Source organism: Coregonus clupeaformis, unplaced genomic scaffold (assembly GCF_020615455.1).
Source record: "Coregonus clupeaformis isolate EN_2021a unplaced genomic scaffold, ASM2061545v1 scaf0305, whole genome shotgun sequence".
Lineage (NCBI taxonomy): Eukaryota > Metazoa > Chordata > Actinopteri > Salmoniformes > Salmonidae > Coregonus > Coregonus clupeaformis.
The window spans coordinates 392,499-451,901 of record NW_025533760.1 but is presented as its reverse complement, the minus strand read 5'-3'; the positions used below and the strand labels follow the sequence as shown (position 1 = coordinate 451,901).

General features: G+C 43.1%; 2 pseudogenes; both read right to left on the bottom strand.

Annotated features, from left to right (window-relative positions):
- Window positions 1–15,957: 15,957 nt before the first annotated feature.
- On the bottom strand, window positions 15,958–19,555 carry LOC123484413 (annotated as a pseudogene).
- Window positions 19,556–22,208: 2,653 nt separating this feature from the next.
- LOC123484412 lies at window positions 22,209–33,690 on the bottom strand (annotated as a pseudogene).
- Between the last annotated feature and the right edge of the window lie 25,713 nt (window positions 33,691–59,403).

Here is a 59,403-nt window from a genome sequence, read left to right as displayed (position 1 = left end):
GCCAATGTCAAAAACTGCCTGCGGGTGTTACTTTTGCCCTGCTAAGCCTAACTCTATGCATAATCAGGTGCACGCCCTAACTCAACATTGATGAGAGCGCCCAATGAAAGCACAATTAATAAATTGACAACTTGTAAATGGAGTGAAATAAACTAAAACGTGTTTCTCACAAGTGTAGCCTATGTTGTGCGCTTCTGCAAGCAACGTGTCCAATTCGACAATGAGAACTGTAAAAGACTGTAATAATAATATATGCATTAACTGAAATTACAGTAACCAAATAAACATTGTAGATTAGAAATTATGGGAATTAACAGTAAATGTACCACTGGTGATACTGGTGTGCCATCCCGACAGCCTCCGCAATGGATTAGTAAACTGAGACAAAGGCGTCAATCAAGACATGCCATAAAAAAAAGATTGTGCCACTGCCTGACAAAACATTTATCGGCTCGACCAAACAATTGACCAGTCGACAAAATGGGGTCAGCCTTAAAAATCCTAGATCAGCATTCTTACTCTGAGATTGTCAATATAGGCCCTGACCAGTAATAACAGTTTCTCTTCCCGCCCCTCCCTCCAGAGAAAGGCCCTGTCATTGGCAGACCAGTTCACTCTTCCGAACTCCCAGTATATGATCACTACACTGGCCTCCATGGGCTTCTGCTCCAAGCCGCTGTTGGCCGCCTGCAGCAGAAAGATAGCAGGTGAGACACAAATACTATATGCCAGACTTGACTAAATGGAAACCAGTGGACGTAAGCCACTGTATTCTGCTTAATATGTTAGTTTCACAGGATCAGTTATTTGATAAGTGTGTCGGCTCATCATTCCCAACTCATGATTGAACTGTTTTATATGTGAAAGCACTACTGTACTCTTCCCTTCCCCCTCCTGCATCACAGAGCACGTCCATGGAGTCCCCTTCAACCGCCTGGTGAATGTGCTGGAGGGCCTGTAAGGAGCTGCACTACAGAGACGTGGCCCTGTTCACCGCCGTCTCTGACTACGTGGCCTCCAGCATCGCATGTGGAACAACAAACAGTGACCTATACCATACAACTCTATACTATAATATACCATACTACTGTATACTATAATATACCATACTACTGTATACTATAATTTACATACTACGGTATACTATAATACACTATATATACCAATACTATACTGCTTATCTCCTTAGCTTACCTATTCCCAGTAAATTGCCTATATTCTTATTTGCTATAGCCTATTTCAATTAATGTTATATTTACAGAATGCAAGAGAACAATTTAGACATTGCTAAGTTTCACCAAAGCAGCGCTAAATGTCCCGTCCAGAAGATATGTTTTAGTTCTTTCTTTCTTGTCTCCAATAGCGGATGATTTCTCCCGCTGCTCTATTTCAGGATCAAACAATTAGCCTGCAACTCTGTTAGATAGGATTATCTCACAAAGTTTGAAGTTGTTTTTGAATAACCTACAAATATGGTAGGCCTAAGGGGGTAATAATGAGTGAGAACAATCAATAGCAAGATAGAAACATTTCATGAGAAATTTGAACAAAACGCACAGGTGATCAAAGCATTATATAACAGAAATTATGCATGCGAAGGTACGAGGAAAAAAATCCCTCCTTGTCATTGTGAACCAAACTGACAAAAGTCTAATCCTACTAATTGAAATTTCATAAAAAGCGTTAAGACAAATTCAAGTTGTGAAAAGTATTTGTTCTAAAGTTTCTGCTTTTAAATGTGAACAATTATGTAAGTCGGAGTCTATGCTATTCTCAATCACAACTTTATTTTGAATGACAAATTATATTTCAGGCCACAAGAAGTGAAATTGAGCAAACAATACCAAGATGGATAAATCGTAATGAGAAGTCTAAAGAAAACTGAGTCTACAGCTGAGGAAAGCTTGTGAAAGAAAACAACGGTAGCTTAGTTGGCCTAGGGCCGATTTCCATATTAATCTAGCAATGTGCAACCTACCTTAAACGCGATAGTAAGCTAAGGCCTAATAAGAGAGGAGGATTTGGCAAAAATGCAAATCAGTTTATAATTATCCAGTTCTAAGGACAGCAGTTGCTTGCTCTGGGAGCCCATGATGTTGACTGTCATTTGCTCTGCAGCCCACTCGTTGACTGTCACTTTCCATCTGGCACGCTATGGCACACACAGACCTGCCTGCCCACCTCTTTTGTGCCACACAGCTCCACCAGAGAGGAATAGGCTACTGCAAAAATATTTAGCTCCACTAAATATGTTTTGCCAATGTCAGGATTGATCTCATCCCTCCCGTAGTATGTTTTTTTTTTTTTTATGGGAGGGGGGTTGGGCCAATAGGGGGCGAGAGCCATCGTATAGCACAATGTTTTAAGAGTGCATAATTACGATGGGGAAAAGGTTGACATCGCCTCAACCCTAATACAGTTAGCATACATTTATGCAGCATGGGAGAACTGTTTCTGATACAACGACCTTTGATAAGATTCCCCGTAGGCTTCTAGCACCTAGCACACTGTTCAGTGGTGATATTGATCCCTAAGAGCCTGTGTTTGAAATCTGAAGATTACTCCCCTCCTCAAACACTCCTGTCCTCTAACATGTTCTGTCGGTTCTAGGTGATTCTCTTCCTGTCGGCGTTGGAGGATCTAGCGCTGCCCCACGGCCATGTTGGATGCCTTCGCAGAGAGAGTGGCCAAGAACCCGGACGCCCTGGGGCTCAAAGACATCTCAGCGCTCTGAAGACCTACCGCCCCTTAACCACAACCTACAGGGCTACAGAGAGCCGTGAGTCTCCACCATAGAAATATAATGTACCATAGAAATAGAATGACATGGTCTCACACTCTCCATACCATCTCCCTTTCCCCCCCCCCTCTTTCTTTGCATTACCTTAATGTGCGCAGATAAAGCATGGCTATCTGTACTTACAGAGGCCCAGACCCTGTTCAAATACCTTAATGCAGTCTCCTGTCCTTAAGGTACAGTATTTACTGATTCGACTAGGTTGCTGAAAGTTGACGAGTAGGGTGGAAACCATGTATCTCACTTATTCTATTACTTACAGATCAATGGTTACCGCAAGGAACGGAGGAAGCAAGGCTACATTTTGAAGGAACCCCAAGCTTCCTGCTATTTTGCAGTGTACACAAAGCTCCAGCTATATTTGTAAAATGGAGAATGGGTTCTCAATCAATATTCAAAGCAAGCCACTTAACAGTCGCATAATACAGATTACCACCATCTCGCATTGAATGCAACCTAAGCTCTATATGTTTCACTTGACCTGACTGGTTTCTCCCTGGCCATAGGTTCCTGGAGGGCGTGACCCACGTGGTGGTGTCCTACCTGCCCAAGATGGCCGCCTCCGAGCTGCTGAAGGTGGTCTACTGCCTGTGTCTGCTGGGCCACTTCCCCGCCGCCCCACTGGAACAGAAACTGCTGCAGCAGGGGATACACTGGAGGAGATCAGTGCCAGAGGTCAAACACTGTCAAATAATTTTCAAATCATTAGATTTCGAAAAAAATGACTTATACATCATTATTAAACATGATTATATATCTATTATACATTATTATAATACAGATATGCTGAATTCCAAATCAAACTGCTTGCCCCTTAGGGCGCTCCTGTAGGAAGTGAAATGGTTGTATTTTTTATTTATTTCTATTTAACCTTTATTTAACTAGGCAAGTCAGTTAAGAACAAATTTTATTTACAATGACGGCCGGCAATATTTATACCCAGCCAATAAGAAGGCAAGAGGATGCGACTACCGCCTTACTTATACCCATCCAACCAGCTGACCCCCTTTGTCCTCCATGTCCATAACAGGTGGGCGGCTGCAGAAGGGGATGGAGAAAAAGCTGCAGATAGTGAACCTGTGTCTCAGGCTGGACCGACCTTCTCTCCCTAAGCCCTGACCGCCCCTCCTGAGGCTCTGGGCTCTCCAGCCCCCAACGACCTGTCCATTAACCCAGGGCTGTCTATAACCCTGCAGAGCATCGCCAAGGAAGGGCTGCTACAGGAGGGTGTGATGGTCGAAGACCCATACTTCATAGGTAAGTAGGACCCCACTGTTAGAATTTGTCCTAATGTTCCCTCAATTTTTTTGGGGCACTGAGCAAATTTCTGGTCTGCTGAGCACAAACTTGAACGCTAAGAAAATTCTGTGCAACTTCCAGCACGACCCACTGTGAACACTGGAGGCTGTACCCGCTTTAAGTTACAGTTTTTTAACAGTGGCCAAGTAGAGTACTGTGGCTATTTGATCATAATGTAGACCTACTCAGAGTGGCCTACCATCAGAAACAATGGAGAAAAAGTGCATCCCAAAACGTTTTAACATGGAAATAGCTGTTCTGTCGCTCAGCCTACAGTAGCAGCCAATGTGTGGTGTTCAATGGTAGGCCTATATTCTGGAGACTTTGAAAAAAAAACATGCAGGGCTTGACATTAACCTGTTTATCCACTTGTCCTTCAGACAAGGAGGTGACTGAATGTTGTTGTTTGATGGAAGAAACCACTTTTCAAAATAAAATTCATTATTATTCCCATACCATTATTACAGAGAATCAGAAGATGATGCTACCAAATCAAATTTTATTTGTCACATACACATGTTTAGCAGATGTTATTGCGGGTGTAGCGAAATGCTTTTTTTCTTCTAGCTCCGACAGTGCAGTAATATCTAACAAGAAATATCTAACAATTTCACAACATATACACACAAATCTAAGTAAGCAATGGAATTAAGAATATATACATATATGGACAAGCAATGACAGAGCGGCATGGACTAAGATACAGTAGAATATTATAGAATACAGTATATACATATGAGATGAAGTAATGCAAGATATGTAAACATTATTAAAGTGACATGTGTTCCATATCTTAAAGTGGCTAGTGATTTCAAAAGGCAGCAGCAGCCTCTAATGTGCAATTTAATAGTCTGATGGCCTTGAGATAGAAGCTTTTTTCAGTGTCTTGGTCCCAGCTTTGATGCACCTGAACTGACCCCGCCTTCTGGATGATAGCGGGGTGAACAGGCAGTGGCTCGGTGGTTGATGTCCTTGATGATCTTTTTGGCCTTCCTGTGACATCGGGTGCTGTAGGTGTCTTGGAGGGCGGGTAGTTTGCCCCCTAATGCATTCGCAGACCGCACCACCCTCTGGAGAGCCCTGCGGCTGGCGGGCGGTGCAGTTGCCGTACCAGGCGGTGATACAGGCCCGACAGGATGCTCTCAATTGTGCATCTGGGGGCGGCAGGTAGCTTAGTGGTTAAGAGCGTTGTGCCAGTAACCGAAAGGTCGCTGGTAACAAGCCAACTAGGTGAAAAATCTGTCGATGTGCCCTTGAGCAAGGCACTTAACCCTAATTGCTCCTGTAAGTCGCTTCTGGATAAGAGCGTCTCAAATGACGTAAATGTAAATGTAATGCATCTGTAAAAGTTTGTGATGGTTTTAGGTGCCAAGCCAAATTTATTCAGCCTCCTGAGGTTGAATAGGCTCTGTTGCGCCTTCTTCACAACACTGTCTGGCGGAGGTGGACCATTTCAGTTTGTCAGTGATGTGTACGCCAAGGAACTTGAAACTTTCCACTTTCTCCAATGCGGTCCTGGCGATGTGGGTAGGGGGTTGCACCCTCTGCTGTTTCCTGAAGTCCACGATCATCTCCTTTTGTTTTGTTGATGTTGAGTGAGAAGTTATTTTCCTGGCACCACACTCCCAGAGCTCCTCACCCCCTCCCTGTAGGCTGTCTTGTCATTGTTGGTAATCAGGCCTACTACTGTTGTGTCGCCTGCAAACTTGATGATTGCATGGCCAAGCATGCCTCCAACTCAGTCATGGGTGAACAGGGAGTACAGGAGGGGGGCTGAGCACGCACTCTTGTGTGGACCCAGTGTTGAGGATCAGCAAAGTGGGAGATGTTGTTTCCTACTTCCACCACCTGGGGGCGGCCCGTCAGGAAGTCCAGGGACCCAGTTGCACAGGGCAGGGTTCAGACCCAGGGGCCTCGAGCTTAATGATGAGCTTGGAGGGTACTAAGTGGTGTTGAATGCTGAGCTATAGTCACTGAACAGCATTCTTACATAGGTATTCCTCTTGTCCAGATGGGATAGGTAGTGTGATGGCTATTGCATCGTCAGTGGATCTATTGGGGCGGTAAGCAAATTGAAGTGGGTCTAGGGTGACCGGTAAGGTAGAGGTGATATGATCCTGACGAGCACTTCATGATGACAGAGTGCTACGGGGCGATAGTTATTTAGTTCAGTTACCTTTGCTTTCTTGGGTACAGGAACAATGGTGGCCATCTTGAAGCATGTGGGAACAGCAGACTGGGAAAGGGAGAGATTTAATTTGTCCTGCACCTTTTGCCTATTGGCTACTTAGCTTTTTTCAAGACAGTCTCAAAATACAACACTGCCCCTTTTAACACAGAAAAAAAGGTCTTTACCTAACTCGCTTTTCAAAGATGGCTAGAAATGCACACATTTTATGCTCTTGTAGGGAAGCAACTTCTCCACCATTGTTGACTAGAAATGAGCTATAACTGGGCTAATAACTCACTAACTAGCAAAGAATATGAACAAATGTGCACAGGTGGCTACATGCAACTCTTGCTTTGATCTCAAAACAAGCACATCTACTCGCGAACGCTCATGCTGGTAACTCAGTCCAGTTCAAAGTGAATGGCACAGATCCATATATGACAATGGTCTATTTGCATATAGGCCTACTGCAGCTCTGATTGGTTATGGCGCACCGGTCTGTGTAGAGTACGGGCCTGAGTCATGACTGTCAATGCAATAGAATCCTACTCCAATGTGCTTTGCCTTCAAGAAAATCTCTTTCACAGTTAGTTTTGCATACTAAGTCTTGCATAGTTCGCCTTTGTTTCGTATGTTACATTGAAAGTGGCTAATATTGCTTCTACCCCCAAAGCCATAAGCCTGCTGAACAATTAATAAAATGGCCTCCCGGACTATTTACATTGACCTCCCCCTTTGTTTTTAACAGTGCTGCTACTCGTGGTTTATTATCTATGCATAGTCACTTTACCCCTACCTACATGTACAAATGACCCGACTACCTGTACCCACGCACATTGACTCGCACTACCCCCTGTATATAGCCTCGTTATTGTTATTTTTATTGTGTTATTTTTTTAGTTTATTTTGTACTTTAGTTTATTTAGCAAATATTTTCTTAACTCTATTTCTTGAACTGGCATTGTTGGTTAAGGGCTTGTAAGTAAGTATTTCACGCGTAAGGTCCACACCTGTTGTATTTGGCGCATGTGACAAAATACAATTTGAATAGAAAAATATTGCATTGATTCGAACAATTCCCACAGTAGAGCGAAATGTTGATAGTGTTAAATAAGGGGAAAACGCGAGAAATGTCAATCTCGTGCTTCTCTCTGCGCGGGCTGATATTACTTCGGCGCGGCAGTCCGAGCGTAGATGGACATTGCTTGGTCCCAGATCTGTTTGTGTTGTATAGCTCAGGTTTTCAATACTTGGTTCTAGGACCCCCTGGGCGAATGTTTTGTTTATGCTCCAGCACACACAGCTGATTCAAATAAACAACTCATCATCAAGCTTTGATTATTTGAATCAGCTGTGTAGTGCTAGGGCGTAAACCAAAACGTGCGCCCAGGGGGGCCCAGGACCGAGTTTGGGAAACCCAGGATAGCGAACTCATATGGTTGTTTTGCATTAAAAATGACTATAGGAGTTGGCTATACAGCACAAACAGATCTGGGACCAGGCTACCTCACTGTTTGGGTTCATTATGTTGTGTATTTATTATGTGGGACAAGACAGTTGGACAACTTTACGTATGTGTTGAGTTAGGTACTGTATGTGAACTTGTCAGCATAAGATGTGTCCCCAAATTATTTATTCACCAATGCTCAACAGTGCTTGTGCTTTATTTTAGCGAGTAATCAAGCTTTTGTTGATTAAAGGATGTCATATTACGGGTTGTGTCTGGGTTGTATTACAGATGGTGTGATAACCCAACCCGAACTCTACAAGAAGCTACAGGAGGGAGAGGGCTCCGCCTGAGGGGAGAGTGTCCTCCACCTGAGCACAGCAAAGGTTACTAACTAACCTAACTCATTCACACTGCTGTGTGTTAGTAATTTCACTGGATATCAGACCTGGGTTTGTTTTCTTTGAAATATTTTTAGTGTTTGATTGAGCCTGCCTGAACTGGAAGCAGTGCTTGACATGAACTTTCCTTTGCCACTTGACCTTCGGACAAGTAGGACAGATTTTTTACTTGTCCAAAAGCTCAAGTCACCTAGTCTGTAACACCATTTTTACATAATTGTATGATGCAAGGAACCACTTTACAAAATATAATATATTACTATCTTTTTTACCATAGAGAATCAGACAGAAATGTAGGCTACACTGCCTATTGGCTGTTTTGCATATTCAAGCCTGTCTCAAAATACAACACTACCCCCCCATCCTTAAGGCTCTCTTGGAGGATTGTTGGCCACCCTTGGTAGCCTATAAGATATTGGCATTAGGTCTACAATTACAAACAAATACTTTTTATGTGTTTATAAAACAATTTCTCCAGGGCTTGAAATTAAGGGCTTCCCATCATCCCAGGGACGATCAAAAATATGTTTATGGTTCAAAACATTCTCTGGGACAGTTCTGGGAGGACAGATCCAAAATTCATACAACCACTACACATAAAAAAAATGTAAAAGAGCAATGAGGCTGATGCAAACAGATCAGACCGTTTTTTTATAAATGTGTATTTCTTCATATTATAAACTCAACAATGCGGACATGGCTGTAGGCTATGCGCGAATGTTCCAAAATGCAATTAGTTGGAAAACATCGTTTTTGAAAAGTGCACTGCACGCGGGCGAGTGGTTTCATGTGACAGAGATTAAGAAAAGGGAGATCTAAAGATGCATCAACTAGCATGGGTTACTCATACGACTAAGATTATGCCTTTAGCTGCTGGACAATAAAATAACATTGATTTGAAAACCAATAGAACATGAGAATAATGCTGGTTTCAATGGCATATTAAGTATTCAGGCTATAAAATAAGTCCCCCAATATTTCTATGGTCGTATTTTTGGCTCTGCTACTTTGAAACAAGGTAAGACATGCTTTATAAAATGACATAAAAATTCTCGGTTTTAAACAATTACGTTTATGGTTGAATAGTTTCAAAACCGCCTCCGCCTCAGATTCAAGGTGGGTGATGTGCGGTGCGCAACAGGCACTATCCTTCACGCTTCCGGTCTTGTGACCATTTGATCTGAACGAACCCTGCCTCGAGTAATTCGACAGAATCAAACCTTAGACGTTAATGTTAATTATCCTTTATTAGGCCTATATTTGTCAAACATGACTGGCGTTTAGCCTATATTTATGTAATTAAAAGTTCATCAATGTTTGGCAACATTTTCTGGCGCCTTCCTCATGTCAGCATCGGTTTGGACATGAGGCTGTAGTCAATATGCATATCACCTACACACTGACATGTAGGCTTTTTTATTTATGTATATGATAAATAGATTTGAATAATACAACGTTGGCCTCTGATCCACCTCTGACAGAGTAATTGTTTGATGTTGTGATTTTTGTGGGATCATTTTTTTTACTTGTCCCTGATAAGAGGACAAGCAGTAATGTCGAGCTCTGTGAAGTGCCATGGGTAGGGTTGTTTTGCAATTTGGGACTATTCCATTGGTCCCAAAATATTAAGTGTGATTTTTTTTCGGACTATTGTCTATTTGTTTTTTATGCACCAAACAAACACTAGTCAAGTTTTAGGTTGAGTGCGATGGTACCTGCTTTCTTCACCATTTCATTGATATCATGGCTCTATGCAAGCTCAGTCAATTGAGCTAAAGTATTTGAAAGAAAACAAATACTATCTGTTAGATTTACAGGAATATACGATTCAGTTAATCTGAATTAGATCTGAGGGTGTAGTCTCCCATTCAAACTCATTCAATCACTGTTTCAGTCACATCAATGTTATCCAAATTAGGATCAAAACTATTCTTGTATTCTCCCCTGATGTAGAATTGCTGTACTATGCGCACCCCCGTCCTCTTTCTTTATGGTACCTCCCATCCCCGTGGCAACCTGGCTATCAAGATGCGTCATCTGGACGGTCCTAGGATACACCCCGGTCGTGGTGAGTCTTGCACCCCCAATGTTGTAGACTCTTCTTTTAAGCTCTAGCTAATGTGATTGTGTCTTAACTGTCTCTTGTTTGTCTTTTATTAACAGACAAATTCTCTGAGATGATAAAGATTGACTTGATATGGTCTCTGATTAAAACTAATTTTTTTAACCTGAAAATGTGCCATCCTTTTTTTGATAAGGTGAAATGTGAGCCAGGTTTAGCATTCTTATTTATGAGTCTTAACTTTGTACATTTGAGAGGCATTGTAATACACTAAAATAAGACAAATGTTGCAGAGCCCATCTTGAACTGACTCACTTGGTACCCCCACTTTTACCCATCCCTCATTTCTAAATCCATTATTTCCCGTCCCTCCTCTCCATTCCTAGGTGTCGGAGCACAGCTGGACAATCTGTCCGAGGAGGAAAGAACAGAGCTCCTCAGAACACGGATCTTTCCAGAACAGGAGAGACTTACGTTGAACAGATGACAGACTGACGGACATGGAGAGAGGGGGACATGGCTAATTCAGTCAAGAGAACCTCGACCTGGTTCTGTGCTCACAGTCTGGTCACATCGTCCTGTTCCTTCGCTGCACAGGAACTGCTGGTATACTGAATTGACTACATGAAGACTTGTTGTCGAAAAATATTTCTGTGTGAGTGTCTGGACTATACAGTTCACTGCATAATGTCTCACTATTTTACCGAAAGTAAATTGGAACAAACTCCCATGTTGTGTCATTGCTCCTCATATTTGTGAAGGAATCTGTGTTGGAGCGCACATGTTCCAGTTTATGTTTAAGTAACTTAAATCTTGTTGAAGTAACTTAAAGTTAAGTAACATAACTTGAATAATCTTAATACATCTCATGTTATTCCTCAATAGTCTAAATTATCTTTCGCTTTCCTCTCCTTCATCTGCACTGATCTGAAGGAACTGACCAGCCTAATCAGTGCAGATGAAGGAAAGGAGACGAGGAGAAGAAGCCACTGTAGACTATTGAGACAGACACATGTTTGTGTGGGTTATTTAGAATACGCTGACACTTGAGAACAATTCTGATGCGATGAATCGGTGGCCTTGCCAAAAGTGAGGCCCAATATTAAATGGACCCTACACCCTGTGCACTTGTGGAGATCGGAGATGATTTGATGGGTTTAAGCATTATGGTGAAACTTCAACCTAGCGTATCAGAGGGCCAGTTGGAATTAATTACCAAATTGCTTACACCTGTTAAATCCTCTTAGATCTCCTCAAGTGCGTAGGGTGAGGGTCTAGGGGTTGATTTGGGATTGGGCCTGAAACTTTTCAGATTGATGCCATGTCATTGAAACATGTTGAGTAGAGGTGGTTATGGGATCTGATGTTATATATAAAAATGGCTTATAATCATGACTGTCACTTGCTGAAAATAAAATGTCATAGAAACAGTCATCAACTATATATATATATACAGTACCAGTCAAAAGTTTGGACACCTATTCATTCAAGTGTTCTTCTTTATTTTGACTATTTTATACATTGTAGAATAATAGTGAAGACATCAAAACTATGAAATAACACATATGGAATCATGTAGTAACCAAAAAATTGTTCAACAAATCATAATATATTTGAGATTTTAGATTTTTCAAATAGCCACCCTTTTGGTATTCTCTCAACCAGCTTCACCTGGAATGATTTTCCAACGGTCTTGAAGGGAGTTCCCACATGCTGAGCACTTGTTGGCTGCTTTTCCTTCACTCTGTGGTCCAACTCATCACAAACCATCTCACTTGGATTGAGGTCTGCTGATTGTGGAGGCCAGGTCATCTGATGCAGCACTCCATCACTCTCCTTCTTGGTCAAATAGCCCTTACACAGCCTGGAGGTGTGATGGGTCATTGTCCTGTTGAAAAACAAATGGTAGTCCCACTAAGCACAAACCAGATGGGATGGCGCACGCTGCAGAATGCTGTGGTAGCCATGCTGGTTAAGTGTGCCTTGAATTCTGGTGTCACCAGCAAAGCACCATCACACCTCCTCCATGCTTCATGGTGGGAACTACACATGCGGAGATCATCCGTTCACCTACTCTGCGCCTCACAAAGACATAGCGGTTGCAACCAAAAATCTTATATTTGGACTAATCAGACCAAAGGACAGATTTCCACCAGTCTAATGTCCATTGTTTGTGTTTCTTGGCCCAAGCAAGTCTCTTCTTCATATTGGTGTCCTTTAGTAGTGGTTTCTTTTGCAGCAACCCGACCATGAAGGCCTGATTCTCGCAGTCTCCTCTGAACAGTTGATGTTGAGATGTGTCTGTTACTTGAACTCTGTGGAAGCATTTATTTGGGCTGCAATTTCGGAGGCTGGTAACCTAATGAACTTATCCTCTGCAGCAGAGGTAACTCTGGGTCTTCCATTCCTGTGCCGGTCCTCATGAGAGCCAGTTCCATCATAGCGCTTGATGGTTTTTGCAACTGCATTTGAAGAAACTTTTAAAGTTCTTGAAATTGTCCGAGATTGACTGACCATCATGTCTTAAAGTAATGATGGACTGTTGTTTCTCTTTGCTTATTTGAGCTGTTCTTACCATAATATGGACTTGGTCTTTTACCAAATAGGGCTATCTTCTGTATACCACCCCTACCTTGTCACAACACAACTGATTTGCTCAAACGCATTAAGAAGGAAAGAAATTCCACAAATTAACTTTTAAGATGGCACACCTGTTAACTGAAATGCATTCCAGGTGACTACCTCTTGAAGCTGTTGAGAGAATGCCAATAGTGTGCAAAGCTGTCATCAAGGCAAAGGGTGGCTACTTTGAAGAATATAAATAATATTTTAATTTGTTTAACACTTTGGTTACTACATGATTCCATTTGTGTTATTTAATAGTTTTGATGTCTTCACTATTATTCTACAATGTAGAAAATAGTAAAAATAAAGAAACACCCTTGAATGAGTAGGTGTGTCCAAACTTTTGACTGGTACTGTGTACAGTGAGGAAAAAAAGTATTTGATCCCTTGCTGATTTTGTACGCTTGCCCACTGACAAAGACATGATCAATCTATAATTTTAATGGTAGGTTTATTTGAACAGTGAGAGACAGAATAACAAAAAAAAAACCAGAAAAACGCATGTCAAAAATGTTAATGCATTTTAATGAGGGAAATAAGTATTTGACCCCCTCTCAATCAGAAAGATAGAAAGACATATAGAATATGCTGGAACAATACTGATGTGATGAATTGGTGGCCTTCCAGGAGTGAAACTGTTCAAATTATTGCCATGTCATTTAAACGTGTTTAGTAGAGTTGGGAACTGATGGATAACTAAAAAGTGGCCTAGATTCATGCCTGTAACTAAAATAAAATGTAATAGAAACAGGAATCCACTAAAGTCTGTTTAAAAAAATACTTTTAATTTATTGGAGAAACTGTCAAAGGTTTTCACAATGTTTGTCACATAACTGGTTACTGTTTTCCTTGTATTTATTAATCTGTCATTGTGCATATGTAGACTTGCTGACAAAAATAGATGAGACATAGAATGCGCCCCAAATCGCACTTTATTCCCTACAGTGCATTTGGAAAGTATTCAGACCCGTTGACTTTATCCATATTTTTACTTTATCCTTATTCTAAAATGGATTAAATAAAATATGTTCCTCATCATTCTACACACAATACCTATAATGACAAAGAGAAACAGGTTTTTAAAAAATCTGAGCTCCGAGACAGGATTGTGTCAAGGCACAGATCTGGGGAAGGGTACCAAAAAATGTCTGCAGCATTGAAGGTCCACAAGAACACAGTGGCCTCCATCATTCTTAAATGGAATAAGTTTTGAACCACCAAGACTCTTCCTAGAGCTGGCTGCCCGGCCAAACTGAGCAATCGGGCGAGAAGGGCCTTGGTCAGGGAGAACCCAATGGTTACTCTGACAGAGCTCCAGAGTTCCTCTGTGGAGATGGGAGAACCTTCCAGAAGGACAACTATCTCTGCAGCACTCCACCAATCAGACCTTTAATGGTAGAGTGGCCAGATGGAAGCCACACGCCCAGTAAAAGGCACATGACAGCCCACTTGGAGTTTGCCAAAAGGCACCTAAAGATCTCGGAGTTTGCCAAAAGGCACCTAAAGAGCTCTGACCATGAGAAACAAGATTCTCTGGTCTGATGAAACCAAGATTGAACTCTTTGGCCTGGAATGCCAAGCGCCACGCCTGGAGGAAACCTGGCACCATCCCTACGGGTGAAGCATCATGCTGTGGGGATGTTTTTCAGCGGCAGACCTGGGAGACTAGTCCAGATCAAGGCCCGGATTTGAACCCGATCGAACACCCCTGGCGAGACCTGAAAATAGCTGTGCAGCGACGCGCCCCATCCAAACTGACAGAGCTGGAGAGGATCTGCAGAGAAGAATGGGAGAAACTCCCCAAATACAGGTGTGCCAAGCTTGAAGCGCCATACCCAAGAAGACTTGAGGCTGTAATCGCTACCAAAGGGTCTTCAACAAAGTACTGAGTAAAGGGTCTGAATACTTATGCAAATGTGATATTTCTGTTTTTTTCTTTTATATACATTTGCAAAAAATTTCTAAAAACCTGTTTTTGCTTTGTCATTACAGGGTATTAGTGTGTAGATTGGATGAGAAAAACAATTTTAACAAATGTAATTCATTTTAGAATAAGGCTGTAACGTAACAAAAATGTGGAAAAGTCAAGGGGTCTGAATACCTTCCGAAGGCATATACAGTATATGTAATATATAATATAAAAGTAGTGCACTATAAAGAGAAAAGGGTGCTATTTGGGATGTAGCTACTGTTTCATTGTGACATGATACCTGTACACTACAGCCTGTACAGCTCTCATAGTCTGCTGGTTTAATGCGTTTGCCCTAACTACATAGAAACTGCAGGGTGTGCAACATCAAGGTGCAGTCCCTCTTCTGCATACCATAGTGCACAATGGCACTAAACACAAGCCTTCAAGGAAACGGTAGACAGGAAATTATGCTAGGTGTTTTTGTCATTGCAGCATTTCTTTTTTTTTTTTTCATTGTTTCTCGGGGCTGAGTTACTTGAGTTAACCCTCGAAGGACAAGTTGTAAGTTGTTCTATCAAAATCTGTAAACAATGGTTAAAACTAAAGTATTGCAATACACTGAAACAGTTGAGGGAGGCCTGTAGCTTGGGAATGCTCGATTTGAAGCACCAGCTTGATTTGATTTTTAAAAAAACTACTTAAGTACATTAACAAAGTATTAGTCCATTAAAAGGACAAGCAGGGATTTGTAATTCAGTTGGCCAGTTTCAATGTAAGACAGTCCCTTATTTTGACCCATATACTGTACATGACAATCACAGTGGCTCTCATACAGAGTGTGTGAAAATGTGGTTCAGTCCCCTCATATTCGAAAACCACTGTTTCCTGTGAGACCCATTCACCACAGAGCTAGGGTCTTCCTCTTCCACACACCCACTACAAATCAGAGAGGATGCCCCTGTGTTGTACGCTTAACACATTTGTGTGTGTGAGCATGTGTGTTCGCTCCCCAGTATGCATTGGGATATTTTTTCTTTATATAATATGCTGCCCACAACTTCAAGACTCCATTCTCAATAGTTTCCCAGAAGATCATATTACATCAGACTATAATTATTTGATTAACATTTAGAAGATAACCCAATCTTTATTTACACACAATCAGATGTACAATTAGATGTACACCATGTCATTTGAAGAGCTAGCTTTCGGATTCACATAAAGAACTTGGTCTGTTTCTCCAGTCAGCTCTCAAGGGCCAATAAAGGCTCAACTCGCGTGGTTGCTTTTGTCTGAGAAGGATTGTGATCTGAGGATGATGTGATCAGTATCGGCCCCATTCGGATTGGATGCTGGACCCCTGCTTCTTCCTGGGCCCCTGAGTGGAGCACTGGGTTTGATGTTCATGTAGTCGCTCTGGGAACACTCCACTTCCCTCAGTCTGAGCTGAGAATCAAACGCACAGAAAGAGGTGGAGAGTGAGTAGGGTGAGCTGTGTATAGGTATGCAGTTGTAGTTGTATAAAAACTGTCTCCAAGCATCACTTATGTTTTCAATACATATACTATATTGCATTGTTGGACTAAATAGTTACACTGTGCATTGAATTTATGCCAAGGCTTGAGAGATTACTTATATTTTTTTATCACAGGAGGCAGCACCTCATGGATGTAAGACAAGTTACCGTCTCTCTGAGTAAAGGAAGCAAGATGTCACTCACCCAGATGACAAGGGCGATGACAGTGACAGCCAGGCCATAGATGATGGTGACCCAGAACCCCAGCACCCATGCCCAAACAGGGACACCATCCACTCCAGAGCCTACACATCCCATGGTCTTCCCTACCTGGCACTGGTATGCTGACCAACCAATCAGAGAGAGATGTGAGTTTTAAACTTCAAGGGGCAGGTTTTACAGGGGGTACTTGAGTTTTTCCACTGAAAGTGCATTTTATGTTATCTAGGTCCGGGAAACTGGCCCATTTGGCCTTTAAGCACAAGTAGACCATTAGAATATACACTGAGTGTACAAAACATTAGGAACACCTTCCTAATATTGAGTTGCACCCCCTTTGCCCTCAGAACAGCCTCAATTCGCCGGGGCATGGACTCTACAAGGTGTCGAAAGTGCTCCATAGGGATGCTGGCCCATGTTGACTCCAATACTTCCCACAGTTGTGTCAAGTTAGTTGAATGACCTTTGGGTGGTGGATCATTCTTGATACACACAGGGAAACTCTTGAGCGTGAAAAACACAGCAGAGTTGCAGTTGTTGACACACTCAAACCGGTGCGCATGGCACCTACTACCATACTCCGTTCAAAGGCCCTCAAATCTTTGTCTTGCCCATTCACCCTCTGAATGGCAAACATACACAATACATATCTTAATTGTCTCAAGGCTTAAAAATCCTCTTTAACCTATCTCCTCCCCCTTATCTACACTGATTGACGTGGATTTAACAGGTGACGCCATTAAGGGACCATAGCTTTCACTTGGATTCACCTGGTCAGTCTTTGTCATGGAAAGAGCAGGTATTCCTAATGTTTTGTACACTCAGCGTATATTCCTGTAAATCAAGATATAGCATTTTGAACCACTGTGCGTGCATGCATGCCTGTGCGCATGCATGTGAATTTGTGTGTGCTTGCATAGATCAGTTCCTTTTGAAGTAAACATACCTTCAACCAGGACCACAGTCTGAGGCCCGCCTTGTACTTTCTCAATGGGAGGTGGGTACATGGGGTGCCCTCGCAGGTATAGACCCCAGCGCCTCCGTGGTCATTCCAGAGAGGACAAAGCTGACCGTGTGGTCCTGTTTGTTCACCTTCAGCACCAGACCCTCCCCAACAAGTCACGGTCTCTGTGGAGTTGTGGTTGTGAGCACTGTCGTGAGTGTGGTTGCCAACCTCGACCAAGCCCAAGTAAAGTGGGAATCTCATCTCCTCCTGGTTCTTGCCTGTCAGGTTGGGGCAGCTGACCGATGCAGTGCCGCTGACAGACACACGGACCACATGGAACGTTCTGAGCTTGTCTGGTGAGGGAAGGTCAAAAGTCAAGCAGAGGCAGTCAATTGTATGCGTTATATCAGAGGGAAGTAGACAAGGGGCCTGTTTGAAAACTTCCCTCCTTCTTTCCTTGAAGAAATCACTGATCGGACACAGCAAGATTTGATGAGTGCAATGGGGTGTAAACCTCGCCTGGGTGCCGGTCTCTCTTGCCAAGTCCTTATGGAATTGTCATGCTAAACAGATTACTGTGAGGCCAGACTTTTTCGGCTTGACAATGACAGCATTTGAGCCATTGTCAACAGATCTGGGACCAGGCTAGTAGAAACCTACTCTGGTTACCAATCTTTTTACTAACGTTCCACCCCTTGCCACTCCTATCATTTGCCAAATTGCTTGTCTGTTTGATCTTGAACACACACACACACACACACACACACACACGCTATGTATTTCCATACTTATGAGGACTTTTGGGGGGACGCCATTACATCCAAAACCCTATTTTCCTTAACCTTAACCCATAACCCCAATTCTAAACCAACCATAATTCTAACCCTGAACCTAACCCCCTAAGCCTAAAATATATTTTTTACAAGTGAGGACCGCAAAATGTCCTCACTTCTCTGAATTTTATTTGGCTTACTATTCTTGTGAGGACTTTTGGTACTCACAAGTATAGTAAAACGTGTCCACACACACACACACACAAAGGAAATGGCTTCGAGGCTTACCTAGCCCTAGTGTTCTTTTTGATATTTTTATTATTTTTTCCCCTCTCAAGTTTGGATTATTCGCTTTGCATAATTTCACAGTATAACCCACACATTGAACATGCTCCAAAACAACTGTTGGGCACGCTTTGTGGCCTGAGATTTCAAAAAAGTGGTCGAGAGAGGCAGTCCCGAACTGTGTGGAACAGAAAACGTGAGTCACTTAGCTGAATCTTTGTCACCCCCACCCCCTGCCATTTCATTTCTGCAAGTCCTATCAAAAATGAGGAAACAGCAACTTCAATGTATTACATAAACCTGCTTATTCTATTCATAATATAGCTGTAGTCTAGATGTTAAAGCATATCCACATCTGTAATTGGGGTTTAATTACAGTCATTTGAGTAATGTGTTGGAGGAATTCAAACCACTTCAACTAGCATATCCACACCTGATAAAACCATGCAACTTTGCGAGAATTACAATCTTGAATGATCTGCAACCCTTTGATTGGGCAACCTTTTTTCTTTTGTTCTAGTTATCAGAATGTTCTGGTAGTGCTATGGATCATGCCTGATGTGACATTTGTTTGTTACTGACAATATAGTTGAACGTTAATGAAAAAGTCCATGGGTAAACATTCAGACAGAAATGTAATAACTAGAGCTGAAACGATTCCCTAGTCTACCTGGAAGATATTCATATCTGTTCTACATAATACATTTGTATATGAACATTTTATAACGTTGCACCCTCCTGAACTGGCCCAGAGCTTTTTTTATTATTTATTTTTGCCCCTCCCCCCTCTTCGGAGGACAAAAATAAACTTTGTTTATACAGCTTTTTCTTTTTGTTCTTACATATACATTCTACACACATTTTACACGCATGGCATTTTTTTCACAGTAGTTACATAGCAAGTATAAAGTAATTTGTTATCAATTACATCTGGATAGATAGTACTTATACATTATACATCGTGTTTTCAGTCATAACTATTATAGAACGTGAGCTTTTAAGCAGGCCCAGATCTTACCTTTACAGTTGTGGGAGCTTATCATGTTGACAGCACTGGAGAGGCAGAGGGAGAGGAGGATCGTGGGTATCCAGTAAATGTTCATCTTGGAAAGTTTTCAGTTTTGTCGTGAAACTGAAGCTCCCCTGGTATCCCTTTGCAGTGCACAGCAATCAGGGGAAATGTGACGATGCACTGTATGCCAAACAGAATGAGACAGTGACTGCTCTGCTCTACCTAAACATACAACACATGCTCGCCACACGATGACAGCGCACATCTCATAACATCCTTCCCTGTCACTTCACTGTGAACAACAATCTGGCCCTCGCCGGACTATAGGCAACTCTCTCTGCTGCACATCAAACAGGGTGACTGACTGCACAAACTTTTGAGGAAAAACATCCGCACTCTGTGGCAGTGCACTCTGAACTTCACAAGAAGTTTCCCCCTCTACCAATGCGTGAACTTAGATGCCCTTTGAATTTGATACTTTTCTGTTTGTTAGGGCTTGGAACCTCGTACGCATTAGTCATATGTTTGATTTCCCACCCCTTATCTCGGGACTGTTATATAGACTCGCTCCATATCATATTTCACTGCTTCTGGTAGAACTCGCAGAAACCCACCTGGGCCACGCCACCAATGTGACTGACCGGGGTTTGAACCTGGGTCTTGCCCACAAGACTGTGTTAGCCTGCTGAGCTAGAGCTAATGCAAGTGTTCAGGTCTCAGGCAGTTACTCATCCCGCGATTGTTACATAGGCCTACCTAGCACCTGTCAGTGACAACCATCGCACAACGGATTTTTTTATCTGTGGTTATGTGACTGTCTCCAGCGACAGCCAGGTAAACTAACCTAATGTCGCGCTGTATATTATCACAGACGTGTACACCTCAGCTGTGGCGACTGTGTAGGCCAACATTTCCTGTTTTTCATGCTTCTTTTGACTGAACTTTCCAGTGAGCGTCATCATCCAGAGACACTTCACATCATACAGATAGATACCTTCATTAGAAATTGAGAGGGCTATAGTTTGTTTGGGGGGAGCAGAGAGATTTACTGGTCTCCTTTCAAATTTCACTGACGCTACAGGAAAACACACACACACACAATCAAATTTGATTTGTCACATGCGCCGAATACAACAGGTGTAAACTTTACCCACACACACACCTACACACACCTACTGTAGCTCACCTTAGCCACCCTCTACATTTACGTCTTTATAAAATAATAATCAAATATGTGCCATTTAGCAGACACTTTTATCCAAAGAGACTTACAGTCATGCATACATACAAAGCATCATGCTCTTCCAACTGAGCCACACAGAACAAACACACACACACACATGACTGTCGGTCATATCAAGGTTGAACGCTGCAGATGATCCTTTCATGATCATCGCTATGGCCCTGCTACACTATAGCCATTGGGCGTCCGGCAAAGAGAGCAATAGTAATGGCGGGGTTTTGGATAAATGCTTAAAAATAAGGTCTGTGGTGAACACAGGCTTAGGAGATCTTATACGCTTTGTTCTATGAGATAATTTTCATTGTCACTTTTTGTCAATTCTGAAGCATTTATGTAATTTAAAAAAGCACATACAGCACATAAAAGGCTTCATAATTCATAAAGTCCATGTTAACTGACTGATATTATCTCATAGAACAAAACGTATAAGATCTCCTAAGCCTGTGTTAACCTCAGACCTTTATGTGGTATGCGTTTCAAATGGCACCCCATTCTCTATATAGTGCACACCCTGGTCAAAAAGTAGTGCACTATAAAGAGAAAAGGTTGCCATTTGGGACATAGTCACTGTTACATTGTGACATGAAACCTGTACAGCCTTCAGTCTGCTGCAGTGCACACTGGTTTAATGTGTTTACCTTAACTACATAAAAACTGCAAGGTGTGCAACATCAAGGTGCAGTGCCTCTTATGTATACGAAAGTGCACAACGGTACAAAAACTACCTCCAAGGGAACCTTAGACAGGAAATGATGGTAGGTGTTTTTGTTTTAAGTCATTGCAGCAGTTTTTTTATATATAATTTCCTTTATAAGCCAAGTTACACAAGTTAACACAGTGTGTTTCTTAGTGAAAATAGAGAGATGTACCTTACATCAAGGTCAAGTGTCCTAAAGCACAAGCAGGGATTTGTAATTCAGCGTGTCAGTTTCAATGTAAGACAGTCCCTTATTTTGACCAATACATGACAATCACAGTGGCTCTCAGAGAGTATGTGAGAGAATGTGGTTTAGTCCCCTCTTATTTGGAAACCACTGTTTCATGTGAAACCCATTCACTAGGGTCTTCCGCCAGCTACGCCACACGCACGCTACATATCACTGAGGGTGTCTCTGTGTCTATACGCTTAACCCGTGTGTGTGTGTGTGTGTGTGTGTGTGTGTGTGTGTGTGTGTGTGTGTGTGTGTGTGCGCGTGTGCGTGTTGCCTACGGTATGCATGGGGAAATGAGAGATTAACATTAATTTCCTATTCTTTTTTGGGGGGGGGTGGGGGGGGGGTGGAATAGTATGCGGCCCACAACTTCAAGAGTCCATTCTCAATAGATTCCCGGAAGATCATATCACATCAGACTATAATTATAAGATAACTCAATCTTTATTTACACACAATCAGTTGTACAATTACATGTATACCATGTGACTTGAAGAACTGGCTTACATAAAGAACTTAATGTATTTCTCCAGTCAGCTCTCAAAGGCCAATTCAGGCTCAACTCTCATTTAGCTTTTGTCTGAGAAGGATTGTGATCTGAGGATGACTGTGATCAGTATCGTCCCCATTCGGATTGGATGCTGGACCCCCTGCTTCTTCCTAGGCCACCTGAGTGGAGCACTGGGTTTGATGTTCATGTAGTCGCTCTGGGAACACTCCACTCTCCCCAGTCTGGAGCTGAGAATCAAACGCACAGAAAGAGGTGGAGAGTGAGTAGGGTGAGCTGTGTATATGTATGCAGCAACTTCACTCCCACTTGTCTCCAGTTCCACATCCCAACCCTCAGTATTCCTCAGCCCATCCCACCCTCTTCGTATTTCTACGCGCAAGATATCTTTCAACTATGCTGTGATGTTTAAGATTCAATATTGAATCTATCTAATCGAATAGAATCCATAGATTGCGAGTTGAGATAAATACTTTTACTAAGAGTATTAGTATATTAGTAATTGGCTGACCAGGTCTCTCCAAATCTCCCAACAATGCTATTACTAGGGTCAATTTTAGATTCATGTTATGCTTTTCAGCCATTCCTGAACCTGAGACCAGAAACAGGCTACCTCAGGGCAACACCAGAACAAATGGTTTGATTCTGTATCCCGCAACAAAATCTGCAGAGCTGCGATGGTTGTATGCCCCAAATATTCAAAATTTTGTTGGTGGCAAGAATTCTGTACAATAATTTGAGCTGAAAAGCACGAAATGTTGAATTTTGCATCGCTTTTTATATATCAACTCGTTGTTTTATATATATACAGTGAGGGAAAAAAAGTATTTGATCCCCTGCTGATTTTGTACGCTTGCCCACTGACAAAGAAATGATCAGTCTATAATTTTAATGGTAGGTTTATTTGAACAGTGAGAGACAGAATAACAAACAAAAAATCCAGAAAAAACGCATGTCAAAAAATGTTATAAATTGATTTGCATTTTAATGAGGGGAAATAAGTATTTGACCCTCTGCAAAACATGACTTAGTACTTGGTGGCAAAACCCTTGTTGGCAATCACAGAGGTCAGACGCTTCTTGTAGTTGGCCACCAGGTTTGCACACATCTCAGAGGGATTTTGTCCCACCCATCTTTGCAGATCTTCCAAGTCATTAAGTTTTGAGGCTGATGCTTGGCAACTCGAACCTTCAGCTCCCTCCACAGATTTTCTATAGGATTAAGGTCTGGAGACTGGCTAGGCCACTCCAGGACCTTAATGTGCTTCTTCTTGAGCCACTCTTTTTGTTGCCTTGGCCGTGTGTTTTGGGACATTGTCATGCTGGAATACCCATCCATGACACATTTTCAATGCCCTGGCTGAGGGAAGGAGGTTCTCACCCAAGATTTGACGGACATGGCCCCCTGGCCCATCGTCCCTTGATGCGGTGAAGTTGTCCTGTCCCCTTAGCAGAAAAAACACCCTCAAAGCATAATGTTTCCACCTCCATGTTTGATGGTGGGGATGGTGTTCTTAGGGTCATAGGCAGCATTCCTCCTCCTCCAAACACGGCGAGCTGAGTTGATGCCAAAGAGCTCCATTTTGGTCTCATCTGACCACAACACTTTCACCCAGTTCTCCTCTGAATCATTCAGATGTTCATTGGCAAACTTCAGACGGGCATGTATATGTGCTTTCTTGAGCAGGGGGGACCTTGCGGGCGCTGCAGGATTTCAGTCCTTCACGGCATAGTGTGTTACCAATTGTTTTCTTGGTGACTATGGTCCCAGCTGCCTTGAGATCATTGACAAGATCCTCCTGTGTAGTTCTGGGCTGATTCTCACCGTTCTCATGATCATTGCAACTCCACGAGGTGAGATTTGCATGGAGCCCCAGGCCGAGGGAGATTGACAGTTATTTTGTGCTTCTTCCATTTATGAATAATCGCACTAACTGTTGTCACCTTCACCAAGCTGCTTGGCGATGGTCTTGTAGCCCATTCCAGCCTTGTGTAGGTCTCACAATCTTGTCCCTGATATCCTTGGATAGCTCTTTGGTCTTGGCCATGGTGGAGAGTTTGGAATCAGATTGATTGATTGCTTTTGGACAGGTGTCTTATACAGGAATAAGCTGAGATTAGGAGCACTGCCTTTAAGAGTGTGCTCCTAATCTCAGCTCGTTACCTGTATAAAAGACACCTGGAAGCCAGAAATCTTTCTGATTGAGAGGGGGTTAAATACTTATTTCCCCCATTAAAATGTAAACCAATTTATAACATTTTTGACATGCGCTTTTCAGGATTTTTTTTGTTGTTATTCTGTCTCTCACTGTTCAAATAAACCTACCATTAAAATTATAGACTGACCATTTCTTTGTCAGTGGGCAAACGGACAAAATCAACAGGGGATCAAATAGTTTTTTCCCTCACTGTATATATATACATTGACAGGGGGAGGAAATCGAAATTGTAACCAGCTCTGCATTGCTTAATTTATTGAAAAATAGATACTTTGAACAAGCTTTAATTTTCTATTCATTCAGTTAATTAATTAAGGCAATGTTTTAACAAGGGATGAGCTTTTTTTTGTAATCTACTTGAGAACCATTTTGGGTTCAAGTAAAACTTTTGTATAAGTGAAGCTTTTATAGAGCGGTTTAGTGCTTTTATATTTATCATCTCAGCCCACCCAGTTAATATTCACATATAGATAGGCACACTTTATTTTATCTGGTTTAGCATCCCAGATTTTTTGCTCATACAGTATAATTTGAAAAACGAGCCATCAGGAGTAGGCAGCTATGACTAAGGAGTAAATCAGTGTAATTTTTTTCATAAATAGACAGGTATTTACCTCTCAATGGACTAAATAGTTAATTGTGCATTGAATTAATGCTAAGGCTTGAGAGATTACTTACTTATATTTTTTTTATCACAGGAGGAAGCACCTCATGGATGTAAGACAAGTTACCCCCTCTTGAGTAAAGGAAGTGAGATGTCACTCACCCGGATGGCAAAGGCGATGACAGTGACAGCCAGGCCATAGATGATGGTGATCCAGAACCCCAGCACCCATGCCCAAACAGGGACACCATCCACTCCAGAGCCTAAACATCCCACAGTATTCAGTGCCTGGCACTGGTGAGCTGTCCAACCAATCAAAGAGAGAGATAAAGATGTGAGGTTTTTTTTCGATCCAGATTAAGCCTACTCCTGGGGTAATTTAGTTTTTCCATTGAAAGTGCATTTTAAGTCCAGAAGTAGGCTTATCTAGGTCCGGGGAAACTGGCCAGTTTGGCCTTTAAGCGTAAGTAGATAATTAGAATATACTGTATATATACACTACCGGTCAAATGTTTTAGAACACCTACTCATTCAAGGGTTTTTCTTTATTTTTACTATTTTCACATTGTAGAATAATAGTGAAGACATCAAAACTATGAAATAACACATATGGAATCATATAGTAACCAACAAAGTGTTAAACAAATCAAAATACATTTTATATTTGAGATTCTTCAAATAGCCACCCTTTGCCTTGATGACAGCTTTGCACACTCTTGGCATTCTCTCAACCAGCTTCACCTGGAATGCTTTTCCAACAGTCTTGAAGGAGTTCCCATATATGCTGAGCACTTGTTGGCTGCTTTTCCTTCACTCTGCCGTCCAACTCATCCCAAACCATCTCAATTTGGTTGAGGTCAGGGGATTGTGGGAGGCCAGGTCATCTGATGCAGCACTCCACCACTCTTCTTGCTAAAATAGCCCTTACACATTCTGGAGGTGTGATGGGTCATTGCCCTGTTGAAAAACAAATGATTGTCCCACTAAGCCCAAACCAGATGGGAAGACGTATTGCTGCAGAATGCTGTGGTTGCTATGCTGGTTAAGTGTGCTTTGAATTGTAAATAAATCACTGAGAGTGCCACCAGCAAAGCACCCCCACACCATAACACCTCCTCCTCCATGCTTTACGGTGGGAAATACACATGCGGAGATCATCCGCCACCCACACCGCGCCCCACAAAGACACAGCGGTTGGAACCAAAAATCTCCAACTTGGACTCCAGACCAAAGGACAAATTTCCACCGTCTAATGTCCATTGCTCGTGTTTCTTCTTTTTATTGGTGTCCTTTAGTAGTGGTTTCTTTGCAGCAAATCGACCATGAAGGCCTGATTCACACAGTCTCCTCTGAACAGTTGATGTTGAGATGTGTCTGTTACTTGAACTCTGTGAAGCATTTATTTGGGCTGCAATTTCTGAGGCTGGTAACTCTAATGAACTTATCCTCTGCAGCAGATGTACAGTGGGGGGAAAAAAGTATTTAGTCAGCCACCAATTGTGCAAGTTCTCCCACTTAAAAAGATGAGAGAGGCCTGTAATTTTCATCATAGGTACACGCTCAACTATGACAGACAAATTGAGAAAAAATCCAGAAAATCACATTGTAGGATTTTTAATGAATTTATTTGCAAATTATGGTGGAAAATAAGTATTTGGTCACCTACAAACAAGCAAGATTTCTGGCTCTACAGACCTGTAACTTCTTCTTTAAGAGGCTCTGCCTGTCCTCCACTCGCTACCTGTATTAATGGCACCTGTTTGAACTTGTTATCAGTATAAAAGACACCTGTCCACAACCTCAAACAGTCACACTCCAAACTCCACTATGGCCAAGACCAAAGAGCTGTCAAAGGACACCAGAAACAAAATTGTAGACCTGCACCAGGCTGGGAAGACTGAATCTGCAATAGGTAAGCAGCTTGGTTTGAAGAAATCAACTGTGGGAGCAATTATTAGGAAATGGAAGACATACAAGACCACTGATAATCTCCCCCGATCTGGGGCTCCACGCAAGATCTCACCCCGTGGGGTCAAAATGATCACAAGAACGGTGAGCAAAAATCCCAGAACCACACGGGGACCTAGTGAATGACCTGCAGAGAGCTGGGACCAAAGTAACAAAGCCTACCATCAGTAACACACTACGCCGCCAGGGACTCAAATCCTGCAGTGCCAGACGTGTCCCCCCTGCTTAAGCCAGTACATGTCCAGGCCCGTCTGAAGTTTGCTAGAGTGCATTTGGATGATCCAGAAGAGGATTGGGGAGAATGTCATATGGTCAGATGAAACCAAAATAGAACTTTTTAGGTAAAAACTCAACTCGCCGTGTTTGGAGGACAAAGAATGCTGAGTTGCATCCAAAGAACACCATACCTACTGTGAAGCATGGGGGGTGGAAACATCATGCTTTGGGGGCTGTTTTTTCTGCAAAGGGACCAGGACGACTGATCCGGGGAAAGGAAAGAATGAATGGGGCCATGTATCGTGAGATTTTGAGTGAAAACCTCCTTCCATCAGCAAGGGCATTGAAGATGAAACGTGGCTGGGTCTTTCAGCATGACAATGATCCCAAACACACCGCCCGGCAACGTAGGAGTGGCTTCGTAAGAAGCATTTCAAGTGTCCTGGAGTGGCCTAGCCAGTCTCCAGATCTCAACCCCATAGAAAATCTTTGAGGGAGTTGAAAGTCCGTGTTGTCCAGCGACAGCCCCAAAACATCACTGCTCTAGAGGAGATCTGCATGAAGGAATGGGCCAAAATACCAGCAACAGTGTGTGAAAACCTTGTGAAGACTTACAGAAAACGTTTGACCTGTGTCATTGCTAACAAAGGGTATATAACAAAGTATTCAGAAACTTTTGTTATTGACCAAATACTTATTTTCCACCATAATTTGCAAATAAATTCATAAAAAATCCTACAATGTGATTTTCTGGATTTCTTTTTCTCATTTTGTTTGTCATAGTTGACGTGTACCTATGATGAAAATTACAGGCCTCTTCATCTTTTTAAGTGGGAGAACTTGCACAATTGGTGGCTGACTAAATACTTTTTTCCCCCACTGTATATACACACCTGTTCTGAAAGGCCCCAGAGTCTGCAACACCACTACGCAAGGGGCACCACCAAGCAAGCGGCACCATGAAGACCAAGGAGCTCTCCAAACAGGTCAGGGACAAAGTTGTGGAGAAGTACAGACCAGGGTTGGGTTATAAAAAAATATCCAAACTTTGAACATCCCACGGAGTACCATTAAATCCATTATAAAAAAATGGAAAGAATATGGCACTACAACAAACCCAAGCAAGAGAGGGCCGCCCAGCAAAACTCACAGACCAGGCAAGCAGGGCATTAATCAGAGGCAACAAAGAGACCAAAGATAACCCTGAAGGAGCTGCAAAGCTCCACAGCGTAGATTGGAGTATCTGTCCATAGGACCACTTTAAACGCCACAGAGCTGGGCTTTACAGAAGAGTGGCCAGAAAAAAGCAAACACGTTTGGTGTTCGCCAAAAGGCATGTGTGAGACCCCCAAACATATGGAAGAAGGTACACTGGTCAGATGAGACTAACATTGAGCTTTTGGCCATCAAGAAAAACGCTATGTCTGGCGCAAACCCAACACCTCTCATCACCCCCAAGAACACCATCCCCAAGTTGGAATGGCATAGTCAAAGCCCAGACCCCAATCCAATTGAGAATCTGTGGTATGACTTAAAGATTACTGTACACCGGCGGAACCATCCAACTTGAAGGAGCTGGAGCAGTTTTGCCTTGAAGAATGGGCAAAAATCCAGTGGCTAGATGTGCTAAGTTTATAGAGACATACCCCAAGAGACTTGCAGCTGTAATTGCTGCAAAATGTGGCTCTACTAAGTATTGACTTTGGGGGGGTGAATAGTTATGTACGCTCAAGTTTTCTGTGTTTTTGTCTTATTTCTTGTTTGTTTCACAATAAAAAAATATTTTTGCATCTTCAAAGTGGTAGGTATAGGTGAAATCAAAAGATACAAACCCCCCAAAAAATCTATTTTAATTCAGGTTGTAAGGCAACAAAATAGGAAACATGCCAAGGGGGGTGAATACTTTTGCAAGCCACTGTGTGTGTGTATGTGTATGTATGTATGTATGTATATATATATATATATATATATATATATATATATATACATATACATACACAGTATATATATACAGCTCTGGAAAAAAATTAAGAGACCACTGCAAATTTTTTCTTAAATCATCATCTCTACATGTATAACAGCCATTCCATTCCAGTGTCTGTTGAATTCTAACACAGGCACACCTCATTCTACTGAATTAGGTACGATTAGGTGATCACCTGAACCAAATCTTATTTAACAAGGAAAAGTATAAAAACCACTGCTGTGGTCATCACTATCATCTTGCAATAGGACCAGCTGGATGGCAAAAAACAGTGCTAATAGTACCTCAAATGTAATATTAATCAAAAAAATTACTATTGACCATGCCAAAAGAGTTGAAAAGGAATGTTTTGAGTGAGGAAAAGAAGGGTTCAATTCTGGCTTTACTGGCAGAGGGATACAGTGAGCGCCAGGTTGCTTCCATCCTTAAAATTTCAATGATGGCGGTTCATAAGAACAAGTTCAAGCAGCAGACATTGGGGACAACAAAGCCACAGACCGGCAGAGGGCAAAAACAACTCTTACTGACCGGGATGACCGCCAACTCATTCGAATGTCACTCAACAAACCGCTAGATGACATCAAGCGACCTACAAAAAGAATGGCAAACGGCAGCTGGGGTGAAGTGCACGGCGAGGACGGTTAGAAACAGGCTCCTAGGGGCATGGCTGAAGTCGCGGCAAAGCTAGAAAAAGCCCTTCATCAATGAGAAGCAAAGAAGAGCCAGGCTGAGGTTTGCAAAAGACCATAAGGATTGGACCGTGGAGGACTGGAGTAAGGTCATCTTCTCGATGAGTCCAGTTTTCAGCTTTGCCCAACACCTGGTTGTCTAATGGTTAGACAGAGACCTGAGAGGCCTATAAGCCACAGTGTCTCGCACTCCACTGTGAAATTTGGTGGAGGATCGGTGATGATCTAGGGGTGCTTCAGCAAGGCTGGAATCGGGCAGATTTGTCTTTGTGAAGGACGCATGAATCAAGCCATGTACAAGGTTGTCCTGGAAGAAAACGTGTTTCCTTTTGCTCTGACATTGTTCCCCAACTCTGAGGATTGGTTTTTCCAGCAGGACAATGTGCCATGCCACACAGCCAGGTCAACAAGGTGTGGATGGAGGACCACCAGATCAAGACCCTGTCATGGCCAGCCCAATCTCCAGACCTGAACCCCATTGAAAACTTCTGGAATGTGATCAAGAGGAAGATGGATGGAATTTTTTGCGCCAGGAGTGGCATAAAGTTACCCAACATCAATGTGAAAGATTGGTGGAGAGCATGCCAAGACGCATGAAAGCTGTGATTGAAAATCTGGGTTATTCCACCAAATATTGATTTCTGAACTCCTCCCAAGTTAAAACATTAGTATTGTGTTGTTTAAAAATGAACATGAACTTATTTTCTTTGCATTATTCGAGGTCTGACAACACTGCATCTTTTTTTGTTATTTTGACCAGTTGTCATTTTCTGCAAATAAATGCTCTAAATGACAATATTTGTATTTGGAATTTGGGGAGAAATGTTGTCAGTAGTTTATAGAATAAAACAGGTAGGTTTATTTGAACAGTGAGAGACAGAATAACAACAAAAAAATCCAGAAAAACGCATGTCAAAAAACGCTATAAATTGATTTGCATTTTAATGAGGGAAATAAGTATTTGACCCTCTGCAAAATATGACTTAGTACTTGGTGGCAAAACCCTTGTTGGCAATCACAGAGGTCAGACGTTTTTGTAGTTGCACACATGAGGGATTTTGTCCCACTCCTCTTTGCAGATCTTCCCAAGTCATTAAGGTATATATACATACACATATATATACACACACATACACACACATATATATATATATATATATATATATACATATATATATATATATATATATATATATATATATATATATATATATATATATATATATATATATATATATATATATATACATATATATATATATATATATATATATATATATATATATATATATATATATATATATATATACACACATATACATATACACATACATATACTGAGTGTACAAAACATTAGGAACAGCTTCCCTAATATTGAGTTGCACACCCTTTTGCCCTCAGAACAGTCTCAATTTGTCGGGGCATGGACTCTACAAGGTGTCGAAAGCGCTCTACAAGGATGTGGTCCATGTTGACTCCAATCTTCCCACAGTTGTGTCAAGTTGACTGGATGTCCTTTGGGTGGTGGGACCATTCTTGATACACACAGGATACTGTTGAGCGTGAAAAACCCAGCAGTGTTGAAGTTCTTCAAACACTCAAACCGGTGCACCTGGGACCTACTACCATACCCCGTCCAAAGGCACTTAAAGCTTTTGCCTTGCCCATTTACCCTCTGAATGGCACACATTCCATGTTTTAATTATCTCAAGGCTCAAATATCCTTCTTTAACCTGGAAGTGGATTTAACATGTGACATCAATATGGGATCATAGCTTTAACCTGGATTCACCTGGTCAGTCTTTGTCATGGAAAGAGCAGGTATTCCTAATGTTTTGTACACTCAGTGTATATTCCTGTAAATCAAGATATAGCATTTTGAACTACTGTGTGTGTGTGCATTCATGCCTGTGCGCATGCATGTGAATTTGTGTGTGCTTGCATAGATCAGTTCCTTTTGAAGTAAACATACCTTCAACCAGGACCACAGTCTGAGGCCTGTCTTGTACTTTCTCAATGGGAGGTGGGTACATGGGGTGCCCCTCGCAGGTATAGACCCCAGCGCGCTCCGTGGTCATTCCAGAGAGGACAAAGCTGACCGTGTGGTCCTGTTCGCTCACCTTCAGCCCCAGACCCTCCCCAACAGGAGTCACGGCCTCTGTGGAGTTGTGGTTGTGAGCACTGTCGTGAGTGTGGCTGCCAACCCCGACCAAGCCCAAGTAAAGGTGGAATCTCATCTCCTCCTGGTTCTTGCTGTCAGGTTGGGGCAGCTGACCGATGCAGTGGCCGCTGACAGACACACGGACCACATGGAACGCTCTGAGCGTGTCTGGTGAGGGGAAGGTCAAAAAGTCAAGCAGAGGCAGTCAATTGTATGCGTTATATCAGAGGGAAGTAGACAAGGGGCCTGTTTGAAAACTTCCTCCTTCTTTCCTTGAAGAAATCACTGATCGGACACAGCAAGATTTGATGAGTGCAATGGGTTGTAAACCCAGCCTGGGTGCCAGTCTGTTTCTGCTTCTTGCCATTAGAGCCATTCAGAGCACCATCTGGCCCTTACAGAGCTTGCTTAAAGACACATCCCACTGGGCAGAAATTGGTTGAATCAATGTTGTTTCCATGTTATTTCAACCCAAAACAATCTATGTGATGACGTTGAATCAACGTAAGAGCATTGTCTTTTTTTCGCCTTAACTTTTTTTGGGGGGATTTCATGTTGAATTCACAATAGTTGACAACACAACCAAATGTAAATCACAACTAGAAGTTCATATCACAACTGAAATCCTGACATCTCTAGCCAACAATGAAGCACAGGCAGCAATCTCAAGGGATTCAATCAATTCAGATTGCTTTTCACTTTGATATTGCGCACACGCGTGCACACAGTTTTTGTTTTATGTGACATTTCTGGACTTTTTTGGGGAGTAAAAATGTATTCCCATATTTACCCTAAACCTAACCCTTAAGCCTAAAATAGCATTTTAACATATTCAGGACATTATCTTGTTTTCCTACCTTGTCAGGACATTCTGGTGACTTGTGTAGGAAATGTAAAAACACAAACACACACAGGAAATAGCTGCTGAGGCTGAATCCTGCAATACACTATCTTTTACCTAGCCCCAGTGTTGAATACAAATCTGGATTACTCGTGATTTCATTATTCGCCATTTCACAGTATTTTAACCCACACATTGAACATCTTCCGAGAGAGAGAGAGAGAGATTTCACAAAGTGGTGGAGAGAGGCAGTCACAGAACTGTGTGGGAATATAAAATGTGAGTCACTTAGTTTCATCCCTGCCCATTCATTTCTGCAAAGTCCTATCAAAATGAGGAAACAGCCAATTCAATGTATTACATACACCTGCTTATTCTATTCATAATATATCTGCAGTCTAGATGTTAAAGCATATCCACATCTGTAATTGGGGTTTAACTACAGAAGTTTGAGTAATGTGTTGGAGAGATCCAAACCATGCAGCTTGCGAGAATTACAATCTTGAATGATCTGCAACCCTTTGATTGGGCAACCTTTGCTTTTGTTCTAGTTATCAGAATGTTCTGCTAGTGCTATGGATCATGCCTGATGTGACATCTGTTGATACTGAGAATATAGATGAACGCTAATGACGTTGAAGTTCATGGTCAGATAGAAATGTAATAATTAGAGCTGAAACGATTCCCATTCTACCTGACATACATTCATATCTGTTCTACACAATACTCTATGAACATTCTGTAATGTTGAACCCTCCTGAACAGGCCCAGATCTTACCTTTACAGCTGTGGGAGCTTATCATGTTGGCAGCACTGGAGAGGCAGAGGGAGAGGAGGATCGTGGGTACCAGTAAACGCTCATCTTGAACGCCTCTCAGTTTTGTCGTGAAACTGAAGCTCCCCTGGTATCCCTTTACAGTGCACAACAATCAGGGGAAATGTGACGATGCACTGTATGCCAAACAGAATGAGACAGCGACTGCTCTGCTCTACCTGAACATACAACACATGCTCGCCACACGATGACAGCATACATCTCATAACATCCTTCCCTATCACTTCACTGTGACCAACAATCTGGCCCTCGCCGACTGTAAGCAACTCTCTCTGCTGAACATCAAACAGAGTGACTAACTGCACAGACTCTTGAGTTAAAAAACATCCGCACTCTGTGGCAGTGCACTCTGAAATTCACAATAAGTTTCCGCCCTACCGGTGTGTGACCTTTGATGCCCTTTGAATTTGATACTTTTCTGTGTGTTAGGGCTTGGAAACTCGTATTGCATTACTCATGTTTGTTTTTCTCCTCTTATCTCAGGGTTCTTCTCTGGATTCGCTCCATATCATATTTCACTGCTTCTGGTAGAACCCGCAGAGACCCATCCGGGTTTCTCTGTGACTATGTGACTGTCTCCTGTGACAGACAGTCAGGAAAACTAACATAATGTTGCTCTGATATTATCACAGAGACAAGGGTGTAATACATCAAATCTATCACCATACATCTCGCTGTGGTCACTGTGTAGGCCAACATTTCCTGTTTTTCATGCTTTTTCTGTCAAGGATTTTCCGGTGAATGTCATTATCCAGAGACACTTCACATCATACAGATATCTTCATTAGAAATGTAATGTGCTATAGTTTGTTTGGGGGGAGCAGAGAGATTTACTGGTCTCCTATACACTGCAACTATAGGCACACACACACACACACACACACACCTCACACACACACACAGAGTAATGTCATGCATACATACAGTGGGGAGAACAAGTATTTGATACACTGCCGATTTTGCAGGTTTTCCTACTTACAAAGCATGTAGAGGTCAAAAATCCAGAAAATCACATTGTATGATTTTTAAGTAATTAATTTGCATTTTATTGCATGACATAAGTATTTGATCACCTACCAACCAGTAAGAATTCGGCTCTCACAGACCTGTTCGCTTTTTTAAGAAGCACTCCTGTTCTCCACTCATTACCTGTATTAACTGCACCTGTTTGAACTCGTTACCTGTATAAAAATACACCTGTCCACACACTCAATCAAACAGACTCCAACCTTTCCACTATGGCCAAGACCAGAGAGACTGTGTAAGGACATCAGGGATAAAATTGTAGACCTGCACAAGGCTGGGATGGCTACAGGACAATAGGCAAGCAGCTTGGTGAGAAGGCAACAACTGTTGGCGCAATTATTAGAAAATGGAAGAAGTTCAAGATGACGGTCAATCATCCTCGGTCTGGGCTCCATGCAAGATCTCACCTCGTGGGGCATCAATGATCATGAGGAAGGTGAGGGATCAGCCCAGAACTACACGGCAGGACTTGGTCAATGACCTGAAGAGAGCTGGGACCACAGTCTCAAAGAAAAACCATTAGTAACACACTACGCCGTCATGGATTAAAAATCGCAGCGCACGCAAGGTCCCCTGCAAGCCAGCGCATGTCCAGGCTCCGTCTGAAGTTTGCCAATGACCATCTGGATGATCCAGAGGAGGAATGGGAGAAGGTCATGTGGTCTGGATGAGACAAAAAATATAGCTTTTTGGTCTAAACTCCACTCGCCGTGTTTAGAGGAAGAAGAAGATGAGTACAACCCCAAGAACACCATCCCAACCGTGAAGCATGGAGGTGGGAAACATCATTCTTTGGGGGATGCTTTTCGCAAAGGGGACAGGACGACTGCACCATATTGAGGGGAGGCTGGATGGGGCCATGTATCGCGAGATCTTGGCCAACAACCTCCTTCCTCAGTAAGAGCATTGAAGATGGGTCGTGGCTGGCTCTTCCAGAATGACAACGACCAGAAACACACAGCCAGGGCAACTAAGGAGTGGCTCCGTGAAGAAGCATCTCAAGGTCCTGGAGTGGCCTAGCCAGTCTCCAGACCTGAACCCAATAGAACATCTTTGGAGGGAGCTGAAAGTCCGTATTGTCCAGCGACAGCCCCAAACTGAAGGATTGGAGAAGGTCTGTATGGGAGGAGTGGGTCAAAATCCCTGCTGCAGTGTGTGCAAACCTGGTCAAGACCTACAGGAAACGTATGATCTTTGTAATTGCAAACAAAGGTTTCTGTACCAAATATTAAGTTCTGCTTTTCTGATGTATCAAATACTTATGTCATGCAATAAAAATGCAAATTAATTACTTAAAAAATCATACAATGTGATTTTCTGGATTTTTGTTTTAGATTCCGCCTCTCACAGTTGAAGTGTACCGATGATAAAAAATACAGACCTCTACATGCTTTGTAAGTAGGAAAACCTGCAAAATCGGCAGTGTATCAAATACTTGTTCTCCCCACTGTATATTTTTGGTATGGGTATTCCAGCGGGAATAGAACCCACAGTCCTGGGGTTGCAAGCATCATGCTCTACCAACTCAGACTAAAGAGAGTAGTCTTCCCAGAGTTCCTACATGAAACCCAGAGACTTCTCCCAGCATGAACACACACACACACACACACACACACACACACACAGGAGTGGACTGGGACAAGAATTCGGCCCTGGCATTTTGTTCACACCAGCCAACTCACCCCCACCGCCAGGCGGCCCACCAGCCATACACACACCCATCCCCAAACACCCTACATAGTCACAGGCAGTAGTGCTGACACATAACATTGGCAGTACAGTTCAGCATTTCTCAACCATTTCTGTTCTAGTGACTGGCGAGACATGTCCCTCCTCTTTTTTAACCAGCTCATGTTTAAAACAAATACAATATATAAAAAACACCACTGAAGAGGTAACTAACTCATAACTATAACTGTGCCTCTGCTCTAGTCATTTTGTTTGCCTCCCTGTTGTGCTGTCTATCTGTCTCAGCATCTTCTCTGCGGTCACAGTGTGCTTCTTCTTGTTCTCAGTCTGTCTGTCTGCCTGTCTGCTATACAGTGAGGGAAAAAAGTATTTGATCCCCTGCTGATTTTGTACGTTTGCCCACTGACAAAGACATGATCAGTCTATAATTTTAATGGTAGGTTTATTTGAACAGTGAGAGACAGAATAACAACAAAAAAATCCAGAAAAACGCATGTCAAAAATGTTATAAATTGATTTGCATTTTAATGAGGGAAATAAGTATTTGACCCTCTGCAAAACATGACTAAGTACTTGGTGGCAAAACCCTTGTTGGCAATCACAGAGGTCAGACGCTTCTTGTAGTTGGCCACCAGGTTTGCACACACATCTCTGGAGGGATTTTGTCCCACTCTCTTTGCAGATCTTCTCCAAGTCATTAAGGTTTCGAGCCTGACGCTTGAGCTCCCTCCACAGATTTTCTATGGGATTAACGCCTGGAGATTGGCTAGGCCACTCCAGGACCTTAATGTGCTTCTTCTTGAGCCACCCTTTGTTGCCTTGTGCGTGTGTTTTGGGTCATTGTCATGCTGGAATACCCATCCACGACTCCATTTTCAATGCCCTGGCTGAGGGAAGGAGGTTCTCACCCAAGATTTGACGGCACATGGCCCCGCGCCATCGTCCCTTTGATGCGGTGAAGTTGTCCTGTCCCCTTAGCAGAAAAACACCCCCAAAGCATAATGTTTTCACCTCCATGTTTGACGGTGGGGATGGTGTTCTTGGGGTCATAGGCAGCATTCCTCATCCCCCAAACACGGCGAGTTGAGTTGACGCCAAAGACCTCGATTTTGGTCTCATCTGACCACAACACTTTCACCCAGTTGTCCTCTTGAATCATTCAGATGTTCATTGGAAAACTTCAGATGGGCCTGTATATGTGCTTTCTTGAGCAGGGGGGACCTTGCGGGCGCTGCAGGATTTCAGTCCATCACGGCGTAGTGTGTTACCAATTGTTTTCTTGGTGACTATGGTCCCAGCTGCCTGAGATCATTGACAAGATCCTCCGTAGTAGTTCTGGGGCTGATTCCTCACCGTTCTCATGATCATTGCAACTCCACGAGGTGAGATCTTGCATGGAGCCCCAGGCCGAGGGAGATTGACAGTTATTTTGTGTTTCCTCCATTTGCGAATAATCACACCAACTGTTGTCACCTTCTCACCAAGCTGCTTGGCGATGGTCTTGTAGCCCATTCCAGCCTTGTGTAGGTCTACAATCTTGTCCCTGACATCCTTGGAGAGCTCTTTGGTCTTGGCCATGGTGGAGAGTTTGGAATCTGATTGATTGATTGCTTTGTGGACAGGTGTTTTTATACAGGTAATAAACTGAGATTAGGAGCACTCCCTTTAAGAGTGTGCTCCTAATCTCAGCTCGTTACCTGTATAAAAGACACCTGGGATCCATAAATCTTTCTGATTGAGAGGGGGGTCAAATACTTATTTCCCTCATTAAAATGCAAATCAATTTATAACATTTTTTACATGTGTTTTTCTGGATTTTTTTTGTTGTTATTCTGTCTCTCACTGTTCAAATAAACCTACCATTAAAATGATAGACTGATAATTTCTTTGTCAGTGGGCAAATGTACTAAATCAGCAGGGGATCAAATACTTTTTTTCCCTCACTGTACATTATAAAAAGCCAAGCTAACGACATAGGCTATATTGCAAATTAGTGCCTGTCACATACTGAGTAAACAAAAGATTACGAGCACCTGCTCTTTCCATGACATAGACTGACAAGGTGAAAGCTATGATCCCTTATTGATGTCACTTGTTAAATCCTCTTCAATCAGTGTAGATGAAGGGGAGGAGACAGGTTAAAGAAGGATTTTTTAAGTCTTGAGACAATTGAGACATGGATTGTGTATGTCTGCCATTCAGAGGGTGAAAGGCCAAGACAAAAGATTTAAGCGCCTTTTGAATGGGGTATGGTAGTAGATGCCAGGCGCACTGGTTTGTGTCAAGAACTGCAACGCTGCTGGTTTTTTTCACGATCAACAGTTTCCAGTGTGTATCAAAAATGGTCCACCACCGAAAGACATCCAGCCAACTTGACACAACTGTGGGAAGTACTATTAGGAAGGTGTTCCTAATGTTTGGTATACTTAGTGTATGTGTTACCTGAATCTACACCTACCTTAAAGACATGCTCCAGAACTTTGGCGAGTAGTAAGTATTTTTTAAAAGCTCCCGCTTTGGGCTGGATGTGTCAATGTGTATTCAACATGCATAATCTATGATCAGAATTACTGTCTTACCTCAATTAGCCACGAAATCCTTAGTTTGAAAGTGACTGTTTTCTGGAAGCTGTGCGGAGCTATTTTCCCTGACGTGGGCCAGCCCCCTAGAAATTATAGTTCTAGCTTCAGACCCTCGACATCTGAGCGATAGCTAGCAATATGCACACACAGCAGAGCGAGAAAGAGAGCAATGACGTGGGTGCACATATCTGCAAATATGTGACGTAGTACGTAATTTTCGGGGACCACTTTTGGCTCGTGAGTGCTACTTTCAGAACTACTGGCTAAAAAAGTACCAGAGAATCTCTTTAAGTGTTAATTACTATTACAGGGCTCCAGACTAACATTTTCCCCCTGGTGCCACTATCTTCTACAGTTGGTGGCACCAGCCCATGATTAATCATCTTATAAAGTAATCCATAGTGCTTAATTAAGAAGTGTAATAAAAAGGCTACTGAGGTATTCAAGAAATAAATTCAACTAACAAGGCCAAGCAGGAATGCGTGATTCAAGATATTTTGATGTGCAACCTAATCCAGTGGTGGTCATGAATTTTGGGTTGGGGGGGATTCTACTAAGCTAACATGTGGAATTGTTTAAAGATAGTCATACCAAGGATTATTTAGCTATTTGATTTAGAATTTTATGACCTCTTTAGGTATAAAAACAAGAAGAAAAAATGATGAAACATTGAATTTGGTCTTACTGCTATTAGCCCATAGAAATGCACTGAATATCAGATTCATACATGGAAAAGCATTTTTTTTAAACAGTCAAATAATTAATCAAAAGAGAGTTTGTTTTGAAGTGTCTGTCCTATATCTGAGAGTTATAAGAAAGATCAGGAATTGTATTATTTTTACCTGTATTTAACCCCTTTTATAGGTACTAAACTACTTCCAAATATATATATATATAGTGCCTTTGTAAAATATTCAGACCCCTTAACTTTTTCCACATTTTGTTACGTTACAGCCTTATTCTAAAAATTGATTGAAGAAAAAAATCCTCAGCAATTTACACAGAATAACCCATAATGACAAAGCGAAAACAGGTTTTTAGACATTTTTGCAAATGTATTAAAAATAAAAAACCGTAATACCTTATTTACATAAGTATTCAGACCCTTTGCTATGAGACTCGAAATCGAGCTCAGGTGCATCCTGTTTCATTGATCATCCTTGAGATGTTTCTACAACTTGATTGTCCACCTGTGGTAAATTAAATTGATTGGACATGACTTGGAAAGGCACACACCTGTCTATATAAGGTCCCACATTTGACAGTGTATGTCAGAGCAAAAACCAAGCCATGAGGTCGAAGGAATTGCCTGTAGACCTCCGAGACAGGATTGTGTCACAGGTCTGGGGAAGGGTACCAAAATATTTCTGCAATATTGAAGGTCCCCAAGAACACAGTGGCCTCCATCATTCTGCTAAATGGCATATTATTATATTATTATAAGAAGTTTGGAACCACCAAGACTCTTCGTAGAGTCCATCCAAGCTGAGCAATTGGGGGAGAAGGGCCTTGGTCCAAGAACCCGATTGTCACTCTGACAGAGCTCCAGAGTTCCTCTGTGGAGATGGGAGAACCTTCCAGAAGGACAACCATGTCTGCAGCACTCCACCAATCAGGCCTTTGTGGTACAGTGGCCAGACGGAAGCCACTCCTCAGTAAAAGGCACATGACAGCCCCCTTGGTGTTTGCCAAAAGGCACCTAAAGACTCTCAGACCATGAGAAACAAGATTCTCTGGTCTGATGAAACCAAGATTGAACTCTTTGGCCTGAATGCCAAGCGTCACGTCTGGAGGAAACCTGGCACCATCCCTACGGTGAAGCATGGTGGTGGCAGCATCATGCTGTGATGATGTTTTTTCAGCGGCAGGGACTGGGAGACTAGTCAGGATCGAGGCAAAAATGAACGGAGCAAAGTACAAAGAGATCTTTGATGAAAACCTGCTCCAGAGCGTTCAGTGCCTCCGACTGGGGTGAAGGTTCACCTTCCAACAGGACAATGATCCTAAGCACACAGCCAAGACAACACAGGAGTGGCTCGGGAAAAAGTCTCTGAATGTCCTTGAGTGGCCCAGCCAGAGCCCGGACTTGAACCCGATCGAACATCTCTGGAGAGACCTGAAAATAGCTGTGCAGCAACGCTCCCCATCCAACCTGATAGAGCTTGAGAGGATCTGCAGAGAAGAATGGGAGAAACTCCCCAAATACAGATGTGCCAAGCTTGTAGCGTCATACCCAAGAAGACTCGATGCTGTAATTGCTGCCAAAGGTGCTTCAACAAAGTACTGAGTAAAGTATACGAATACTTATGTAAATGTAATATTTCAGTTTTGTTTTTGTTTTTGTATAAATGAGAAAACATTTCTAAAAACCTGTTTTTGCTTTGTCATTATGGGGTATTGTGTGTAGATTGATGAGGGGAAAAAACTATTTAATCAATTTTAGAATAAGGCTGTAACCTAACAAAATCTGGAAAAAGTCAAGGGGTCTGAATACTTTCCGAAGTATTTCCAGCATTTTTAAAACTGGTTACGGGCTACCTTCAGACGAGTCTTGTGAGGATTGTGGGTGTCACAACCGACATGTACGTGTTCGTGAGAGTCTCACCTTTCCAAAGAGGGTGTGTAGCCCAAACAGTTCGGATGCTACAGACAGAAGTTGGCAGATCGGCGGTACCGACTTCAGACGAGTCCTGTGACGCTTGTGGGGGTAGACCAAAACTATTTCCATAGAGGGGTCATATTAGTTTGTAGGCCGTTCTGACGCTACATACATTTTCGCAGTGGTGGAAAAAGTACCCACCTGTCATACTTGAGTAAAAGTAAATATACCTTTAAAGGTGCAACTCATACGATCTTTTTGAATTTTTGCATTGTAGTTTCAGAAAATGTACAACAAAAAATAACAAAAATATATCGTCTTTACATCTGTTCGAAGCTGGTGGAGTTACTTTCGGTTTTGGTCCACCAGCTTCAAACAGCCGTAAAAACACTTTTTTTGTTATTGAAAATATATTTCACAGCGATGTAGATGTTACAATGATTCCCTACACTATTCAGTGCTTGTTTTCTCACATAAACTGAAATTGAGCGAACGGTGTAGAATTTAGCAACCAGGAAATGAGGGATTTCACTATATAACACACCCACAAAGTCATAACAGCTTTTTCCCAGTTTTGACAACCGATAAATACTACTAGAGTAAAAGTCTCTAAGTATTTGGTTTGAAATATACGTAAGTATCAAAAGTAAATGTAATTGCTAAAATATACTTAAGTATCAAAAGTAAAAGTATAAATAATTAAAAATTCCTTATATTAAGCAAACCAGACGGCATAATTTAATTGTTATTTCAATTTACAGATAACCAGAGGCACAATCCAACACTCAGACATAATTTACAAACAAAGCATTTGTGTTTAGTGAGTCTGCCAGATCAGAGGCAGTAGGGATGACCAGGGATGTTCTCTTGGTAAGTGCGTGACTTAACCATTTTCCTGTCCTGCTAAGCATAAAAAAACGTAACAAGTTCTTTTTGGGTGTCTGGGAAAATGTATGGAGTAAAAACTACATTATTTCTTTAGGAATGTAGTGGAGTAAAATGTGTCAAAAATATAGACTCTAGGGGCCTTCTATAGTCGCTATGTTACGAACCCCCGTGGCTCTAAACGTCTAGGTGGATGGACATGAGACCCGTAACATAAATTATGCAAATTATAAGTGTGACCTGGAACAGCGAGAACCAAAATGACACAACAACCATGAGCTACCGTCAAACTTAAATGGTTTATTGCTAAACACACGGTAAAGGTTTGGGAAAAAGGGCTGAGCAGGACCCAAGAAATGAAACAATAGTGTAAAACCCCCTAAACTGATCTAGCCTGCCTAAAGAACCGCTAGGCTACTGCTAGTCATACAAAAATACAGTGGGTGGTCCGCTCAGGTCCAACTGGTGTTTATAGACAGATTTCTTCCTACGGGTAATGTACGCCCAAGGGCAACTAGCTTAAACCCCCTTTTCCCAAAAAAAACACACAAAACTACTAAACAGGGTACTCAGCAATTAAATAAGTACACAGGATACAACAGTATCCACACTCAGGTAAAGAAATATATTCTAATAATGTTACCAATAGGGTAACCAACAACTTAGTGCGTACACAACACACAGGACACCACCGTGTCCATACTCACATATGGCAAAAAGTCTCTCTCTCCTGCAACAAACACAAGTCTGGTTTTTATAAAATGGGATGTGTGATTGAACAAACGAATAACAGGTGGTGCAATTAACAGGAATGTTCACTGATTGGTCCAATCAGCAGACACCTCAACGACCACCAATCAGGAACATACAGGACACCTGTGATTAGGGCAGAAGGAGAGAAACACACAAAAACACAGGATACCTGTATCCGTAACACTCCCACCCTTAAAAGAGCAAACCAAAATGGTTTGCGACACACGTACTATCACAACACCCAAAATTCAATAATCATCCTGCCGGGATAACAAAAAAAAACCTAGATCATTACACACGAGACAAAGCATCTGCCAACACATTATCTAACCCCTTTTTGTGGCGGATCTCCAAATTATAATTTTGCACGACAAGTGCCCAACGCATAAGGCGTTGGTTCTGGTTGTACATCCGGTGGAGAAAAACTAAGGGATTATGGTCAGTATACACTACCACTGGTAATGCACTGGAACCAACATAAACTTCAAAGTACTGCAGAGCTAACAACAAAGCTAGAGCTTCTTGTTCAATGGTGGAATAGTTTGTCTGACATTTGTTAAAAAAAAAAAAAAAATAACAGACAGGATGGTCCACTCCACTCTGGTCTTGCTGCAGTAGAACAGCACCAGCACCTCTGGCACTTGCATCTACCTCCAGTTTAAACGGCCGCTCAAAATCTGGCGCAGCAAGAACAGGAGTACTACACAAGAGTGCTTTAGCAGTGTTGGAAAGCAGTACAACAATCTTCAGACCATACAAATTTTCTCGCCGGACTGAGCAAATCCGTTAATGGAGCAACTACCGCAGAGAAATTTTTACAGAAACTACGGTAGTAGCCAACCATCCCTAAAAAAGCGGCGTAGCTCTCTTCTGGTGGTAGGTGCGGGAAATGCGTTTATAGCTGAGACCTTGGCATCTACAGGGCGCACCTGACCATGGCCGACCTGTTTACCAAGATAAGTAACAGTGGCCTTCCCAAACTCGCACTTTGCTAAGTTCAGGGTTAGAGAAGCGGTTGCTAGACGTTCACACACTACCCTTAGAGTGTTAACATGATCAGACCACTCAGTTGAATAAATTACCAGATCATCAAGGTAAGCACTACAATTAGGAACTCCAGCCAATACTGTGTTAACCAGGCGTTGAAAGTGGCTGGTGCTTCCGCATCCCAAATGCCATGACAGCATATTGTAGGAAGTGATCTGGGGTCACAAAGGCAGAGATGTCGGAGGCACGTGGGGTTAACGGCACCTGCCAGTAACCTTTTAGAAGATCTAATTTGGTTACATAAGTAGCAGCACCAACAGTATCAATACAGTCATCCAGTCTGGGTAACGGGAACGAGTCGGGCACTGTGACAGCATTGACTTTCCGATAGTCCGTACATAATCTGGATGTCCCATCAGGTTTAGGAACCAGAATGCACGGAGAACTCCAAGGACTTGAACTTGGCATAGCCAGGTTATTCTCAGCAAATAACCGACCTCACCCCTCATTATCTTTCTCTTAGCGACGTTGACACGATAAGGATGTTGCTTGATAGGTGCAGCGTTTCCAACATTAATGTCATGTTCTAACACATTTGTACATGTAGGAACATCATTAAAAAGACATGGAAAGCTGTGTAACAGTCTCACAATATCATCTGACTGTCTGTCCGTTAAATGAATCAGGCTTGCCGGGAGAGACAACAGCATCTCTGAATTGGGCAATCTAGCACACTGCTGCTGAGTATTGCGCAACTCCAAACCATCTCCGTCCACATCATTAACATTACCTCCCACTACAGCCGTAGCAGCAACAGAGACAGCCGACTCGGCCAGTTTCTCTGGACTGTCTACCTGAGTGACGGGTCTGTTGTGGTATGTCTTCAACATGTTAACGTGGCACACACGAGATTGGCGTTTTCTATCAGGAGTCTGTATCACATAGTCAGTTTCAGTTAGTTTCTTTTCAATGACATAAGGACCAGAGAAACGTGCTGACAATGACGCTCCTGGCACAGGCAACAACACAAGAACTCGGGTCACCTGGCTGCAGTGAACGAAACAGCCTGTGTGTCATAGTGTGCGTTTCATCCGTTTCTGTGAGGAAGACAGCGCTTCCTTTGCTAGAGCACAGGCAGCATGTAGGCGCTCACGAAAGCGACTAACGTAGTCCAACACATTTTCTTTCACACACAACTCTTGTGACAAAAACTGATCCTTAAGGACTTTCATAGGTCCTCTCATGGTGTGTCCAAACACCAGTTCAGCTGGGCTGAACCCTAGGGATTCTGTACTGTCTCACGGACAGCAAACAACACTAGAGGAACTCCCTCATCCCAATCTTTCTCAGATTCCAAGCAATATTTACGGAGCATAGACTTGTGGTCTGATGCCAACGTTCAGCGCACCCTGAGACTCTGGGTGATATGCGCTTGACACACGGTGTGTAACTGACAAGGATTTTAACACTTGTTTGAAAAGTTTAGAAAGGAAATTCGTACCCTGATCAGTTTGTATCACCCTAGGTAATCCAAAAGTTGAGAAGAATTTGATCAACGCTTTACTCACCACTGGAGCAGTAATCCTTCGCAGAGGAATGGCCTCTGGGTACCTGGTGGCCACACACATAATTGTCAACATAAACTGGTTACCAGATTTTGTTTTTGGTAATGGTCCAACACAATCAACCATCACATGTTCGAATGGTTCACCTATGGCCGGTATGGGACAAAGAGGCGCGGGGAAATAACCTGGTTCGGGTTTCCCAACTACTTGACAGGTGTGGCAAGTCCGACAGAACTGAGCCACATCTTGTTTTAAGCCAGGCCAAAAGAAATGCCGCAAAACCCGATCATAAGTCTTGGTGACTCCCAGATGTCCGGACCACTGGTGATCATGAGCGAGGGATAAAACATTTTGTCGAAAGGCTGTAGGAATCACTATTTGGTAAACAGCATTCCAATCTCCGCCAGCGTCAACATGGGATGTCCATTTACGCATGAGGAGATTACCATCAATGAAGTATGCCATGTTTTTCTTCTTTAGCTCGTCCCTCTGAGACAACACTAGAAAAACATTTAGCCAGGCTAATGTCAACCTGTTGGTTAGCGATCAGCTGCTCACGAGTAACTGGTAACTGTATTGCTTCAGCAACAAGTTCCACATCCTTCTTCCTTTCTCTGGGCTGTTGGTCAGACTGCACCAGCTTACCAGAGGTAGCACCCGAACTATCCTCTGGGTCACACTCTCTGAATAGAATCGTGTCTGACAAATCTACCACTTCACCCACTTGTCGTGCTTGAGCACGTGTGACAGCACAAGCGGGGAACACATCTGGATAACCCTGTGCCAGCTCCTCGGAGAGAGACTGGTCACTTTTATCCAATACCTCCAATATGGGTATTACCTTTCCTCCGGGCAATATCGTTGCCCATTATAAAGGTCACCCCTTTTACTGGCAACATCGGACGACGCCAACTCTGAACAATCCACTGACTAACTCAGAGTGTACGTTCACAAAGTGCAATGGCACTGGGACGAAACCCATTTCAATTCCTTGTACTAACACACTGGAACCACAATATGTATTATTAGACAAGGGCAACACATCAGCTAGTATGAACGACTGCGCCGCACCAGTATCTCTGAGGATTCTAACTGGACGCTGAGACGCTTCATCATCTGATATAGAAACAAACCCCTCAAAAATGAACGGTTCATAACTGTGATCTGGGACAGGGACTTTCAAACCACATTCACTATGAGGCTTCTGTCTTGATTCCGGCCTTACAACCGCACAATCAGCCCAACACCCGTTGGCGGCCCTGGCGTGCTGAGGCATCCCCGGTTTGCGTTTTAGCAGAAAGCAATCATTAACTATATGTCCCACCTTATGACAATAGAAACAGTGACGCACATCTTTTGGGCGTGCTGGATGTACTGCTGGTCGACTAGGATTAAAAGTTAGCAACTCCCGCAGCCCGGCTCTCCGTGCAGGCGAAAACACGCTCTTATGCGTCAACACAAACTCGTCTGCCAATACAGACGCTTCCGACAGTGAGGATACTTTCTGTTCGTTCAGATAAACTACAATGCGTTCCGGTAAACAATTTTTAAACTCTTCTAACAAGATTAACTCCCGTAGAGAGTTAAAATCAGTTACCTTACTAGCACTGTGCCATTTGTCAAACAGATTTCCTTTGTCTCTAGCAAACTCCACATAAGTCTGAGTAGGATACTTTTTATGAGACCTAAATCTCTGTCGATATGCCTCAGGAACAAGCTCATAGGCACGAAGAACAGTAGCTTTGACCATCTCATAATTCAAACTGTCTTCAAGAGGTAGCGCTGCCAGAACCTCTTGGGCTTTACCTGTTAGCTTACACTGAAGTAATAGGCACCATACCTCGTCGGGCCATTTCAATGCTACCGCTATACGTTCAAAAACACTGAAATAGGAATCAACCTCTGACTCCCTGAACACAGGTACCAAGGTGATCTGCCTACTAATATCAAACGTAGCAGATGACACAGCTGGTGAGGATGGCTCACTAGCAGGCATAGTATTAGCAGAGACTAACCCTCGCTGTTTCTGCTTCTAGTTCCATTTTACGCATCGCCAGTTCTTGATCAAGCCTCACGCGTCTCCAGTTCTTGATCAAGCCTACGCGTCTCCAGTTCCATCTTACGCTGTCTCCTGTTCTATCTTACGCGTCTCCTGTTCTGCCTCTAGCTCCATTTTACGCATCTCCAGCTTGTCTTGCCTGATTTGTGCCCGCTCTTCCGCCTCTATTTGGAGCCGTGTCGAGCGGACATCCATCCTGGCATCACTGTCAGTCAGTGGGGAGAGGGGGTCATAACGGGGCAATGTGGCTGGAGCCTTAGTCTCGTCCTCAGACACTGATGGGCTTACAGGAACAGCAACCACATCCCCTACAGGAGCAGCAGACTCAGGCGGCGGTAACTCAAGCACTCGCTCGTTTAACAATATCGCTAACACTACTTCCCTAACTTCTGCTTTCACTAAACCCCTCGGTATGGGTACAGAAAAGTGGTCAGCCAAAGCCTGTAGATCCACTCTACGACAATTCTCAAAAAATCTCCCACGTAGGGGTTTTCCAAAAATGCTTCCAAATCAAAAGTAGCCATCCTACTAGCAACACGAGCCAGTCGACTACTGAACACACAAAAAAACAGGTAGTACAGCTGCCAAGCTCAACACTGAACCAGACACTTACTAATTTGCACGAGTAGCATGGGATAGATCCCGGACGAACCCCCACTTCATGTTACGAACCCCGTGGCTCTAAACGTCTAGGGTGGATGGACATGAGACCCGTAACATAAATTATGCAAATTATAAGTGTGACCTGGAACAGCGAGAACCAAAAATGACACAACAACCATGAGCTACCGTCAAACTTAAATGGTTTATTGCTAAACACACGGTAAAGGTTTGGGAAAAAGGGCTGAGCAGGACCCAAGAAATGAAACAATAGTGTAAAACCCCCTAAACTGATCTAGCCTGCCTAAAGAACCGCTAGGCTACTGCTAGTCATACAAAAATACAGTGGGTGGTCCGCTCAGGTCTAACTGGTGTTTATAGACAGATTTCTTCCTACGGGTAATGTACGCCCAAGGGCAACTAGCTTAAACCCCCCTTTTCCCAAAAAAAACACACAAAACTACTAAACAGGGTACTCAGCAATTAAATAAGTACACAGGATACAACAGTATCCACACTCAGGTAAAGAAATATATTCTAATAATGTTACCAATAGGGTAACCAACAACTTAGTGCGTACACAACACACAGGACACCACCGTGTCCATACTCACATATGGCAAAAAGTCTCTCTCTCCTGCAACAAACACAAGTCTGGTTTTTATAAAATGGGATGTGTGATTGAACAAAACGAATAACAGGTGGTGCAATTAACAGGAATGTTCACTGATTGGTCCAATCAGCAGACACCTCAACGACCACCAATCAGGAACATACAGGACACCTGTGATTAGGGCAGAAGGAGAGAAACACACAAAAACACAGGATACCTGTATCCGTAACACGCTAACTCTAAATATAATACCCACTGCTAGTAGCCACTCAGAACATGCGCTGACCAGCTAGCAAGTGTCTTCACTGACCTCTTCACTGACCTCTCCCTGACCCAGTCTGTAATACCCACATGTTTCAAGCAGACCACCATAGTCCCGGTGGTTAAGAATGCCAAGATAACCTGTCCAAATGACTATCGCCCAGTAGAACTCACATCTGTAGCCATGAAATGCTTTGAAAGACTGGTCATGGCTCTCATCAACACCATTTTCCCATACACCCTGGACCCACTCAAATCGCATACCACCCCAACAGATCCACAGATGATGCAATCTCTATTGCACTCCACACTGCCCTTTCCCACCTGGACAAAAGGAACACCTATGTGAGAATGCTGTTCATTGACTACAGCTCAGTGTTCAACACCATAGTGCCCCTCCAAACTCATCACTAAACTAAGGACTGTGGGATTAAACACCTCCCCTCTGCAATTGGATACTGTACTTTCTGACCTGCCGCCCCAGGTGATGAGGGAAGGCAACAACACATCCGCCACACTGACCCTCAACACGGGGCCCCTCAGGGGTGCGTGCTTAGCCCCTCCTGTACTCCCCCTTTTCACCCACGACTGCGTGGCCGCACACGACTCCAACACCATCATTAAGTTTGCTGACAACATGACGGTGGTAGGCCTGATCACCTACGACAATGAGACAGCCTACAGGGAGGAGGTTAGAGACCTGTCGGTGTGGTGCCAGGACAACAACCTCTCCCTCAACGTCAGCAAGACAAAAGAGTTGATCGTGGACTACAGGAAACGGAGGGCCGTGCACACCCCCATTCACATCAACTGGGCTGTAGTTGAGACGGTCGAGAGCTTCAAGTTACTCAGTGTCCACATCACTAAGGACCGATCATGGTACAATCACACCACCACAGTCGTGAAGAGTGCACGACAACACCTCTTCCTCCTCAGGAGGCTGAAAAGATTTGGCATGGGCCCTCAGATCCTCAAAACGTTCTACAGCTGCACCATTGAGAGCATCCTGACTGACTGCATCACCGCTTGGAATGGCAACTGCTCAGCATTCGACTGCAAGGCGCTACAGAGGGTAGTGCGGATGGCCCAGTACATCCCTGGGGGTGACCTCCCTGTCATTCAGGACCTCTATACCAGGTGGTGTCAGAGGAAGGCCCTAAACATTTTCAAAACCCCAGCCACCCAAGTCACAGTCTGTTCTCTCTGATACCACATGGCAAGCGGTACCGGAGCACCAAGTCTGTGACCAAAAGGCTCATTAACAGCTTCTACCCCAAAGCCATAAGAATGCTGAACAGTTAATTAAACGGCTACCCGGACTTTCTCCTTTTTCAGGACCCAGTCTTTCAAAGAGAATTCGTAAAAATACAAATAACTTCACAGATCTTCATTGTAAAGGGTTTAAACACTGTTTCCCATGCTTGTTCAGTGAACCATAAACAATGAATGAACATGCACCTGTGGAATGGTCATTAAGACACTAACAGCTTACAGACGGTAGGCAATTAAGGTCACAGTTATGAAAACTTAGGACACTAAAGAGTCCTTTCTACTAACTCTGAAAAACACCAAAGAAAGATGCCCAGGGTCCCTGCTCACATGCCTTAGGCATGCTGCAAGGAGGCATGAGGACTGCAGATGTGGCCTGGGCAATAAATTGCAATGTCTGTACTGTGAGACGCCTAAGACAGCGCTACAGGGAGACAGGACGGACAGCTGATTGTCTTCGCAGTGCAATCTCACTGAAATATAGACCTCCCTCCATTCCTGTCATTATTGAAAGAGATTGTGATATCTCACATCTCAAAATAGGGCTACTTAATGTTAGATCCCTCACTTCCAAGGCAGTTATGGTCAATTAACTAATCATCTTGATGTAATTGGCCTGACTGAAACATGGCTTAAGCCTGATGAATTTACTGTGTTAAATGAGGCCTCTCCTCCTGGTTACACTAGTGACCATATACCCCACGCATCCCGCAAAGGCGAAGGTGTTGCTAACATTTACAATAGAAAATGTCAATTTACCCCCCAAAAATGACTGCATTTCCATCTTTTGAGCTTCTAGTCATGAAATCTATGCAGCCTACTCAATCACTTTTTATAGCTACTGTTTACAGGCCTCCTGGGCCATATACAGAGTTCCTCACTGAGTTCCCTGAATTCCTATCGGACCTTGTAGTCATGGCAGATAATATTATAATTTTTGGTGACTTTAATATTCACATGGAAAATTCCCACAGACGGAGCCATCATCGACTCAGTGGGTTTTGTCCAACATGTCTCTGGACCTACTCATTGCCACAGTCATACCCTGGATCTAGCTTTGTCCCGTGGAATAAATATTGTGGATCAAAATGTTTTGGACTATCGGACCACCATCTTATTACGTTTGCAATCGCAACAAATAATCTGCTCAGACCCCAACCAAGGACCATCAAAAGCCATGCTATAAATCCTCTGACAACCCAAAGATTCCTAGAGGCCCTTCCAGAGTCCCTCCACCTACTCAAGGACGTCAGAGTACAAAAATCAGTTAACAACCTAACTGAGGATCTAAATGTAACCTTGCGTAATACCCTAGATGCAGTCAAACCCCTAAAAACAAAAAAGATGGTCATAAGAAACTAGCTCCCTGGTATACAGAAAATACCCGAGCCCTGAAGCTAGCCTCCAGAAAATTGGAACGGAAATGGCGCTCTACCAAACTGGAAGTCTTCCTACTAGCTTGGAAAGAAAAGTACAGAGCAATATCAAAGAGCCCTCACTGCTGCTCGATCATCCTATTTTTCCAACCTAATTGAGGAGAATAAGAACAATCCAAAATGTATATTTGATACTGTCGCAAAGCTAACTAAAAGCAGCATTCCCCAAGAGAGGATGCCTTTCACTTCAGCAGTGATGAATTCATGAACTTCTTCGGCGAAAAGATCATGATCATTAGAAAGGAAAGTACAGACTCCTCTTTGAATCTGCTCAGCTGTCCTGAATCTGCACAAAACTGCCAGGACCTAGGATCAATGGAGACACTCAAGTTCTTTTAATCCTGTATCTCTTGACACATTCACATACTGGACCCTATTCCAACTAAACTACTGAAAGAGCTACTTCCTGGGCTTGGCCCTCCTATGTTGAACATAATACATGGCTCCCTACCCACTGGATGTGTACCAAACTCATTAAACGTGGCAGTAATAAAGCCTCTCTTGAAAAAGCCAAACCTTGACCCAGAAAATGTAAAACAATCGGCCTATATCGAATCTCCCATTCCTCTCAACATTTTTTGAAAAAGCTGTTGTGCAGCAACTCACTGCCTTCCTGAAGACAAAAAATGTATACCAAATGCTTCAGTCTGGTTTTAGACCCCATCATAGCACTGAGACCGCACTCGTGAAGGTGGTAAATTACCTTTTAATGGCGTCAGACAAAGGCTCTACATCTGTCTTCGTGCTCCTAGACCTTAGTGCTGCTTTTGACACCATCGATCACCACATTCTTTTGGAGAGATTGGAAACCTTAATTGGTCTACACGGACAAGTTCTTGCCTGGTTTAGATCTTATCTGTCGGAAAGATATCAGTTAGTCTCTGTGGATGGTTTGTCCTTTGACAAATCAATTGTAAGTTTCGGTGTTCCTCAAGGTTCCGTTTTAGGACCACTATTGTTTTCACTAAATATTTTATCTCTTGGTGATGTCATTCGAAAACACAATGTTAACTTTCATTGCTATGCAGACGACACACAGCTCTACATTTTGATTAAACATGGTGAAGCCCCACAATTGCATACCCTGGAAGCATGTGTTTCAGACATAATGAAGTGGATGGCGGAAAATGTTTTACTTTTAAACTCGGACAAAACAGAGATGCTAGTTCTAGGTCCCAAGAAACAAATAGATCTTCTGTTGGATCTGACAAATAATCTTGATGTTTGTACAGTCGTCTCAAAAACAAATGTGAAGGACCTTGGCGTTACTCTGGACCCTGATCTGTCTTTTTGTGAACATATCAAGAATATTTCAAGGACAGCTTTTTTCCATCTTCGTAACATTGCAAAAAGCAGGAACTTTTTTTGTCCCAAAATGATGCAGAAAAGCTCATCCATGCTTTTGTCACTTCTATATTAGACTACTGCAATGCTCTACTCTCCGGCTACCGGATAAAGCACTAAATAAACTTCAGTTAGCGCTACACACGGCTGCTAGAATTTTGCATAGAACCAACAAATTTGATCATATTACTCCAGTGCTAGCCTCTCTACACTGGCTTCCTGTTAAGGCTAGGGCTGATTTCAAGGTTTTACTGCTAACCTACAAAGACATTACAGTGAGGAAAAAAAGTAATCGATCCCCTGCTGATTTTGTACGTTTGCCCACTGACAAAGAAATTATCAGTCTATAATTTTAATGGTAGGTTTATTTGAACAGTGAGAGACAACAAAATCCAGAAAACGCACGTGAAAAATGTTATAAATTGATTTGCATTTTAATGAGGGAAATAAGTATTAGACCCCCTCTCAATCAGAAAGATTTCTGGCTCCCAGGTGTCTTTTATACAGGTAACAAGCTGAGATTAGGAGCACACTCTTAAAGGAAGTGCTCCTAATCCGTTTGTTACCTGTATAAGAACACCTGATCCACAAGCAATCAATCAATCAGATTCCAAACTCTCACCATGGCCAAGAGCTCTCCAAGGATGTCAGGGACAAGATTGTAGACCTACACAAGGCTGGAATGGGCTACAAGACCATCGCCAAGCAGCTTGGTGAGAAGGTGACAACAGTTGGTGCGATTATTCGCAAATGGAAGAAACACAAAATAACTGTCAATCTCCCTCGGCCTGGGGCTCCATGCAAGATCTCACCTCGTGGAGTTGCAATGATCATGAGAACGGTAAGGAATCAGCCCAGAACTACACGGGATAATCTTGTCAATGATCTCAAGGCAGCTGGGACCATAGTCACCAAAAAAAACAATTGGTAACACACTACGCCGTGAAGGACTGAAATCCTGCAGCGCCCGCAAGGTCCCCTGCTCAAGAAAGCACATATACAGGGCCGTCTGAAGTTTGCCAATGAACATCTGAATGATTCAGAGGAGAACTGGGTGAAAGTGTTGTGGTCAGATGAGACCAAAATGGAGCTCTTTGGCATCAACTCAACTCGCTGTGTTTGGAGGAGGAGGAATGCTCCTTCCCCTCAGCCAGGGCATTGAAAATGGGTCGTGGAAAGGTATTCAAGCATGACAATGACCCAAAACACACGGCCAAAGCAACAAAGGAGTGGCTCAAGAAGAAGCACATTAAGGTCCTGGAGTGGCCTAGCCAGTCTCCAGACCTTAATCCCATAGAAAATCTGTGGAGGGAGCTGAAGGTTCGAGTTGCCAAACGTCAGCCTCGAAACAATGACTTGGAGAAGATCTGCAAATAGGAGTGGAACAAAATCCCTCCTGAGATGTGTGCAAACCTGGTGGCCAACTACAAGAAACGTCTGACCTCTGTGATTGCCAACAAGGGTTTTGCCACCAAGTACTAAGTCATGTTTTGCAGAGGGGTCAAATACTTATTTCCCTCATTAAAATGCAAATCTATTTATAACATTTTTGACATGCTTTTTCTGGATTTTTGTTGTTATTCTGTCTCTCACTGTTCAAATAAACCTACCATTAAAATTATAGACTGATCATGTCTTTGTCAGTGGGCAAACGTACAAAATCAGCAGGGGATCAAATACTTTTTTTCCCTCACTGTACATGGGCTTGCTCTATGTATCTCTCCGATTTGGTCCTGCCATACATACAGTACCTACACGTACGCTACGGTCACAAGACGCAGGCCTCCTTATTGTCCCTAGAATTTCTAAACAAACAGCTGGAGGCAGGGCTTTCTCCTATAGAGCTCAATTTTTATAGAATGGTCTGCCTATCCATGTGAGAGATGCAGACTCGGTCTCGACCTTTAAGTCTTTACTGAAGACTCCTCTCTTCAGTAGGTCCTATGATTGAGTGTAGTTTGGCCCAGGGGTGTGAATGTGAACGGAAAGGCACTGGAGCAACAAACCACCCTTGCTGTCTCTGCCTGGCCGGTTCCTGTCTCTCCATTGGGATTCTCTGCCTCTGACCTTCCTATTACGGGGCTTAGTCACTGGCTTACTGGTGCTTTCCATGCCGTCACTAGGGAGGGGTGCATCACTTGAGTGGGTTGAGTGCTGACGTGATCTTCCTGTCCGGTTTGTAGCCCCTCGGCTCGTACAGTGGAGGAGAGATCTTCGTGGGCTATACTCAGCCCCTTGTCTCAGGGTAGTAGGTTGGTGGCCCTGTAGTGTCTCCCAACCACCCCTGTCTCAGCCTCCAATATCTATTCTGCAATAGTCTATGTGGCGGGGGGCTAGGGTCAGTCTGTTATATCTTCCTCTCTCCCTCCCATCCCGGGAGTACCTGAGCAATAGGACCATGCCTCAGGACTACCTGGCCTGATGACTCCTTGCTGTCCCCAGTCCACCTGGTCGTGCTGCTGCTCCAGTTTCAACTCTTCTGCCTGCGGCTATGGAACCCTGACCTGTTCACTGGATGTGCCACCTTGTCCCAGACCTGCTGTTTTCAACTCTCTCTCTCTCTACCACACCTGCTATTTCAACCTGCCCAGCTATGAAAAGCCAAGTGGCATTTACTCCTGATGTACTGACCTGTTGCAACCTCTACAGCCACTGTGATTTATTATTTGACCCTGCTTGTCATCTATGAACGTTTGAACATCTTGGAGAAAAATCTGGCCTTAATAGCCATGTACTGTTATATTCTCCACCCGGCACAGCCAGAAGGGGACTGGCCACCCCTCAGAGCCTGGTTCCTCTCTAGGTTTCTTCCTAGCTTTCTAGGGAGTTTTTCTTAGCCACCGTGCTTCTGCATCTGCATTGCTTGCTGTTTGGGGTTTTAGGCTGGGTTTCTGTATAGCACTTTGTGACATCGGCTGATGTAAAGGGGCTTTATCAATAACATTTTATTGATTGATAAGTGGACATTATAAAGGGCCAAACAAATAGGCTACGTCTGGTTAGCAAATTCATTGTGTTTTTTCAATATGTCCCATGCGCTGCTTTTCGTTGGCTACAGCTAGAGATGCTGCAAGTGTCATTTGGTTAGCTAGCAAGAAATGTGAATCGCTTTGCTAGGTAGCAGAACAGTTAGCATATCTCTTAGTTGTCAATCAAATGTATTTGGCATCGATCAAATGGACGGGCAAGCAGGCAAGTTCCCATTCAGTTGTCAAAATGTGGGTTGGGAAAAGCATGTATTGGCAGGCAAGCTGCAGAAGGACGAGCAGGCTACTATTCCCGCATCATTTATCAGTGCAATTTTGACGGCCAACTAAACTCAGCAAAAAAAGAAACGTCCCTTTTTCAGGACCCTGTCTTTCAAAGATAATTATTAAAAACCCAAATAACTTCACAGATCTTCATTGTAAAGGGTTGTTTCCCATGTTTGTTCAATGAACCATAAACAATGAATGAACATGCACCTGTGGAACGGTAGTTAAGACACTAACAGCTTACAGACGGTAGGCAATTAAGGTCACAGTTATGAAAACTTAGGACACTAAAGAGGCCTTTCTACTGACTCTGAAAAACACCAAAAGAAAGATGCCCAGGGTCCCTGCTCATTTGCGTGAACGTGCCTTAGGCATGCTGCAAGGAGGCATGAGGACTGCAGATGTGGCCAGGGCAATAAATTGCAATGTCCGTACTGTGAGACGTCTAAGACAGCACTACAGGGAGACAGGACGGACAGCTGATCGTCCTCGCAGTGGCAGACCACGTGTAACAACACCTGCACAGGATCGGTACATCCGAACACCACACCTGCGGGACAGGTACAGGATGGCAACAACAACTGCCAGAGTTACACCAGGAACGCACAATCCCTCCATCAGTGCTCAGACTGTCCGCAATAGGCTGAGAGAGGGTGGACTGAGGGCTTGTAGGCCTGTTGTTAGGCAGGTCCTCATCAGACATCCCCCGGCAACAACGTCGCCTATGGGCACAAACCCACCGTCGCTGGACCAGACAGGACTGGCAAAAGTGCTCTTCTCTGACGAGTCACGGTTTTGTCTCACCAGGGGTGATGGTCGGATTCGCGCGTTTATTGTCGAAGGAATGAGCGTTACACCGAGGCCTGTACTCTGGAGTGGGATCGATTTGGAGGTGGAGGGTCCGTCATGGTCTGGGGCGATGTGTCACAGCATCATCGAACTGAGGTTGTTGTCATTGCAGGCAATCTCAACGCTGTGCGTTACAGGGAAGACATCCTCCTCCCTCATGTGGTACCCTTCCTGCAGGCTCATCCTGACATGACCCTCCAGCATGAGAATGCCACCAGCCATACTGCTTGTTCTGTCCGTGATTTCCTGCAAGACAGGAATGTCAGTGTTCTGCCATGGCCAGCGAAGAGCCCAGATCTCAATCCCATTGAGCACATCTGAGACCTGTTGGATCGGGAGGGTGAGGGCTAGGGCCATTCCCCCAGAAATGTCAGGGAACATGCAGGTGCCTTGGTGGAAGAGTGGGGTAACATCTCACAGCAAGAACAGGCAAATCTGGTGCAGTCCATGAGGAGGAGAGATGCACTGCAGTACTTAATGCAGCTGGTGGCCACACAGATACTGACTGTTACTTTTGATTTTGACACCCCCCTCCCCCCTTTGTTCAGGGACACATTATTCAATTTCTGTTAGTCACATGTCTGTGGAACTTGTTCAGTTTATGTCTCAGTTGTTGAATCTTGTTATGTTCATACAAATATTTACACATGTTAAGTTTGCTGAAAATAAACGCAGTTGACAGTGAGAGGATGTTTCTTTTTTTGCTAAGTTTATTACCTCAATCACCCCCAACTACCTCATACCCCAGTACACTGACTCGTACCGGTAGTCCTTGTATGCAGCCTCATTATTGTTATTTTATTGTATTATTTTATTGTGTTACTACTTTCCTTTTATCTATTTGTAAATTGTCTTACTTTTTAACTGCATTGTTTAGAAAGGGCTCATAAGTAAGCATTTCACGGTAAAGTCTACACTTGGTGTATTCTGCGATTTGTGACAAATAACATTTGATTTGTATTCATCCAACAGAGAATTAATGTCCTAAAAAAACTTGCAGTTGTAGGCTAATACCTGAGACCTATTGGGCCTATGCCTTTGCAATGGCCGGTGTGCATTTCGTGCGTACACTGCTCCATATCTCAAAGCCATATCAAATATCTTGGTTGTAAAATAGTTGCTATTGAGCTGAATATTAAGAGTTGAGAAATGCAATTTATACATACAGAAAACTAAGACCCTCCGCTCTTCAACAGGGACAAAGGGACGAAGCTGTGTTTTTCCTGCAATTGCATTTTGAAATGCTACACGATCAGAATGCCTTTTTCTCCTGAGTGCATGGGGGGAGAGGCGAGTGGCTTGCTCATCACACAGCAGCAGGCCCCAGCGAAACAATCACAGGGGCAGGGCTTATGCCTTCGTTACAGGAATCATGAGGATAATGCACTTTAATGTTTAACCAGATCATGGTTTTAGCCACTGTGATGTCACGAGGCTGTGTCCTGGAGGGACGTTACATCCCCCTGAGATGGCTGCAAACCCAGACAGCTATGGCTCCATCTGCTGGTATGGTCGGGAACTCCAACCCTCTATGGCCAATCTTCCCACGCAGCTGAAACCAATCAGGGGGTGATGAGCTGAAGGTTTGTTGAAGGGAAGAGACACGGTCTCCAAGCGTTGGGCTCTCTGGAGGAGAAGAGTGCTGCACGTCCCACTTCCATGAGGAATATAAGGATTTGGAGATACTTACCTTTGGGAAATACTCACCTTTGGATATATGCACCTGTGGAAATACGTGTGGGACATTTGGAAGGACGTTTTGCTGGGTTGGCCACTAGCTGCAACGTGGAATACAGTAAGACTGGGGAAACGTTATTTGAGCGAGGAGAGTTATGATTTTGGATGTGGAAGAGACATCCCTGAACTGTTAACCCTTAAAGAGCCACCCAGAGAACAGAATTGTGTTATACTTTCGTTAGTTTCCCAAGACCTTTAATAAATCTTTGTTTGGTTGAACCTGGTCTCCCTT